We start from the raw sequence: 72,089 nt of genomic DNA on the forward strand, positions 1-72,089 counted from the left end.
CCCTCCTGCCTTGGTCAAGCTGAGGCTGCTACATGGCCACTTGACGGCCTGCTGACTTGGCTGCTTTCAGCAATAAGCCATAGTGGTTTCAGGCACTTGACTGGTTTGCTGACATCTCCCTGTACAGTTTCTGGCCTCAGTTGCTTACTGTTTCAGTTCCAAAGCGATCTGATGTGCTACTGCTTCTAACTCCAAAAGTCTCTGATGTTCCTTTTCTTTTTTTGCTGCCTGCACTCTAAAGAGCTCCAGTTTTGTAAGGGCTTCTCTGCCTTCACTCATCTTTCTGCTTTTCTGTCACTACTTCCTTTTCCCGAAATGAGCAAACAGAAAATAACTAACTGGTAACCTCTCTGACTGATCTCAAGCCACACTTAAAGTCTCACTAAAAATCTCTACACCAGTGTATGAAGTACAAATCTCACTCAGAACAACAAGCTGTGCATTTCATCCTGCTCGCTGCGCCGCTGTGGTGGGTCATCCCTGGGGTGCCACCTGGAATTGGGGTACAGCTGAGCCCTCTGTCTCACCAATCTGGATCCCCTCTTGCACTGTAACATTGTGACAAGCTGCAAAGCCCTCCAAGCTTGCACTCACACCAATATCCACAGGCAGGAACCACACTCAGCTGTGTTCATGAATGCTCTGGCCAGCCACTCATGAACCAACAACAGAGAGGCTCCAGCCAAAAGACTCCCAGCTCCCCATCCTAGGACCCCAGAGCTATACCGTCCTGCCCTGGTCAGAAGCCTGACCAGTTTATAGAATCATAGAATCATAGAATATCAGGGTTGGAAGGGACCCCAGAAGGTCATCTAGTCCAACCCCCTGCTCAAAGCAGGACCAATTCCCAGTTAAATCATCCCAGCCAGGGCTTTGTCAAGCCTGACCTTAAAAACCTCTAAGGAAGGAGATTCTACCACCTCCCTAGGTAACGCATTCCAGTGTTTCACCACCCTCTTAGTGAAAAAGTTTTTCCTAATATCCAATCTAAACCTCCCCCACTGCAACTTGAGACCATTACTCCTCGTTCTGTCATCTGCTACAATTGAGAACAGTCTAGAGCCATCCTCTTTGGAACCCCCTTTTAGGTAGTTGAAAGCAGCTATCAAATCCCCCCTCATTCTTCTCTTCTGCAGGCTAAACAAACCCAGCTCCCTCAGCCTCTCCTCATAAGTCATGTGTTCCAGTCCCCTAATCATTTTTGTTGCCCTTCGCTGGACTCTCTCCAATTTATCCACATCCTTCTTGAAGTGTGGGGCCCAAAACTGGACACAGTACTCCAGATGAGGCCTCACCAATGTCGAATAGAGGGGAACGATCACGTCCCTCGATCTGCTCGCTATGCCCCTACTTATACATCCCAAAATGCCATTGGCCTTCTTGGCAACAAGGGCACACTGCTGACTCATATCCAGCTTCTCGTCCACTGTCACCCCTAGGTCCTTTTCCGCAGAACTGCTGCCTAGCCATTCGGTCCCTAGTCTGTAGCGGTGCATTGGAATCTTCCATCCTAAGTGCAGGACCCTGCACTTATCCTTATTGAACCTCATCAGATTTCTTTTGGCCCAATCCTCCAATTTGTCTAGGTCTTTCTGTATCCTATCCCTCCCCTCCAGCGTATCTACCACTCCTCCCAGTTTAGTATCATCCGCAAATTTGCTGAGAGTGCAATCCACACCATCCTCCAGATCATTTATGAAGATATTGAACAAAACCGGCCCCAGGACCGACCCTTGGGGTACTCCACTTGATACCGGCTGCCAACTAGATATGGAGCCATTGATCACTACGCGTTGAGCCCTACAATCTAGCCAGCTTTCTACCCACCTTGTAGTGCATTCTTCCATCCCATACTTCCTTAACTTGCTGACAAGAAGACTGTGGGAGACCGTGTCAAAAGCTTAGCTAAAGTCAAGAAACAATACATCCACTGCTTTCCCTTCATCCACAGAACCAGTAATCTCATCATAAAAGGCGATTAGATTAGTCAGGCATGACCTTCCCTTGGTGAATCCATGCTGGCTGTTCCTGATCACTTTCCTCTCATGCAAGTGCTTCAGGATTGATTCTTTGAGGACCTGCTCCATGATTTTTCCAGGGACTGAAGTGAGGCTGACTGGCCTGTAGTTCCCAGGATCCTCCTTCTTCCCTTTTTTAAAGATTGGCACTACATTAGCCTTTTTCCAGTCATCCGGGACTTCCCCGGTTCGCCACGAGTTTTCAAAGATAATGGCCAATGGCTCTGCAATCACAGCCGCCAGTTCCTTCAGCACTCTCGGATGCAACTCGTCCGGCCCCATGGACTTGTGCACGTCCAGCTTTTCTAAATAGTCCCTAACCACCTCTATCTCCACAGATAGAATTTATCATAGAATCATAGAATATCAGGGTTGGAAGGGACCCCAGAAGGTCATCTAGTCCAACCCCCTGCTCGAAGCAGGACCAATCCCCAACTAAATCATCCCAGCCAGGGCTTTGTCAAGCCTGACCTTAAAAACCTCTAAGGAAGGAGATTCTACCACCTCCCTAGGTAATGCATTCCAGTGTTTCACCACCCTCTTAGTGAAAAAGTTTTTCCTAATATCCAATCTAAACCTCCCCCACTGCAACTTGAGACCATTACTCCTCGTTCTGTCATCTGCTACCATTGAGAACAGTCTAGAGCCATCCTCTTTGGAACCCCCTCTCAGGTAGTTGAAAGCAGCTATCAAATCCCCCCTCATTCTTTTCTTCTGCAGGCTAAACAATCCCAGCTCCCTCAGCCTCTCCTCATAACTCATGTGTTCCAGACCCCTAATCATTTTTGTTGCCCTTCGCTGGACTCTCTCCAATTTATCCACATGAATATTTATTACTGAATATGCCCCTCCCTTGATGTGAATAGGACAATGCACAAACCTTTGTTAAGTGAGCTGAGGTTTTCCCCACCTTTCAAGCAAATCACACTCATTTAGGTAAAAAATAGAAAACAGATTTACTGAATACCAGAAAGATTTATATGACTATAAGTAATAGCAAACTGATCAAAGATAGTTACCTAAGAAATGAAGAAAATCACAGGCTAAGTCTTATACACTAAATAGGATTTGAATCAAGCAGTGTCTCACCCTGTTAGATAGTACAAACTGTCCATCAAGCATCCATACACAGGCTAGAATCACCTTCAGCCTGGGAACAGCACTTCCTGCAGTTCAGTCTTTGTTCGTCCTGTGTTTCCAGGTGTTTTTGTGTGAGGAGTGAGGCCACTGGGTGATGTCGCTGCCCCCTTTTATGGTTTCTTCCACATGGCAGGAACCCTTTTGTTCCAAGCCAAGTTCCCAGTCTAGTTTGTGGAAAAATACAGGCACCAAAATGGAGTTCAGTGTCATGTGGTTTAGTCACATGCCCTTGTATGCTTCGCTGATTCATAGCAGCCATTACCGATAGGCTGACGCAAGCGTTCCAAAGAAGGTTCACCAGGCGGGGGATGAGCTTCTTCTCAGGCCTGTTGTTTCTCCTAATGGCCCATTACCCTGAATAGGCCCTTCAGAATCGGATTTCTAGGCTGGAAGCATCTTGCCTTATGGGAGTTACCCAGGTGCAACCACATTTCAAATTCACATACATAGTCAATATTCATAACTCCTGATACAAAAATGATGCATGCATACAAATAGGATAATCATATTCAGCAAATCATAGCTTTTCCAATGAAACCTCACATAACATATTTTGTACAAGATGTTAGGGGGCTTATTCCTTTACCCGCTTACTTCCCTGGTCCTTCTCGCATGAACAGAGAGCAACAATACCCAAAGTCCAAAGGTGCAAACAATTCGATGTTTATTGGGGTGGACTTCCAGCAAGCATGATTCCAGTTTCCTTCCTTAGTGTCCCCCTTCCCAGCTCTGACACCGTAGAGCCTTACCTGTGTCCGGGTTCCCATTTCCCCCCCTTAGCAAAACATGATTCCAATTTCCCACTCCCATTCCCTGCTCCCATTAACCCCCTTCACTTCCTGATTAACTGCAGACTATATAGTAAAACTTGAGTTCTGCTTAGCTATACCTTAAGCAATCATTTTACTGAAATTTAACTAACCAATCCTAACATATTGTAACATGATTATCTAACCAATTATATCCCACCACCTTAATTAGTTTACACCCAGCAAAATTAATTATACTGCAAACAGGAACAATCACAGAACCAGACAAAGATTATACAGACAAACAATAGGGAAATGGTAGATGACAGAACAACACAGAAATGAGGATTTCATATCCCAGCTATGGATAAGTGAGTTCTTGCCAGACAGGATGCTATCAAACTAAGTTTCCTTTTACAGTTTCTAGGCACTTCCCTTTCTCTGGAGGCGATAGGCACTATCAGGACAGGATTGTATCCTAACAGCCCCATAGCACCTTCTTTCAATGTGACTAGTTTGGAATGAGAGGAGGTGACCGGTCGCTTCCCAGCTTATGGCTGCCTCTGTGGCTTAGCCAAAGGCCTTAGCCTAAGAACAGGGCCTCAGACTGTCACAGTGAGAGAAAGCCCTTATACCGGCAGACGGTGATTTTGATTCTCTCTTTTATACCTCTAGAACTAGCCAAGTGATAAGAATACACCTAAATTCTTAGAGTCTAGGCCTTTACAGACAGGCCTGAATATCTATATCCTAACACCAGATACATCAGAATTATGTCATAACCATATCATAACCATACCACTGTGATGGATATGAGGTGCAGAGTGTCACACCCAGATGTAGGGAAACACAATACAACACCTGCGCGCCATTCCCTGCCTCAGTGTCCTCACCGCCCTGGAGCACTCTTTGAGATTTGGTCAGAGCCCGTAGGGTGTTCAGAGGCCACCGTCTGCAATTCCTGGATTCCCCTGTAGCTGGAGTCTGTCTCTGCTGCAGCCAGAGCCCTGCAACCCAAGAGTCCCCTCTGCCGCCCTTGCGCGTCTCTCCTCCCCCAGCTTCTTCTGTCTCATCCAGTCTCTGTGTTTTTAAAGGGCTGGACCAACCCCTCCTCTCTCTGTCCCCTTTTCTGGGGAGGTTCCATTCCTTCCACGCCCTCCCCTCTGCAGAGATGTTGGAGAAAACTGGCTTTTGTTTAGAATGCTGGTACTGCTTTCTTCAGTCCTGGCAAGATCTCATTAGTCCTGATAGTCTTTAATGACCAACTTATTTACAGACAGATGCCTCTGTCCCAGCATCATGCCCCTTAGCACAAGGAGTGTGAGAGAAGAATACAGGAAAAGCCCAAAGACATAAGGATACAGATGGTTCATACAGAGAAACCTGAGTTAATAGGGTTTCCACCCGTCTGGGTTTTACCAGGACAGGCTGGCTTTTGGCTTCTGGGTGCCATTTAGGGTTGCCAGGTATCCGGTTTTCAATCAGAAAGTATGGTCAAAAAGGAGATCTGTCAGTGTCCAGTTACTTCAGGGCTGGGGCAGGGGGTGCTGGGTCATTAACACAGCCAAGGCTGCCTTCAACCTGTGAGCAAGCTCCTTCTCAGGCTAAAGTAGCTCCCATCCCAGCCCTGGAGCAGAGGGAGACCATCTGGGCAAGGCACCATTTAGGGGAGCCCCCCTGCTCCTGGAGAGTTTTGCCTGGACCTGTTTTAAGCCATGAGGACACATTTTCAGCCTCATAACTATATACATGAAATTACAACCTATAACATTATTATAACATTACTGGAGGACTTGTGGCACCTTAGAGACTGTCATAAATATAAAGGGAAGGGTAAACCCCTTTGAAATCCCTCCTGGCCAGGGGAAAGCTCCTCTCACCTGTAAAGGGTTAAGAAGCTAAAGGTAACCTCGCTGGCACCTGACCAAAATGACCAATGAGGAGACAAGATACTTTCAAAAGCTGGGAGGAGGGAGAGAAACAAAGGGTCTGTGTTTGTCTATATGCTGCTCTTGCCAGGGACAGAACAGGAATGGAGTCTTAGAACTTTTAGTAAGTAATCTAGCTAGGTATGTGTTAGATTATGATTTCTTTAAATGGCTGAGAAAAGAATTGTGCTGAATAGAATAACTATTTCTGTCTGTGTATCTTTTTTGTAACTTAAGGTTTTGCCTAGAGGGGTTCTCTATGTTTTTGAATCTAATTACCCTGTAAGATATCTACCATCCTGATTTTACAGGGGGAATTTCTTTATTTCTATTTACTTCTATTTTTTATTAAAAGTCTTCTTGTAAAAAAACTGAATGCTTTTTCATTGTTCTCAGATCCAAGGGTTTGGGTCTGTGGTCACCTATGCAAATTGGTGAGGCTTTTTATCCAACATTTCCCAGGAAAGGGGGGGTGCAAGTGTTGGGAGGATTGTTCATTGTTCTTAAGATCCAAGGGTCTGGGTCTGTAGTCACCTAGGCAAATTGGTGAGGCTTTTTACCAAACCTTGTCCAGGAAGTGGGGTGCAAGGTTTTGGGAAGTATTTTGGGGGGAAGGACGCGTCCAAACAGCTCTTCCCCAGTAACCAGTATTAGTTTGGTGGTGGTAGCGGCCAGTCCAAGGACAACGGGTGTAATATTTTGTACCTTGGGGAAGTTTTGACCTAAGCTGGTAAAGATAAGCTTAGGAGGTTTTTCATGCAGGTCCCCACATCTGTACCCTAGAGTTCAGAGTGGGGGAGGAACCTTGACAGAGACTAACAAATTTATTAGAGCATAAGCTTTCATGGGCTACAGCCCACTTCATCAGATACATAGAATGGAACTTATAGTAAGAAGAAATATATATATACATGCAGAGAAGGTGGAAGTTGCCATATAAACTGTGAGAGGCTAATTAGTTAAGATGAGCCATGATCAGCAGGAGTAAAAAAAAAAAAACTTTTGTAGTGATAATCAAGATGGCCCATTTAGACAGTTGACAAGAAGGTGTGAGGATACTTAACTTTAGGGAAATAGATTCAATATTTTTTCAATATCAATAACATTATTGTAACAACAATTGCTATAACACCACTATAACAACAATGCTCAGTGCATTGTGAGCCTTCCAAAGACACCCAAAATCATAGAATCATCATAGAATCATAGAATATCAGGGTTGGAAGGGACCTCAGGAGGTCATCTAGTCCAACACCCTGCTCAAAGCAGGACCAATCCCCAACTAAATCATCCCAGACAGGGCTTTTTCAAGACTCACCTTAAAAACCTTCAAGGAAGGAGTTTTCACCACCTCCCTAGGTAACCCATTCCAGTGCTTCACCACCCTCCTAGTGAAATAGTGTTTCCTAATATCCAACCTAACCCTCCCCCACTGCAACTTGAGACCATTACTCCTTGTTCTGTCATCTGCCACCACTGAGAACAGTCTAGATCCATCCTCTTTGGAACCCCCTTTCAGGTAGTTGAAAGTAGCTATCAAGTCCCTATTCTTCTCTTCCGTAGACTAAACAATCCCAGTTCCCTCAGCCTCTCCTTATAAGTCATGTGCTCCAGTCCCCTAATCATTTTTATTGCCCTCCGCTGGACTCTTTCCAATTTTCCCACATCCTTCTTGTAGTGTTTGGACCAAAACTGGACACAGTACTTCAGATGAGGCCTCATCAATGTCAAATAGAGGGGAATGATCACATCCCTCGATCTGCTGGCAATGCCCCTCCTTATACAGCCTAAAATGCCCTTAGCCTTCTTGGCAACAAGGGAACATTGTTGACTCATATCCAGCTTCTCATCCACTGTAACCCTTAGGTCCTTTTCTGCCGAATTGCTGCCTAGCCATTCAGTCCCTAGTCTATAGCGGTGCAGGGGATTCTTCCATCCTAAGTGCAGGACTCTGCATTTGTCCCTGTTGAACCTCATCAGATTTCTTTTGGCCCAATCCTCTAATTTGTCTAGGTCCCTCTGTATCCTATCCCTACCCTCCAGCATATCTACCACTCCTCCCAATTTAGTGGCATCTGCAAAGTTGCTGAGGGTGTAATCCACGCCATCCTCCAGATCATTTATGAAGATATTGAACAAAACCGGCCCCAGGACCGACCCTTGGTACACTCCGCTTGATTTCGGCTGCCAACTAGACATGGAGCCATTGATCACTACCCATTGAGCCCAATGATGTAGCCAGCTTTCTATGCACCTTATAGTCCATTCATCCAGCCCATACTTCTTTAACTTGCTGGCAAGAATACTGTGGGAGATCATATCAAAAGCTTTACTAAAATCAAGGAATAACACATCCACAGCTTTCCCCTCATCCACAGAGCCAGTTATCTTGGCATAGAAGGCAATTAGGTTAGGCATGACTTGCCCTTGGTGAATCCATGCTGACTGTTCCTGATCACTTTCCTCTCCTCTAAATGCTTCAGAATGGATTCTTTGAGGGCCTGTTCCATGATTTTTCCAGGGACTGAGGTGAGGCTGATTGGCCTGTAGTTCCCCAGATCCTCCTTCTTCCCTTTTTTAAAGATGGGCACTACATTAGCCTTTTTCCAGTCATCTGGGACCTCCCCCGATCCCCGTGAGTTTTCAAAGATAATGGCGAATGGCTCTGCAATCACATCCGCCAACTCCTTTAGCACTCTCGGATGCACCGCATCCAGCCCCATGGGCTTGTGCTCGTCCAGCTTTTCTAAATAGTCTCGAACCACTTCTTTCTCCACAGAGGGCTGGTTACCTCCTCCCCATGCTGTGCTGCCCAGTGCAGCAGTCTGGGAGCTGAACTTGTTCGTGAAGACAGAGGCAAAAAAAGCATTGAGTACATTAGCTTTTTCTACATCCTCTGTCACTAGGTTGCCTCCCTAATTCAGTAAGGGACCCACACTTTCCTTGACTTTCTTCTTGTTGCTAACATACCTGAAGCAACCCTTCTTGTTACTCTTAACATCTCTTGCTAGCTGCAACTCCAAGTATGATTTGGTCTTCCTGACAAACTTTTCATTGGAGACCACACAATCATTTTATAAGGATGAACATGAAAGCATGCTAGTTTAAGTTGTCTTTTAGAATAGGGATGTTACCACCAGGGGTCATAGAATTGTATTACTTCTTTGTGACTCTGTGTTTTATATCTTTGATTATTTTTTTCATTCATGTTAATAAAGATCTTAAGATTCTGGTATTGTCCTCAGTATAAGTCTCCTTGTCACACACAGCCCGAGTTCTCTGCTCATGTTATTGAACACTGAGTTTTCTCCCTGTAGCCTGAATTGGGACAAGAACCTGAATATCTTCTGATCAGATCACTGGCAAACAGTAATTAAAGTAGCCCATAAATTCAGGGCAACAATATACACCCTAAGATGAAAGAAGTTTTCTAAAAGTTCCTTTTGCATCTTGTTGCACAGTTTTGTTTTTATCAAGTCCATTTGAGAAAGCAATCTTTCAGTTGCAGCATTGCTAAAAGGTAGTGGCAGCAACAAAAGGGCAAATAAGCAAAGTTCACTAAAGTCTTTGTCCTCAGCAGCATCCGTGTGTTCGAGAACTTCAACCCAACCATGCTCAGCTTGATTGTCTTGAGTATGAGGCCAGTGAACCATAAGCAAAACTCTCCACTGCTGCTCCAACTGTCCAAGGTCTCCACAAAACAATGGCAAAAATGAGAGATTGCCTAATCTAGCTCGTGAAAGACTTAGTACTGCAAGTGATTCAATCACCTGGATGTTTGGTGGCCATCCCCATTTCATCTGTTTCACAAACTCCAAGATGAAATCTCAACACCTACTCTTGACATCTTTGACAACAGGAATGGGTAGTGTGTGTTCTGAAAGGTCCACCTGAAAGTGACTCCAAAATCGACTGTGCAAAGTTGTAGGTAATTTGACACAAAGGTGACATTGTAGTTTAACACAGTTTCATAACTCTCACCAATAAGCTTTAGTAAAATGTCCTCAATTCTTGCAGCAGTTTTTCTGTATTAGTTTTTCTGTATTTTCTGTATTTTCAAACTGAAACACTTTGTTTATTATCCAGGCTTCCTGAAGTATTTGACCTACAAAAATCTGGTAAATTTTGTTCTCCAGATCACTGCACATATGATAAAGAAGTTCAGCATTTGTAGTTTGTTTATTTATCTTGGCTATCAGAAAGTGTAGCTTCCATTTGTGACACATGGACTAATGGAAAACCACCTTACTTCAGAAAGCTGCAGTATCTTCTTGTGGTCTGGAAGTCATGGAAAGTCTGATTGAGAGGGTGTCTAGGTTTGGGGGCTGACAGGTGACACTGAAAGAGTTCAGGTGATGGTCAGATAGAGGGAACTCAGCAACTGAGAGTGCAGTTGTCAAAGTTCCTTCCCCACTCTGAACTCTAGGGTACAGATGTGGGGACCTGCATGAAAACCTCCTAAGCTTACTGTTACCAGCTTAGGTTAAAACTTCCCCAAGATACAAACTATTTTACCTTTTGCCCTTGGACTTTCGCTGCCACCACCAAACGTCTAACAGGGATATAATTTGGAAAGAGTCCGTTTGGAAGCGTCTTTCCCCCCAAAATCCTCCCAACCCTTGCACCCTACTTCCTGGGGAAGGCTTGATAAAAATCCTCACCAATCTGCATAGGTGACCACAGACCAAACCCTTGGATCTTAAGAACAATGAAAAAGCATTCAGTTTCTTAAAAGAAGAATTTTAATAAAAGAAAAAGTAAAAAGAATCACCTTTGTAAAATCAGGATAATAAATACCTTACAGGGTAATTAGATTCAAAACATAGAGAATCCCTCTAGGCAAAACCTTAAGTTACAAAAAGACACAAAAAGAGGAATATCCATTCCATTCAGCACAGCTTATTTTCTCAGCCATTTAAATAAATCATAATCTAACACATATCTAGCTAGATTACTTACTAAATTCTAGGACTCCATTCCTTTTCTGTCCCCAGCAAAAGCATCACATAGACAGAGAGAGAGGCTTTGTTTCTCCTTCCCTCCAGCTTTTGAAAGTATCTTGTCTCCTCATTGGTCATTTTGGTCAGGTGCTAGTGAGGTTATCCTAGCTTCTTAACCTTTTACAGGTGAAAGGGTTTTTCCTCTGGCCAGAAGGGATTTTAAAGGTGTTTACCCTTCCCTTTATATTTATGACAGCAGTGCTTGGTGATGGAGTGATAAGTAATTCAGTGTGGGGAACTTCTTAGACTGTGAACTTCCACAATCCTGAGCTCAGCCAAACTGAGGCAGAGTGCTCTTGATTAATGAGGAGATCTCCTTCTCCTCTCTTGTCAGACAGGATTAAAGTCAATGGCTCCTGGTGATCACATTCTGCAGATGTATTTGACCACTTTGTCACGAAGCTCTTTGGTTTTGACCCCATAAATAATAGGGTTGAGCATGGGGGGAATGATGAAATAGAGGTTGGCCAAGATGATGTGAACATGGGGAGCGATACCCTGACTGAACTCATATGTCAGGCTAGAGAAGAGCAAGGGAGTATAAGATGTCAGCATCACACAGATGTGGCCTGTGCAGGTATTGAGGGCTTTCTGGTGGGCTTCCTTATGGGAGATTCTGAGGACTGCCTTAATGATCAGACCATAGGACAGGGCAATGAGTGTCAGGTCTAACCCCATGATTACAAACAATATCACCAAGCAGTACGTCCTGTTGACTGTGATGTCCCCACACGACATCTTCGCCACAGCTATGTGGTCACAGTGTGTGTGGGGGATAATGCGGTTGGCACAGAATGGCTGCCTGCTCAGGAGAAGGGGCGCAGGTAGAACGAAGACAACAGCTCTTATCAAACCCACTAGCCCTAGCTTAGCTATTCGTGCGTTGGTGAGGATGGTGGCGTATCTCAGAGGGTTACATATGGCAATGTAGCGATCAAAGGCCATTGTCACGAGGATGGCTGAGTGCATAACAGAAACGGCATGAAGGAAGAACATCTGGGTGAGGCAGCCACCCACAGTAATGCCTTTCAAATTGAACCAAAATATACACAGGGCTTTCGGCATGACAGAGGTAGATGTGCCAATGTCTGTGAGTGCCAGCATGCAGATCAGCAGGTACATTGGCTTGTGCAGGGTCTGCTCTTTCCCTACAACATACAGAACAGTGAAATTTCCCAACAGGCTGATAATGTAGAACATAGATAAAGGGATGGAAATCAGGACATGGGCAGCTTCCAGGCCAGGGATGCCCATTAGGATGAATGTTGAAGGGTCAGAGGGAGTGAGGTTGAAAGCTGCCATGAGGTGGTCAGAAATGTTCAAGTTGTCTGCGAAGGGAGGGAAGCACAGCAATGGGGATTACACATATTGTAACAAATAGTACAGTAAATATTTCATAATTATTAACAATCTGGGAAGGGGAGGTGAGCAGTAAATTGGCAACATTTACAGATGGCACCACATTATTTAGGTCAGAGTCAAAACCAGAGAAGTCCTCAGAGGGAGCTAACCAAGTCAGATGAACTTTGATGTCAGTAACTGCAATATGTGTGCCCATTGTAGAGAAAAACTTGAACTGCTCAAATGTAATACAAGGTTCTAATTTCACTGTAGGAACTCAGGAGAGGGATCTGGACATCACAGTACACTGCTCTGTGAAACTTTGTTCACAGTGCAAGTATGGACAGAAACTAAGGAAAATGTTGGAATCCAGGAGAAGTGTGATGGGGAATCCTACAGTAAATACAATGCCATGGGATCAGTCAGTCAATGTTTCACCCTCCTCTAGGATCCTCTGTGTAATACTGAGCACCCTTCTCACACAAGGTATTGCAGAACTAGAGAGGTTCAGGCAAGGACAACGAGAATGATCAAGGATCCAGGGAAACTCTCATTCGAAGAGAGGTTTAAAAGACTGGGATTGTTACCTTACAAAGGAGATGAATAGGAGGGGATAGGAGAAAAGTCTATAAAATACTGACTGGTCGAGAGTTGATGGACAATGTGTTGTCCCTGTCCCATAACACACAATCAAGAGGACATTCAATTATACTGAAAATTGGAAAATTCAAAACTTGATAAAAAAGGGTGCTTTCATCACTCAATGCTTAATTAGACTGAATTAAGCATTGAGTGATGACAGCAGAGGAGTCTGGCCCAGGTTTCAAGGGTGAAACCTGTGTATTATGAACTGCAATATCCAGTGGGATGAGAAAAAATGCTTAATCTAGATATTCCCCAGTCTAATAGGGTTGAGGGTTTAGACTCTATGCTTATATTTTATTTTATTTTGGTAACTAACTCTGGCTTTTTGCCTATCACTTAATATCACTTAAAATCTATCTTTTGTAGTCAACAAACTTGTTTTACAGTTTATCTTTACCAGTGAGTTTTCCTGAAGTGTGTGGTAAGCCTGCTCAGATTTACAGAGGCTGGTGTATATCCACTTTCCATTGATGAAGTGCTGAACCAATTAACAAATCTGCATTGCTTGTCTTGAGCATGCAAGACGGTATATTCCTGGGGTACAGTGTGGGAGCTGGAGGGGTGTTGCGGTTCAAATACAAGACAGCACAAAGCTTTAAGCAAGCAAACAGGCTGGTCTGCCAACAGACTGGTCATGTCAGCTTTCCACCCTCTCCTTTATTCTTTCTCTCCCCCCGCCCATTACATTCTCCAACAGATAAAAGGAATACACTGGCTTTGTTTAACATTCTTATTTACCAATTTCTATCTACCGCATTCCTTGCTCTTGGGCCTTGAGCCCAGTCCTGGGAGGCTTCCCACGGTTCATGTCATCTGGGCGAGATTCCAAGGTTCCAGAGGAACAGCCGTGTTAGTCTGTATTCGCAAAAAGAAAAGGAGTACGTGCCACAAGTACTCCTTTTCTATTCCAAGGTTCATGACCTTGAGAGGAGCTGTGTGTGCACTGCTCCTCCACAACACTCCGGGTGTGCCCTGAATGTTGCCAAGTGCATGAACCTTGTATGAATCCTACAGAGGGGTTTGGCTCTGGTGCCTTTCTTTGTGTGATTCATGAGTGGCTCTGGGAGCAATCATGAAATGTAGCTGGGTGTGGGGTCCACATCCGGTTTGCTGAGTGATCACAGTGCCTGTAGGGGTTGCTGGTTGTCATTAGCAAAGCATTGTGAGCGACAGCCCAGGCTGGAGAGTTTACGGGGCACAACAGTCCCGTGGTTCCAGGCTGCACTCCGGGGATCCCGTCACAATAAGTTACAGTTGTTAACTGATATGTGTAAGCAGCAACACGTTTCAGCAACTCAGCCGCTTACCCTTCTCATGCCTGAATACTGATAAAGTTTGCGAATGATGCAAAAAAATGGGGGATCATAAATAATGAAGAGGACAGGTCACTAATTCAGAGCAATCTTGATTGGTTGGTAAACTGGATCGAAGCAAACAATGTGTGTTCTAATATAGCTATGTAGATATCTGCATCTAGGAACAAAGAATGTAGGAGATGATTCCGCGATGGGGGACTCTAGCATGGGAAGCAGTGACTTTGAACAATATTTGGGGGCCATGAAGGGATAATTAGCTAAACATGAGCTCCCAGTGTGATCCTGTGGCCAAAATAGCTAATGAGATCCTGGGATGATAACGAGAGGAATCTCAAGGAGAGGTAGAGAAGTTGTTTTACCTCTGTATTTGGCACTGGTGCAACTGCTGCTGGAATGCTGTGTCCAGTTCTGGTGTCCACGATGAAAGATGGATGTTGGTACATTGTAGAGGGTTAAGAGAAGAGTGACAAGAGTTATTAAAAGATAACAAAACTTGCCGTATAGTAATAAACTCAAGGAGCTCGATCTATTTGATTTAACAAAGTTGGTTATGGGGTGACGTGATAACAGTCTCTAAGTACCTACATGGGGAACAACTAGTTAACTGTAGGCTTTTCTGTCTGGCATACAGAGGTGTAGCATGATACAATGGCTGGAAGTTGAAGTTAAACAAATTTTGACAAGAAATAAGGTGTACATTTTTTAAACGGTGAGAGTAATTAGCCATGGGACAATTTACCAAGGGTCATGACAGATTCTCCGTCACTGAGAATTTTTAAATCAAGGTTGGATGTTTCTCTGCAAGCTCTGCTCTAGGAATTATTTTAAGGAAATTCTCTGGCATGTGCTCTACTCTTTTTCTGGGGACCCAGTTGAAGAAAATTGTTGATGCCTGCAACCCAACAGAGCTAGGGATTAGGGCTTGGGGTTTGGGTGGGGGCTCTGGGCTGGGACAGGGGATTGGGGTGCAGGAGGGGGTCAGGGCTGGGGATGAGGGCTTTGGGGTGCAGGAAGGGGTTCTGGGTTTGGGAGAGGGGCTCAGGGCTGGGGCAGGGGATAGTGGTGCGGACTTACCTCCTGCGGCTCCCCATCAGCGGCACAGTTGGGGTGAAGAGGCAGGCTTCCCATCTGTTCTGGCACCATGGACCACACTGCACCTGAAGTGGCCAGCAGCAGGTCTGGCTCCTAGGTAGAGGGGCACAAGCTCCACCCCCTAAGCTCCCATTGGCCAGGTACTAGCCAATGGGGATGCGGAGTTGGTGCTCAGGTTGGGGGCAGCATGCGGAGCCCTGTGGCCCCTCTGTCTAGGAGCCGGACTCACTGCTAGCCACTTTCGGGACACAGCACAGTGTCGGTGCAGGTAGGCACTAGCCGACAGGACTTTTAACAGCGACCCAGTGCCTTACATGCTGCGACCCAGTACTGGGTCACGACCTGAACTTTGAAAAATGTTGCCCTACAGAAAGTCAGACAAGATCACTATGGTCCCCTCTGGCCCGGGAATCTATGAACACATCCTCAGGAGTCAGCTGGAGGCATTTTGCCTGTAACCTCATGCCTGAGCCGACTGAAGGCATTTTTTTCTGTTCATGACCGTGGTAAATTTAGCCCGATGGGGAGAAAGTCTCATGTGATTGTGGTACCTTGAAAATATTACTCTAGTTGTGTGTTTCATGAGGCTGAGGGATCCGGTGACACACTGCATGGATGAACAATTTAAGTGAGAAAAAAAATGACTTGACTGCATAAAATCTCCACACTGATGAATGAACGTACCAGTGTCACCGTGAATGGCTAACAGCTAACAAATGATTGCAGAGAATCCTGGATTTAACATCTATGTTGCGGTGGCCCACTGTTTCAGGCAGCTACCAGTGATTCCTGCACGTGCCAGCTGAATTTATCTAGGCCCTCATATGTCCCAGAGTTGCCCACTCTTATGATATAATGTGGAAACTTCTCAGCTTGCGAGTTGTTCCTGTGTAGCAGTCCCCAAAGCCACAAACAGTGGGTATGGGTGTAACGAGAGCAGGATCACAAGTGCCCGGGCATTTGCTTTTCTCTCTATGATATTTATCACCAGTGAGAGACAGTCACTGATCTGCCCCCAGCCAAGGGAGAAGGTGTGACAGGAAGCACCTCACCCCCTGCATAGGAGGAGCGGTGGGGAGTGTGGGGCGGTTCAGAGATTGTGGGACTCAGGGTCATAGAGAAGACACTGGCAACTGTAGTAGGGAGAGAACCTACCATATATGCACAATGAAGTTGGCGATCATCTAGAAACTACTGTCAGATAAATTAAACTTGGCAACTATGTAAAAGCAACTGGGTTATTGCTGTACATCATTTACAATGTGCGTAACATTGCTAAACTCTTTAACCAACACACAAGTAAAAATCAACAAACGAATGGCAGCAAACAACATGAAGGCATGGAAAAAACAAATTGGTAAAAAAAGTAAGTTACATGGTAATTACAAATTGGGTAAACAAATTCCCTGCTAGTACCAGTCACGCTTTGGGGTCAGTGACACTGTGTCCTAAGTAAGGCACATGTTATTCAAAACAATCTTGTTCGATATCTGGGTACCAACACTAAAGCTACTGAATGGACAGTAACCCATTTATTAAATATTGCTGTGTTAGGATTATCTGAAAAACAGCATCCATAAGAAAAGCTCATGCTCAAATAAATTGGTGAGTCTCTAAGGTGCCACAAGTACTCCTTTTCTTTTAACTGGATCTATGTCAGCTACTGGTGTACCACAGAACAATGCAATCCATGGACCAGAGAAGCTAGCCGCTCCTGTTTCCTGACCAGTAAAGTTTACCAGAGGGTAACAACCAGCAGTAAGGGTAACCTATAACATGAATAGACAGTACTGTGTAGTAACTAATTACAAGACATATATATATATATATATATATAAAAGCCTCATTTGTAATGTCACTACTCTACATTTCTGTTTCACTTCTCCTACACAAAGCACTGTGGGACACACGACAACAATGCCTATCCCAGTATTTCAGAACACTCGGCCTAGTACCATAATAATACAAGTGGTAACTGTAATTGCCCTAAGAGGAATGTGTTGCTATCTGCAGTAACCACAAGAGCCAGACTACACCACGCAGACTGGAAAAGGGTTGTTATGCTTGGATACAAAGTGCTGTCACATGTACGCATACATACGATGCATACGCACCCATATGTAACATAGAAATATATGCACTGTATCCACACTATCCATACATGTTAATTATCTAAAAGTGCCTTCAAGGCTCAATCATAAAATTACATTCCTCTGTCATGGTCTCGGGCCTAACATTCCCACATCCAGTGTGAGGGACTAAAAACAATTAGAAAATAAAATCTGTCCATGGGTTGTAAGAGGGAAAGTGCAGACAAAGGGACAGATGGGGCATAAATGTGTGGATGGAAAATAAGGTGGCCCATAACAGTGTTTAACCCAGTGGGTCATCCTCAGTCCATGCATTATGCTTTTCCGAGATGATGGGTAAACATCCTCCCCAGAAAAAGAAAAAAAAGTGGGGGAAGTAGTAGGAAGGGAGCCTGAGACATTAGCCCTTCTTTCAGAGGCCTGGTGTGAGGCCTGAGGCCTGGGCTAAAGTAGTAGTGAAAGCTTTATTGATAAAAAGCCAAGACAAGCTGTGAGCATGAACTGGGCTGATACTGCAGAAATCCACGTTCCGTAGAAGTGCTAGGCACAGAGCACTCACGCAAACACATCCCGATATCACGTGGTACCAGACCATCCGAATATCGAGGATGATACATAAACATTCCCCGAGAATAACAGGAACACACTGACCCTCCTAAAAGATAAGGTCAGGATGACAGGACATAATGAAAATGTCTTGATCGAACCAACATGTACAAAGAGATGGGTGATAACGAGCCACATCAGGGGGAAGTAACTGAGTATGTCAGACTGGCAGTACGTAACTTGTTTGTATCGGGGTACACAGATGTATCTCAGAGGGAGTGTCTTTGTCTAGCCTAGGGGGGAAGGTAAAGTCCTGCCATTTATTGAGCTGGTTATGCCAATTGTTATGGGCATTCATGTATTAGTGGTCCAGTAGAGTCTGTGGGATACTAGTACCATGATTTTTCAACAATAAACCTGGCCAGGTGCCTTGGTACCTTAGCAGATCTTGTGGTCATTGGGCGGTTCGCTCGAGGTCTGCTGTGCCAGCTGTCTGTGCAGAGCTGGAACACCACATGGGGAGAAGACACACACAACCCAACATCTAAGCACAGAGACCAGGGTGCTGTTGGAATCGGGGTAGCCTGGGATGGGGAAGGAGAGTACAAACAGGGGGTGAGAATATGCTGGGAGATAGAACCAGCTGAGGAGCTAGGATCAATGGTTCTCTCCACCGGTGAAATGCCTGATGTTACATAAATAACATTCAACCACAACAACTGGAAACCCACTGAGTGAAGATTGTGACACCCAGGCTGCAGTTCTCTGGCTCGCCAGGGGAAAGAGACCCTGAGAGCCGCCCACCTGCACTCGGGGCCAGGAAAGGTCCCAGCGCTGGCCTTTGACCACCAATCACAATGGAAAATGTAATTTCAGCAGCGCTGCCTGCCTGTCCGTGCACACCCCGGTCTCTGCCCTCACAACCCCCAGCGCTGCTGCTTCACTATGTACACCCCGCTCCCTACACCACAACCTCCAGGGCTCCCCATCTCTCTGTGTACACCCCACTCCCCATCCCCATACGCCCCACCAGTGCCCACCTCTCCATGTACACCCCATTCCCCACCCCCACAACTCCCAGCACTGCCTGTCTGTCCATGTACATCCTACTCCCTGCCCCCAGACCCCTAGGGGCTGCCTGCTTGTCCATGTAGGCCCCCCACCCCCACAACTTCCAGACCTGACACACCGTGATACCCCTCACCTAGGACCAAAACCAGGGGCCAGACCCCACAGCGACAGCTCACAGAAACATCTCCACAGACGAGGTTAAACTCAGTGTCTGCCAGCACCGGGGAAAAGGGGGAAATTAGCCTGAACTGCCTTTCTGGGTGTGAAGGGAACCTCAGCAGCAGCTCAGCCTTTGCAGGGAAGGAGAGAGGGATGGACCCGTGGGAGGGAGAAAGGACGTGGAGACTAAAAGGAGCCAATGTGACTAACTCTTCCTCAAAATGACACAAAGCTTTAACGTATTGCAGCCCATTAGAAATGCAGATACCCCTTCCTGAGGCTCTAGTGGGGCTGCTCACGGGAGGAAGGACAGTCTGGATGGGGAATGGTGTCAGAGACAATCTGCTACCACGTTGTCCACATTCTCTTACAGTCTGAGACACCCCCACCCTCATGGCGCCTCTTTGGTCTGTGCATTAGATAGAATGTGCATTCCCAATTTTCCCCCGTTTCAGGACTCTACGTCACTGTGATTTGGATACTGCACATCACCTTCCCTCCCCCCTGCACATCCACACACACAGTGTGTTCCTGGACCTCCTGGTTTCCCCTAAGGTAGAAACATGCTTTTATTTTAACTGCTTTTTGGTGCTTCTCATCCTCTCCAGAAGCAGAGATGCAGGGGCAGAGAGAGAGCAGACCTCTCTCCTCCCACAAAAAAAAAACAACCTGTTCTCCTGATTGTTTTCAACCCTAAGCCTGTGAGTTTCAGACTTCAGCAAGTATCCTGTCAGTTCTTCTTTGGTCCGAACAAGCTCACCCGTCCACAGAGGCCACAGGACGAGTCCACTTGAAGACACTGGAGGCTGATAGCCGGTGTAAATCAGCCATTTATTTACGTTCCTACATGTGGATTTAGAGTGAACTCCTGGTTGTGTTGGGAGTTTTGCCACTGAACTCAATGGGACCAAGATTTCACCCTTAGTGTTTCAGGTTCGGGTCCGAACTGTGAAAATCATGGCTTCCCGTCCTGGAACAGAGAACACTGTTCTGTACGGCACTGAAAGAGTCTGAAGGAAACCCGCAGTTTATGTGGTGTTCTGAGACTGGGCAAGAAAGATGGGGATTTCAAAACACATGGGCCGTGATATTTCTCTCAGGGAGGCCAGTGTCAATCTGGAGTGACCCAGTGAAGGCAGAATGTGAGAGCAGAATCTGGCTAATGTGTGGCCTTTTCTTGTTTTCATCCTTCTGGTAACACAAATACCCACTGCAGAGACTTTGGCTGCACTTCTTAACGGTGCAGTAAAATTGCTGAATTGGAAAAATTGAGTGAACCAGAGGAAAATCCACATAAACCAAAAAAAGGAAGCTACTGAGACAGATAGCAGGACACAGTCAGACACAAGGAACTTCTCTTAAAAACAAATATTTGTCTAAACTATTTCCAGTACAGTTATAATTTCAGTTTTACCAGGTCAACCCTTTGGCGTTTCTGACAATACTAAACAGTTCAAGTTTCTGTGCTGGTGAATTCCTGCCCAGATGTTTTTTTTTACTTGAAGCCTTGAACTCTTCTTGAGCCCTTAGTTCTAACTTTAGTGCAGTAACTGGTAACTCACCAAAATCCTGCTCAGCACAGAGAGGAAATCTCCTTACGGCGACAGAAATGCAGAGCCCCAAGAATCAGTGTATGAATCTCCAATATCTGACACTCTCTGTGCTGGACAGCGACCTTTATCATTCCCCTGCACAGTCCCTGCAGACTCTCGGGTTGGCAGGACTCCCAGACAATTCCCTTGGCTCCTTGAGCAGTGGGAAGAGCAGAAAATGGACCCTGGAGAACTTCAGCCTGAGATCCTCCCCCCGGGAGTGAAGAAATGATTCAACGATAACAGGCTCAAATTCTGACGGCAAATTCAGTCTTGCGGGCTTGATTGAATCATTCGGCACTACGGAAACACCAGAAAGGAGAGGAAGAGCCAAGGCTTAGACCAGGGGTCTCAAACTCGATTTACCTTAGGGCCAGCTCTAGTCCTCAAATCCTCCCAACGGGCCAATAATATCACTGAAGATGGTGTTCAGAAAAGAAAATGTTTATATTATATTTTTTATTTCAAATTTCTTAGAAATAATAAAGCTGTCATACAACTTTATACAATTCTTCGCCTGCCAGAGAGTTTTGTGTTTTTGCCAGGCACCTGGCAACACGTCAGTTCTGTCAATTTGTTGATGTTTGGCCACAGATGGCCTACGGCCCGGGACTTTGAAACCCTTGGCTTAGATTTATTTATCTATCCTTTACACTTTTAGCTACTTCCATTGACTGGGATGAAGACCTGTGATTCCATTCACCTAACAGTGCGTCCCACGCAGGAAAATACGTTGTCCAAGTGTGCTTGCAATATCTGAACAGTCAAGGAAGGCTGTTTTTTTCCCAGGTTGTTTGTGAGCAGACTCTTCCTCTGTGCCAGGGGTAACAGGGACATTAGGCAGCTCACAGAACTTTTGGGCTTCCTCCCAAACAGCATCCCACTTAGCGCTGCTTCACATACTGTCTAACGCTTTGACAGTTCCCTGCCGTACACTGCAGGCCTGAGAAAGTGTCAGGTCTTGTGTCTGCTGAGCTTTCTGTGCTATGTGACTCATACTAAGAACATAGTAAAAAGCCATCAAGCACACACAAAAATCTATTTTCTGCACATTCTCCAAGAAACGGAACGCTTCAATGAATCTTCGGTAGGGAGGCTCTGACAGTCCCAACAAATGACTGAGAAGTGCTCTCATGGAGTTTTTTACAGCAGATGCATTTCTCCATCTGCATGCCCATCTCCTGTCATTTAAACTAGACAATTCCAGTTTCACAAGAAAAATCAAGTAGCTATTCTGTTAACTGTGCCTGCCTCAGATAAAAGCAAATGCAATTCACTAGCCATGCAATGTATATAGAGAGCAATGGGGTGATCTTGCAGCATATTTTGCTGTACTCCACTTACATGACCTGCCACGACAGCGGCCCCATCATAACACTGTGCTACAACTGGCAAGTTTGCAATACCCAATACCTGTCAGAGCTACATAATGTTGTGATAGACGGTGCCAGCGTCCTCTCGCTCAGAGCAATCGACAAAGCCTAGAAATCATTCCTTTATTTCCAGATTTTTGTGTATCTTTTGTGTATTTTGTGTGTTTTGTGTACCATTTTTGATGAACGCAGGGTCTCTCAAGCTACCGGGAAACTGTCTGCAAGGAAAGCAGAACACTGCATCTGCCGGGTCGCTGTACTCTGAAAATGGAAATGTCTTGTTATATTCCGACGTAAATGAGAAAGTCGTTGGACCGAGACACAACTTTACTTATTCTAGTGTCCGTAGTTCACTTTTATTCTTTGGACTTTGTGCCACTTAGTCACCTATGGCATTTGCATGCCTCTGTTCTTTGGTTGATGTCTGGCTCCTATGCCTGGCCCAGCTGTGGGACTGCTCCTACTGCTGTCCCTAGAGAAGAGTAGGGACTCAGCAAGTGGTGGGCGGAGGGGCGGGGGGCATGGGGAAAGGGGGCTGAGGAGGGAAGAGGTTCAGCAAGTGGCAGGCATCCGGGGCCTCTCGGAGGAGGAGAGGAGGGACTCAGAGAGAAGCAGGGCATGGCAGGGGCCTCAGCGGAGGGTGCGGCAGGGACAGAAAGAGGCAGAGAGGCTGAGGAGCTATGGGGGAAAAGCGGGAGGGGACCTCAGGGTGGGGAACAGGCAGGGCCACCACGGCCCAGGTGTCCACACTCTCAGAGGTGGTGGGGCAGCAGCTGTGCTGCAGGGGAGGTTTAGTCTCCTCTGGCCTATTATTCCTGCCGCCTATGTAAGGTGGCCCTCCCTGGGCCACTTCCTAACACCTCCCTGTGATCATCCCAATAGCTCTGTCTGGGGTAAGACAGCATGAACGGTGTCCACTCACCCAAGGCACTTTGTGGTGACTGTATGTTGTGAGGCCATCCTTTCCTCTCAGGCAGCAACTGCCTCCTCCTGTTTGCTCCAATTCAGCCAATGTGATGAGGGCATCGTGGACTTCAGCTGTTTAGCATCGAACAGCTTCAATGCTGTCAAGTCTCCACTCCCAGTGTCTTTCGTATACTGGCTTCACAGTGACATTGGCATGATCTGTGAGAATTTTCCAACAATTAACAGAGGTGGAGAAGAGAAGAAGATTGAGCGAGTTGCATCCACATGGAAGGAAAAATGCTCTTGCGTTTTCATTAAGGATCTTTGCCTGTACACCCTTGTTTTTCTCTTTCATGGTTGCACTGTTGTCATAACCCTGGCCCTGGCAGTCTTGGATGAAGGAGTTTTGCAGGATATGGGATTAAGTCAGAGATGCGAGTAAAAGAAAGGAGTTTCCTTATTCTTCATGCAGTATAGAAATGTACACAGCGGTTTGCGCAACAGCGTAGCTAAGACCTTGTCCCAAGGAACTTCAGCATTCTGTTACGTAGAACTGGTGGAAACAGAAACCGCTCTTTTCAGAAAGCCTGAGGTTGGGGATAGGTGATCAGGGATTGAAAGAGAGGGTGATGGGTTTCAAGGCAGTCACAGAAGACAGACAACACCTACTTAATGGTTAATCTGTCTTCAAATCTCCAGAGCCACTGCGTTGGGAACATCCCTTGGACAGGGTACAGTGCAGGGACTCAGGATGCTACTCCCCTGACCACGGTGGCCGTTATTCCCACTCTTGTTGAGATGGGGGAGGGAGGCACATGGGGGAGCTGATCCCCCACCGATTTATGTCCTGTGCACCCGCTTGCCTGACTTTGGGGAGGCAGCCTCCGGGACCAAGAGGCTGAAGCTCCTGAGCCAGTTAGCAGAGAGGACCCTTGTCTGCTGATCGTGTATGGGCGGGGGGGAATTTAAACCACTCAAGTCACACACACCCCTCTCCTGGGCCTCATCCTTACCCTGAGTTCCCCGCTGGGAAAGCAGCTGTTCCTCCCCTACCTTTCCCTGTGGAGGTAAAGCAGCAGCCCCTCCCTGCAGCTCCCAGCTGTTTCCTGCATGTGCTGTTTGCCTCTCCTGGTCCCTGTCTCCAGCAAGTGCTGTGCAGGGAGCGGGGGGCCTGGCACGCAAACTCTGACAGAAAACGGAGGGGGGTTATGTGACCCTGTGTGCCCCCCTGTATGTCATCTCTCTACCAGTGTGGGATGGGAGCAGGGTGCACTGTCCCCGGTTAGCCGGGTGCTCACCTGTGGGGAGCCAAGTGTGCGCTACCCTACGTTCTGGCAGTGCCGGGGGAAGGAGCAAGTCCTTTCCTGGACAAGTGTGGGGCTCTTAGGGAACGATAGAGCAGGCCCACCCCCACCACAACCTAGATAGCAGGGAAGCTCCAAGCCTCCAGCCAGGACACAGAGCTGCTGGCACATGGACTCCTCCTCCTTCTCCTCCTCTCCCCCACCAACCTCAGCCACCTATCACAGAGATCAGATTGGGAGCCTCTTCCATCCGAGCCCCACTCCAGGCATGGCTTCTGTCAGGGTTCCCTCTCCATGCTGAACTCTGGGGTACAGACGTTGGGACCTGCATGAAAGACCCCCGAAGCTTATTTCTACCCGCTTAGGTTAAAACTTCCCCAAGGCACAAATCCTTTCCTTGTCCTTGGACGGTATTGCTGCCACCACCAAGTGATTTAGACAAAAATCCAGGAAAAAGGTCCACTTGGAGTCCCTGTTCATCCCCTCAGGGAAGGCTTAATAATAATATGGTTTCAAAGCCGGTTGGTTACAAAGTGAGCACAAACCAAACCCGTGGGTGTTTAGGACACTGAAAATCAATCAGGTTCTTAAAGGAAGACTTTTATTTAAAAAAAAATAGTAAAAGAATCACACCTGCAAAATCAGGTTGGAAGGTAACTTTACAGGGTAAATAAAAAGCTTTAAAACACAGAGGATTTCCCTCTGGGCTCAGCTTCAAAGTTACAAAAAACAGGAATAAAACTCTTAGGGTAGGGAAAATTCACAAGCTAAAACAAAAAATTATTGAACGCATTTCCAAGCCTTTACTTACAATTTCTGTAATTTTAGAGATATCATTTCAAGTATCTTTTCAGGAGATGGTTAACCTTCTCGGTCTCTCTCTCTGTGTCCAGAGAGCAAACAACCAAAGAGAGTGCAAACAAAGCTTCTCCCCACCCCCTAGGTTTGAAAGTATCTTCTTTCCTTCTTGGTCCTTTTCGTCAGGTGCCAACCAGGTTATTTGAGCTTCTTAATCCCTTAAAGGTAATGTGATTCTGTACCTCTGGCCAGGAGGAATTTTATGTTACTGTATACGTAAAGGTTGTTACCCTTTCCTTTATATTTATGACCGCTTCTAACACATGGGGCCCTCTGTCCCGGGAGAGTGGCGAGCCCTGGGCAACCCTGCTCCCTCTGGAGGAGTTACCTGGCTGAGTGCCTAACAGGTCAAGCTGCAGCTTGGATCCACCCTCTCCAGCGCTTCCTGTCTCTTTCCTGACTGGCTGGCTGCCTACCTCTGAAAGCCCAGCTGGCTCGCAGTTGGCAGGTCTCGTCATGTGACCTGTCAACCAAGTACATCACCCTGGGCTGTCACCAGACCACCCACGTCAAAGGCCGGCCCTGGGTTAGACTCCAAGTCTCATTGGGATCACATAGGACATGGGCTAGGGTGTCCTGACTCCGAGTGCTCTCTCCATACCAGCTGCTTCCCTGACCATCTGATCATTGCGTGACGTTCAAACCACATACAATGTACGAAACAGCAATGATAAGATAAATAAGGAACAAATGGGAAAGGGTCAAGGAAAGAAGGAACTTCCTATAAGAACACGGAAAATACCACAAACAGCCATCTTGGGACATGAGGAAACTTTTCAGTCTGTTCCTCACACGTCCAAGGCCTCCTGCCCAAGCCCAGGCTGTGCTGTGGTGATACTGTAGGTCAGACACTTGCTCTGGAGGTGGTCACACAACCTCAGGCTCTAGGTGGAAAGACCCTTCTCCCCAGCATCTGCCCTCCTATCAGATTCACTTCCCCCCTTCTGAGTCCAGCCTTCAAGGCCCTCCTGTCTAGCAACGTCTCCTTGTGCTCGACCCTCTGCCTATGATGCCACCTTGCTCTCCCCAGCTGCTCATCATGCTTGGCTGCCATGTTACTCTAAAAGGCAATATTTCATCCTTGCTGTCTTTGTCAGATGTAGAATGCTTCTGCTGCTGGTCATACATCAGCAGATACCAGTGCAAACATTTCTTTCTTTGGTTCCTTGGAGTGTCAGGTCACATATCTGAATTTCTGAGTTTTTTACTCCACAGCAGTTCACCTCAATTGGAAACCAAATAATTTCCCCTATTCCCACCTTTGAAAATACCACAATGATTTTATCTGATCCCTTTTATCAGGACACGATTGTCCAAAACAGTCCAACATTTCTGGTATATATTCCCCGTCTGGGACTACAATTAAAACAAGTATTAACTTGAAAGGAAACACACCTGATTCAGATTATGAATTACATGGACGAGGCTAAACAAGCTGTTGTCCAATTATTAGATGGGGGAGATGAAGCAGTAAATGCCTTTGTCATAAATATAAAGGAAAGGGTAACCACCTTTCTGTATACAGTGCTGTAAAATCCCTCCTGGCCAGAGGCAAAACCCTTTCACCTGTAAAGGGTTAAGAAGCCAAGATAACCTCACTTGCACCTGACCCAAAATGACCAATGAGGGGACAATATACTTTCAACTCTGGAGAGGGTGGGGAACAAAGGGTTTGTCTGTCTGTATGATGCTTTTGCAGGGAACAGATCAGGAATGAAACCTTACAACTCCTGTTAAGTTAGTAAGTAATCTAGCTAGCAATGTGTTCGATTTCCTATTGGTTAATGGCTGGTAAAATAAGCTGTGCTGGATGGAATGTATATTCCTATTTTTGTGTCTTTTTGTAACATAAGGTTTTGCCTAGAGGGATTCTTTATGTTTTTAATCTGATTACTCTGTAAGGTATTTGCCACCCTGATTTTACAGAGGTGATTCTTTTACCTTTTCTTTCATTAAAATTCTTCTTTTAAGAACCTGATTGATTTTTCATTGTTCTTAAGATCCAAGGGTTTGGGTCTGTGTTCACCTGTACCAATTGGTGAGGATTCTTATCAAGCCTTCCCCAGGAAAGGGGGTTTAGGGCTTGAGGTGATATTTTGGGGGAAAGCGTCCCTTTTCACACAGAAATGGTCTATAAGGGACTGCTGCAAGCAGCAGGAGGAAACAGAATCTGATCAAAATGATTTGACTATTGGGTAATGTAATCAAAACCACTAAAGGAATGTAAGGGGTTTCTATTGGAACTTAACTTGGCTGCCCCGGTTGTGTCCAGTTGTACAAGATGGAAGTGTAATCATGGTACAGTTGTGTAAAAAAGAGTAATCACAGTGCAAAGGATGTTAAGCAAAAGAGACTTTTGTGTGTGTGCACAGGAAAAAGAAAAGGAAGAGGGGAGGAATGTTGGGAGAACTAAGCCTTGGGGTGGCTCTGGGGGATCGTATTTTTGCTTTGGTGGGTGTGCATAAAAACTCTGACCCCGCATGGCAGAGTGCCCCTGTCAAGGTTCCTCCCGCAGTCGGAACACTAGGGAACAGATGTGGGGACCTGCATGAAAACCTCCTAAGCTTATCTTTACCAGCTTAGGTCAAAAAGTTCCCCAAGGTACAAAATATTCCACCCTTTGTCCTTGGATTGGCCGCTACCACCACCAAGCAAATACTGGTTACTGGGGAAGAGCTGTTTGGAAACGTCTTTCCCCCCAAATACTTCCCAAAACCTTGCACCCCACTTCCTGGACAAGGTTTGGTAAAAAGCCTCACCAATTTGCCTAGGTGACTACAGACCCAGACCCTTGGATCTTCAGAACAATGAACAATCCTCCCAACACTTGCATCCCCCACCCTTTCCTGGGAAATGTTGGATAAAAAGCCTCACCAAATTGCATAGGTGACTGTCATAAATATAAAGGGAAGGGTAAACCCCTTTGAAATCCCTCCTGGCCAAAGGAAAACTCCTCTCACCAGTAAAGGGTTAAGAAGCTAAAGGTAACCTCGCTGGCACCTGACCCAAATGACCAATGAGGAGACAAGATACTTTCAAAAGCTGGGAGGAGGGAGAGAAACAAAGGGTCTCCGTCTGTCTATATGCTGTCTTTTCTGGGGATAGACCAGGAATGGAGTCTTAGAACTTTTAGTAAGTAATCTAGCTAGGTATGTGTTAGATTATGATTTCTTTAAATGGCTGAGAAAAGAATTGTGCTGAATAGAATAACTATTTCTGTCTGTGTATCTTTTTTGTAACTTAAGGTTTTGCCTAGAGGGGTTCTCTATGTTTTTAATCTAATTACCCTGTAAGGTATCTACCATCCTGATTTTACATAGGTGATTTCTTTACTTCTATTTACTTCTATTTCTGTTAAAAGTCTTCTTGTAAGAAAACTGAATATTTTTTCATTGTTCTCAGATCCAAGGGTTTGGGTCTGTGGTCACCTATGCAAATTGGTGAGGCTTTTTATCCAACATTTTCCGGGGGGGGGGGGTGCACGTGTTGGGAGGATTGTTCTTTGTTCTTAAGATCTAAGGGTCTGGGTCTGTAGTCATCTAGGCAAATTGGTGTGGCTTTTTACCAAACCTTGTCCAGGAAGTGGGGTGCAAGGTTTTGGGAAGTATTTTGGGGGGAAAGACATTTCCAAACAGCTCTTCCCCAGTAACCAGTATTTGTTTGGTGGTGGTAGCGGCCAATCCAAGGACAAAGGGTGGAATATTTTGTACCTTGGGGAAGTTTTGACCTAAGCTGGTAAAGATAAGCTTAGGAGGTTTTTCATGCAGGTCCCCACATCTGTACCCTAGCGTTCAGAGTGGGGAAGGAACCTTGACAGTGACCACAGACCCCAACCCTTGGATCTGAGAACAATGAAAAAGCATTCAGTTTTCTTACAAGAAGACTTTTAATAGAAATAGGAGTAAATAGAAGTAAAGAAATCCCCTCTGTAAAATCAGGATGGTAGATACCTTACAGGGTAATTAGATTCAAAACATAGAGAATCCCTCTAGGCAAAAACTTAAGTTACAAAAAAGATACACAGACAGAAATAGTTATTCTATTCAGCACAATTCTTTTCTCAGCCATTTAAAGAAATCATAATCTAACACGTACCTAGCTAGATTACTTACTAAAAGTTCTAAGACTCCATTCCTGGTCTATCCCCAGAAAAGACAACATATAGACAGATGGAGACCCTTTGTTTCTCTCCCTCCTCCCAGCTTTTGAAAGTATCTTGTCTCCTCATTGGTCATTTTGGTCAGGTGCCAGCAAGGTTACCTTTAGCTTCTTAACCCTTTACTGGTGAGAGGAGTTTTCCTTTGGCCAGGAGGGATTTTAAAGGGGTTTACCCTTCCCTTTATATTTATGACAGCCCCTTCTCCAATATACACTGCACACCTCCTGGGAAAATGCACATTCCTCCAGGAATGCTGGTAATGCATCGCGCTTATGGCTCCCACCCCCTTTGCAGTACCTCGATGGGAGTGTCCTTATCAGGTGTCTAACATGATTCATCCATCTCTGGTGTGCTTATCCCATGAGGGTCAGCACTGGTGGGCTCATATCTCTCAAGTAAAGCAATACAATGCCTTAACCAAATGCCAAAAGAAATGAAATGATTCTGTTTTTATTTTCCAGAATTATGGCCACTCCTGTAAATACTTCCCACGGCTGCATGGGTTGGGTACAGTCGACCACGTTATCCACCCCCTAATCCAAAAAACCATTAAAATACAACAGAAATCAAAGTATTACACTCCAGCACAAGTTCAAAAGTGGCCCTGGTATCAAAAAGAACAATTCCTTGGTGGCAAAAAAAACCCCTGTGGTGTATCAAATTGTAGTACTGCATGCTATTGGGAGTTTATTCCCTCTGCTCGCCAATGTAAATTTGGAGAGGTGGGAAAAGGGTGTTCGGCCTTACCCGAAGCACCCAATGTGGTCAGTGACCTCAGGCCTACACCCTTTTTGCCACCACACACTATGGCTCCTAAAGCATCCATAGAATCATAGAATCATAGAATCATAGAATATAAGGGTTGGAAGGGACCCCAGAAGGTCATCTAGTCCAACCCCCTGCTCGAAGCAGGACCAATTCCCAGTTAAATCATCCCAGCCAGGGCTTTGTCAAGCCTGACCTTAAAAACCTCTAAGGAAGGAGATTCTACCACCTCCCTAGGTAACGCATTCCAGTGTTTCACCACCCTCTTAGTGAAAAAGTTTTTCCTAATATCCAATCTAAACCTCCCCCACTGCAGCTTGAGACCATTACTCCTCGTTCTGTCATCTGCTACCATTGAGAACAGTCTAGAGCCATCCTCTTTGGAACCCCCTTTCAGGTAGTTGAAAGCAGCTATCAAATCCCCCCTCATTCTTCTCTTCTGCAGGCTAAACAATCCCAGCTCCCTCAGCCTCTCCTCATAACTCATGTGTTCCAGACCCCTAATCATTTTTGTTGCCCTTCGCTGGACTCTCTCCAATTTATCCACTATTACCCCATGTCAATCCACTCTCCCTCCTCCTTCCCCAACCCACCATTTACTGACCCTACTACCCTCAGTCATTAATGCCAAATATACTTGCAAAATGAATGTGGTCCATCCAATCATTTTGTTCAGTGGTTTAATAATGGCTTCTTAAAAGCATCCAAATACTCTCACAATAAAAGAAAAGAAATAAATAACCACTTAAATCATTTCTCCCTGGTTATCCCTGCAAAAAAATAATTCGGCTCTGTAACAAACATAAACACCAAATGGAAATTTTGCTCCCCTCTGGATCCCCCTGAATTCTTCAGGCATGACACCTCCCTTTTAATTGGATATGTCATGCTGCTCCTTTTAAAATAAAAAAAAAAAGTATCCTAATTAAACCTCTTGCACCCCCTCCTCCTCCACCTCCTTCCAAATTGTCTGTAACCCACCTATCCCCATGATGGTCCACCCCCATCCAAAGACTTGTGCTTCTTAATGCAATTGATTTACAAATAACTATCACTCTGTTCCCGTCTAGCTGGTATCTCAGTACTACATTTGCTAACTGTTCTCAGTTTACCAAAGTAGGTTAAAAAATGCTGCTATGGGTAATTTCCAACTCATTTAAATTAAATAAATAAAAATTAAACAAAACCATCCAAAACCGGCAAGCCCTCACAAACTACCTCTGGGAAGGTTGAAACTCGCTGCACAAAGCCGACTCAGCAGCTCAAATCCAATGCTTAGAACATGCCTTTGGGCTACTGGATGGGGGGGAATTATTACAGGAATCTGCGCTTAGCTCAGCCCACCGTTTGCTAAAAAATGTAATTCTATCCCTCAAAAATATGTCAAAATCCCTTATCAATAAACTGGTAAACAGTGTGAAAACTATTTTGTGGGGGAAAGCATGTAGCCAGGTTCAACAAACCCTCACAAATCATCAAGTATACCTCTTGCAGGATGCCCGACGGGGTTTGGCCATCTGGGTTAAAGGGTACCAATATAGCAATGAAAGGTGTATTGGCCCTTTAAAGCCACCTGGGAGACAATTTTAGGGGACTGTACACTGAGCCGGTGTACCCTTACTGTCAAAAAAAAGCTAAAGGAGAATGGACCTCAGCCACCCTTTTACAGCCAGGGTTCGGGGGTAAGTGCAAATAAAAATGGTCCCAAAAGCCCGTTTAGCAAAGTAATAATAACAAATAATAACACATGGTTTCTAATGGGATCCAAGGTCTACTACCCTCAAATGGGTCTTGCATGGCTGGGACAGGAAAATACCTGAAAGGGCTGGCCACAGGAACCACCGCCCCTGCAGTGTTCAGAACCGATACCCCCTCAGCATTGGGTGGAACAGGAAAATAAAATTTGTGGGGAGAAATCAGCTGTGCTTAATGGCCAAGTTCCAATGGAAAGTGGAAGGTGTGTGGAGCGGGTGGGATTTGGACCAGGAAACTTTTCCTTGCAGCTGGGAAACTCCACTTACCAGACCATAAACCAGCGATGCATCGGCTTAATGTAACTGGACAGCCAACAATACCCACTAACTGGACTACAATGGTACAAAAACCCACCTGGCTGAATTGGAACCATGTAATACAGCTCCAGGGTGAGCTCCAGGGTGAGCATCACCGAATGCTGAGTTCGAAAGCCAAGGCCCTTCAAGAAACAAATGCCTTCCAACTGGCGACGGAATTACCTGCTAATTGTGCTTGGACTAACATTGCCTGTGCCATTCAAACAGGCCTAATAAACTCTCCTTCACTTCTTAGTCACGTTACTCGTGTTGTAAAAGTGTTGTTCCTATTCTTTGTAATGTGAATCCTATTTATAAAGCGTTTAAAATTATGTGCTGCCTTAGCCTCTCCGCCCAAACCATATTTGTAAATTCAATAGCTTGCCCCTTTATAACCTGCCTTTTCCCTCTCCTCATAGCATAATCAGTGAATCAAGGTATCAAGCTAGCTGGAGCCAGGGCCTCCAGCCTAAATGCGCCGCTGTTCAGAGTGCAAAAAGTAGGGGCGCCTAGGCCCTTCTTTAAAAAAGGTGGGGGGGCATTGGAATATTTTAGGGTTATGTATAAAAATAAGCTGCAAATGTGCTTACATAATATTAGGGGACAAAAGAATATGTAGGCAATATTTTTGTATCTCATACATAAGTTGCAAATTTTTCAGTATTTCTTTGTTTAAAATGTAAGTTGCCAAATTATTCCCTTCTCTGTTGCTCATAAAAATTAATAAACATGCAACTGCAAAGAAAAAAAAGCCCTTTATATTGAAAAAAGTAAATATATATATATATATATATATATATGTTATCTTCCCCCCCCCCCTTCCCAGCTACATAAACCAGCCCTGGCTTAGGGTCACTTCCTGCCCCCCAAAAACTGTTCATGGCCCTGTCAAAGTTTGACTCAGACTCACAATTTATCAGACCACTCTGTTTTATTAGCAAAGCTGCTCTGCTAATACATTTAGAAGTGAGCCCCCCGAGTGGGGCTTGTTTCTCTTAATTTATACAGTTTTTTGGAGAACAGTTTCAGAGAAAAGAAAAGGAGTACTTGTAGCACCTTAGAGACTAACCAATTTATTTGAGCATGAGCTTTCGTGAGCTACAGCTCACTTCATCAGATACATCTGATGAAGTGAGCTGTAGCTCACGAAAGCTCATGCTCAAATAAATTGGTTAGTCTCTAAGGTGCTACAAGTACTCCTTTTCTTTTTGCGAATACAGACTAACACGGCTGTTACTCTGAAAAAAGTTTCAGAGAAGTTATGGACAAAAGAAGAAAAAGATTTTAGTCACCACCCTTCGAGATCCCTGAGACCAGTCACGTATCTTCAATTACCTGCCACCCTTAACAATCTCCTTTAACAGCTTCCAGTTAACTTAACTAATTGCCCTTCACACCTTCCATTCTGATGCCTGCTTCTTAGACGTGCTGGCTCTGTCTTAATTGCTTCTCCATTGAAAAGCTAACTGTCCCTACGTGTGCTCCCTCAGATACTTTGTAACATGTTTTGGCATGCCCTCTCATATACAATGTATCCAGCATGTCCCCTTATACAATGTTATACTTATACAATGTTATAGTTCCACAGCCCCTTCTTCCCTCCCCTGGGAGCTGCTAAAAAAAATTATAGCAACAAATTATTGGAAAAAATATATCTCTTGAAGGTAAAAGTATGGGTAATGCTATAAGCAATAAAGTGAGTTTACTAACAATGGGTGTTTCTATTACTTAATAAGAGTTTTGGGGGTGTTGTAACAAATGGAGGCAGACTTACTAACCTAAACAAAAACCATGTGCTGTTGATGGTTGGCATCACTTGGGATCATGTAATGCAGCTACTCCGGGAGCTCCAGGGTGAGCATCACCGAACGCTGATTTTGTGCTGTTGATGGTGTGCTGTAACTACTTCAGTGCTTACTGAACCACTGGGTCCAGGGGAACAAGTACCTCAATAAAAAAGCCCTTCTAGTCAAATCTGCCTCTGGGTCAGCCTGCTATATCTACGAACAATATGATGAAGAAGTTCAGCATCTGTAGTGTGTTGATTTGTCTTGACTATCCGAAAGTGTAGATTGGTTTTATCACACAGGTTGCTTCAGAAAGTTGCAGGCTTGTCTTGTGGTTTGGAAGTCATGGAACATCCGTATAAGAGGGTGTCTAGGGTTGCTGGCTAATGGGTGACATTGAAAGAGTTCAGGTGATGGTCAGAGAGAGGGAACTCAGCAACAGAGAGAGCTGTGCATGGTGATGGAGTGATAAGATGTTAGGTGTGAGGAACTTCTCAGACTGTGAACTTCCACAATGCTGAGCTCAGCCAAACTGGGACAGAGCACCCTTAATTAATGAGGAGATCTCCTTTCCCAATCTTGTCACACAGGATTAAAGTCAATGCCCCCTGGCAATCACATTCTGTGGAAGTATTTAACCACTTTGTCACAAAGCTCCTTGTTTTTGACCCCATAAATGATAGGGTTGAGCATGGGGGGAATGAGGAAATAGAGGTTGGCCAAGATGATGTGAACATGGGGAGCGATGCCCTGACCGAACTGATGTGTCAGGTTAGAGAAGAGGGGGGGAGTATAAGAGGTCAGAATTACCCAGGTGTGGGTTGTGCAGGTGTTGAAGGCTTTCTGGTGGGCTTCCTTGGAGGAGATTCTGAAGACAGCCCTGATGATCAGACCATAGGACAGGGCAATCAGCGGCAGGTCTAACCCGATGATTACAAACACTAACACAAAGTTCCATGTCCCGTTGAATGTAATGTCCCCACATGACATCTTCACCACAGCTATGTGCTCGCAGTACGTGTGGGGGATAACGTGGTTGGCACAGAATGACTCCCTGCTCAGGAGCAGGGGCAGGGGCAGAATGAAGAGAACAGCTCGTGTCAAACCCACTAGCCCTAGCTTAGCTATTCGTGCATTGGTGAGGATGGTGGCATATCTCAGAGGGTTACATATGGCAACGTAGCGATCAAAGGCCATTGTCACAAGGATGGATGAGTGCATAAGAGAAAAAACATGATGGAAGAACATCTGGGTGAGGCAGCCATTCACAGTGATGTATTTCAAATTGAACCAAAATATACACAGTGCCTTAGGCACAGTGGAGGTCGACCTGCTGATGTCTGTGAGCGCCAGCATGCAGAGCAGCAGGTACATCGGCTTGTGCAGGGTCTGCTCTTTGCCTATAACAAACAGAACTGTGAAATTTCCCAACAGCCCAATAATGTAGAACGTAGAGAAAGGGATGGAAATCATGATGTGGGCAGTTTCCAGGCCAGGGATGCCCATTAAGATGAATGTTGAAGCATCAGAGGGGGTGAGGTTGAAAGATGCCATGAGGTGGTGGACACATCAATCTGGTTGAGAAATGTTCAAGGTTCCTGTGAAAGGACAGAAGCACAGCAAGGGGGGTTACACACTTTATAACAAATAGTACAATAAATATTTTATAGTTATTAACAATCTAGAAAAGGGGGTGAGCCGTGAGGTGGCAACATTTACACATGGCACCACATTATTAGGTCAGAGTCAAGTCCAGAGAAGTTTTCAGACGGAGCTAACCAAGCCAGGTGAATGGGCAGCATGATTGCAGATGAACTTTGATGTCAATAACTGCAACGTGCATGCCCACTGAGTGAAAAACTTCAACTTCTCAATTGTCTTAAAAGGTTCAAATTTAACTGTGTGAACTCAGGAGGAGGTGTGGGCATCACAGTACACCGCTCTGTGAAACTTTGCTCACAGTGCAAGCATTGACAGAAACTAAGCAAAACTTTGGGATCCAGGAGAAGTGTGATGGGGAATCATACAGTAAATACAATGCCATGAGATCAGTCAGTCAATGTTTCACCCTCCTCTGGATTCCTCTGTGTAATACTGAGCACCCTTTTCACACAGGATATTGCAGAATTAGAGGGGTTCAGGGAAGGACAATGAGAATGATCAAGGGCTTGGGGAAACTCTCATATGCAGATAGTTTGAAAAGACTGGGATTGTTACTTTAGAAAGGAGATGAATACGAGGGGATTTGAGAAAAGTCTATAAAATATGACTGGTAAAGAGTAGATGGATCTACTCTAAAGATCTCTAACACAAGATCAAGAGGACATTCAATTACACTGAAACTGGGCAAGTTCAAAACTGATCAAAAGAGTGCTTTCTTCACTCAATGCTTAATTACACAGCGGAGCTCATGGGCACAAGAGGTAGTTACGGCCCTGAGCTAAGGAAGAATCAAGAATGGTTTGGACATTTTTATGGACAGTAAGACTATCCAGTTATAATAGTTACAGCTAAATAAATATTTTGGAAAGCCTATCTGTCCATGAGTTTCAGAGCACAAATCAATTTGTAGCTGTTAGGTCATCTCCCCATCCACCCACTGCTGGGTTTCTTACACCTTCTTCCGTAGCATCTGGGGCTGCCACTGTCAGAGAGAGGACACTGGACTAGATGGACCATAGGACTGATCTGCAATGTAATTCCCATGTTGTAAAGGAGCCAACTTTTCCCCAGGAAAACACATATTATCATGGTGAGATATGACTTTGTGCTGAACAGAATGGTCATGAAGGGCACAGAGGTCTTGGTATTTAGGCCTACAGGACTGTACCTCTGTTACTTCTCTTGCTTCTTTTGGCAAGACACTTTCTTGCAGTCACCCAGCTTTGTCCGAGACATCTGTGTTACTCTATGCATCAGGGGAGTGCCCCATAACCCCCATATTCCTCATTTATATATAATTGTGATATTGCATATAAAGCATGCCATGAGAGGCATCAGGAGAAAAGTTATGATCTGCTGAAAGTCATTGTTCTACCTATATATGGATATCATTAGTGTACCTGAAATTGTGAGATTGTGTTGTATGATTGTCACTAAATCATGCTGTAAGTTGGGAATCAGCAGCTTCCCAGAGACAACAGCAAGAAAAAGTCAACAACGCTCGGGTGGGTGTCGAACAACCATGAACAGCCATTGTCCAGCAAGGCAGCTACAATGCAATGACTTGCTTGCACAAGGCCACACTAAAGGAATTGCTCAACCTTGTCTGGTGACTCAGCAATGCCCCGAGACATGCCTGAACTTGTGTTTTCCAAGCACATGGATTAAGGATATAAAACATAACACAAAAAGAAAAGGAGTACTTGTGGCACCTTAGAGACTAACCAATTTATTTGAGCATGAGCTTTCGTGAGCTATGGTCCTACGCTTGGCCTTTTCTCTTCTCCCCCCTGACCTGTGTTGCAATCAACAAGGATGCTCAGAAGACTGAAGACTCCACAGAGGAGACTGGCCCTCGTTTCAAGGGTGATACCTATGGACTATGAACTGCAACATCCAGTGGGATGAGAAAAAATGCTTAATCTATTTGTTGCCCAGTCTAATAGGGAGGAAAGTTTAGACTCCATGCTTATATTTTCTTTTCTTTTGGTAACAACTCTGGCTTTTTGCCTATCACTTAATATCTCTTAAAATCTATCTTTTGTAGTCAATAAACTTGTTTTTCTGTTTCTCTTGACCCGTGAGTTTGCCTGAAGGGTTTGGTGAATCTGCTTGGGTTTACAATGGCTGGTGTATCCACTTTCCATTGATGAAGTGGTGAACCAAATAATAAACTTGCACTGTTCGACTTGAGCAGTGCAAGACGGTATATTCCTGAGGTACAGTGCTGGGAGCTGGGGGAATTTGGTTGGTGCCTTTCCTTGTGTGATTCATAAGTGGCTCTGGGTGCATTCAGGAAGTTTAGTTGGGTGTGGGGCTCCACATGCCGTTGTGCTGAGTGATAACTGCACCTGTAGGGGTTGCTGCTTGTCACTAGCAAATCACTGTAAGAGACAGCCCAAGCTGCAGAGTTAAGCGGGCACAGCAGTCCCACAGTCCCAGGCTGCACCCTGGGGATCCCATCACAATAAGTGACAGTTGTTACTGGCATGTGTCAGCACAGACATGTGTCAGCAACTCAGCCACTTTCCCTTCTCATGCCTGAATATTGATAAAGTTTACAGGTGACACAAAATTGGGGGATCGTAAATAATGAAGAGGGCACTGATTCAGAGCAATCTAGACTGGTTGATAAGCTGGGTCAAAGCAAACAACATGTCTTCTAATATAGTTAGCTACACATGAGCTCTCAGTGTGATCCTGTGTCCAAAATAGCTAAAGAAACCCTTGGATGATAACCAGATGAATCTCAAGGAGAGGTGGAGAAATTGTTTTACATCTAATTTAGCACTGGTGGGACTGCTGCTGGAATCCTGTGTCCAGTTCTGTTGTCCATGATGAAAGATGGATGTTGATACATTGAAGAGGGTTCAGAGAAGAGTGACAAGAACTATTAAAAGATTACAAAACTTGCCATAAAGTAATAGACTCAAGGAGCTCGATCTATTTGATTTAACGAAGATGGTTATGGGGTGACTTGATAACAGTCCCTAAGTACCTACATGAATAATAGAATCATAGAATTTCAGGGTTGGAAGGGACCTCAGGAGGTCATCTAGTCCAACCCCCTGCTCAAAGCAGGACCTAATCCTCAACTAAATCCTCCCAGCCAGGTCTTTGTCAAGCCTGACCTTAAAAACCTCTAAGGAAAGAGATTCCACCACCTCCCTAGCCTAGCCACTCAGTCCCTACTCTGTAGCGGTGCACGGGATTCTTCTGTCCTAAGTGCAGGACTCTACATTTGTCCTTGTTGAACCTTGTCAGATTTCTTTTAGCCCAACGTGGGGAACAACACAACTAGTTAACTGTAGGCTTTTCAGTCTGGCCTACAGAGGTTTTGCATGTTACAATGGCTGGAAGTTGAAGTTAAACAAATTTTGACTGGAAATAGGTGTACATTTTTTAAATGGTGAAAGTAATTAACCATTGGAACAATTAACCAAGGGTCATGGCAGATTTTCAATCACTGAGAATTTTTAAATCTAGATGAGATGTTTCTCTAAAAGCTCTGCTCCAGGAATTATTTCAGGGAAATTCTCTGGCGTGTGCTCCACAGCAGTGGTTTTCAGAAAAATTTCTGGGGACGCAGTTGAAGAAAATTGTTGATGCCAACGACCCAACAGAGCTAGGGATGAGGGGTTTGGAGTGAGGGAGGGGGCTCTGGGCTGGGGCTGGGGGTTGCGGTGCAGGAGGGCGTCAGGACACTGGGCAGGGTGTGCAGGCTCCAGGTTGGGTCTGGGGATGAGGGCTTTGGGGTGCAGGAAGGGGTTCTGGGTTGGGGGGGATCAGGGCTGGGGCAGAGGATTGGGGCATGGCCTTAGCTCCGGTAGCTCCTGGTCAGCAGCGCAGCCGGGGTGCAGAGGTAGGATTCCTGCCTGTCCTGGCACTGTGGACCATGCTGCGCCTGAAGCGGCCAGCATCAGGTCCAGCTCCTAGGTGGAGACGTGCAAGCAGCACCCCCCTGAGCTCCCATTGGTGGGGTACTGGCCAATGGGAGTGTGGAACCGGTGCTCGGGACGGGGGGCAGCATGCGGAGCCCCGTGGCCTCCTGTCAAGAAACCAGCCCCACTGCTGGGCACTTCCGGGGTGCAGCGTGGCATTGGAGCAGGTAGGCACTAGCCTGCCTTAGCTGGGCAGCACCACCGATGGGACTTTTAACGTCCTGGTCAGCGGTGCTGATGACAGTGACCCAGTGCCTTACATGCCACAACCTAGTACGCAGTCACGACCCGAACTTTGAAAAACACTGCTCTACAGAAAGTCAGACGAGGAGACCACAATGGTCGATGAACATGTCCCCAGGAGTCAGCTGGAGGCATTTTGCCTACAAGCTCGTGCCTGAGCTTACTGTAGGCATTTGTTCTGTTCATGACCGTGGTAAATGTAGCCCTCTGGGGAGACATCCTCATGTGTCTGTGGTGCCTTGAAAATGTTACACTAGCTGTGTATTTCACAAGGGTGAGGGAGCCGTGACACACTGCATGGATGATTTTTTCATTTCATTGGGGATTGGTCCTGCTTTGAGCAGGGGGTTGGACTAGATGACCTCCCGAGGTCCCTTCCAACCCTGATATTCTATGATTGTCTATATGGTGAATTAGTGCACAGTAAGCTGAAGTGTAAATCTGCAGTGTTTTAGCATGCTGCACACTAACTGTCTGTGTGCTGTGGTGTACTGGTGTTTGAAACCCTGCACACTAACTCTGCATATATACAAATCCTTATCCTCACTTAGAAAAAAAATGGTGGGGGAGGGATAGCTCAGTGGTTTCAGCATTGGCCTGCTAAAACCAGGGTTGTGAGTTCAATCCGTGAGGGGGCCATTGAGGGATCTGGAGCAAAAATTGGGGATTGGTCCTGCTTTGAGCAGGGGGTTGGACTAGATGATCTCCTGAGTTCCCTTCCAACCCTGATAGTCTATAATTCAGGGAGAAGACACTGGCAACTGTAGTAGGAAGAGAACCTACCATATATGCACAATTAAACTGGCGATCAGCTAGAAACTACTGTCAGCTAAGTTAAAGTTGGTGACTATTTAAAACAACTGTATTATTTCTGTACATCATTTACAATGTGCGTAACATTGCTAAACTGTTTAACCAACACACGGGTAAAAATCAACAAAGGAATGGCAGCAAACAACATGAAGGCTTGGAAAAAACAAATTGGTAAAAAAATTAAGTTACATTGTAATTAAAATTGGGTAAACAAATTCCCTGGTAGTACCAATCACACTTTGGGGTCACTGACACTGCATCCTAAGTAATGCACATGTTATTCAAAACAATCTTCTTCAATATCCGGGTACCAACACTGAATCCTAACACAGCAATATTTAATAAATTGGTCACAGTCCATTCAGTAGGTTATCTGAAAATAGCATCCATTTGAAACATATGGATCTATCTCAGCTACTGGTGTATCACAGAGCAATGCAACCCATGGACCAGAGAAGCTAGCCGCTCCTGTTTCCTGCCCAGTGAAGTTTACCAGTGGGTAACAACCAGCAGTAAGGGTAACCTATAACATGAATGGACAGTACTGGGTAGTAACTAGTTACAAGACAAATATATATATATATATAAAGGCCACATTTGTAATGTCACTACTGTTTCTGTTTCACTTCTCCTACACAAAGTACTGTGGGACACACGACAACAATGCCTATCCCAGTATTTCAGAACACTCGGCCTAGTACCATAATAATACAAGTGGTAACTGTAATTGCCCTAAGAGGAATGTGTTGCTATCTGCAGTAACCACAAGAGCCAGACTACACCACGCAGACTGGAAAAGGGTTGTTATGCTTGGATACAAAGTGCTGTCACATGTACGCATACATACGATGCATACGCACCCATATGTAACATAGAAATATATGCACTGTATCCACACTATCCATACATGTTAATTACCTAAAAGTGCGCCCAAGGCTCAATCATAAAATTACATTCCTCTGTCATGGTCCCGGGCCTAACATTCCCACATCCAGTGTGAGAGACTAAAAACAATTGGAAAATAAAATCTGTCCATGGGATGTACGACGGAATGTGCAGACAAAGGGACAGATAGGGCATAAATGTGTGGATGGAAAATAAGGTGGCCACATAACAGTGTTTAACCCAGTGTATTCCTGGTTTCCCCTAAGGTAGAAACATGCTTTTATTTTAACTGCTTTTTAGTGCTTCTCATCCTCTCCAGAAGCAGAGATGCAGGGGCAGAGAGAGAGCAGACCTCTCTCCTCCCACAAAAAAAAAAAAAATGTTCTCCTGATTGTTTTCAACCCTAAGCCTGTGAGTTTCAGACATTAGCAAGTATCCTTTCAGTTCTTCTTTGGTCCGAACGAGCTCACCTGTCCACAGAGGCCACAGGACGAGTCCAGTTGAAGTCACTGGAGGCTGATGTCTGGTGTAAATCCGGTCATTTATTTACGTTCCTACATGTGGATTTAGAGTGAACTCCTGGTTGTGCTGGGAGTTTTGCCACTGAACTCAATGGGACCAAGATTTCACCCTTAGTGTTTCAGGTTCGGGTCCGAACTGTGAAAATCATGGCTTCCTGTCCCGGAACAGAGAGCACTGTTCTGTACGGCACTGAAAGAGTCTGAAGGAAACCCGCAGTTGATGTGGTGTTCTGAGACTGGGCAAGAAAGATGGGGATTTCAAAACACATGGGCCGTGATATTTCTCTTAGGGAGGCCAGTGTCAATCTGGAGTGACCCAGTGAAGGCAGAATGTGAGAGCAGAATCTGGCTAATGTGTGGCCTTTTCTTGTTTTCATCCTTCTGGTAACACAAATACCCACTGCAGAGACTTTGGCTGCACTTCTTAACGGTGCAGTGAAATTGCTGAATTGGAAAACTTGAGTGAACCAGAGGAAAATCCACATAAACCAAAAAAAGGAAGCTACTGAAACAGATAGAAGGACACAGTCAGACACAAGGAACTTCTCTTAAAAACAAATATTTGTCTAAACTATTTCCAGTACAGTTATAATTTCAGTTTTACCAGGTCAACCCTTTGGCGTTTCTGACAATACTAAACAGTTCAAGTTGCCGTGCTGGTGAATTTCTGCCCAGATGTTTTTTTTTTTTTACTTGAAGCCTTGAACTCTTCTTGAGCCCTTAGTTCTAACTTTAGTGCAGTAACTGGTAACTCACCAAAATCCTGTTCAGCACAGAGTGGAAATCTCCTTACGGCGACAGAAATGCAGAGCCCCAAGAATCAGTGTATGAATCTCCAATATCTGACACTCTCTGTGCTGGACAGCGACCTTTATCATTCCCCTGTACAGTCCCTGCAGACTCTCGGGTTGGCAGGACTCCCAGACAATTCCCTTGGCTCCTTGAGCAGTGGGAAGAGCAGAAAATGGACCCTGGAGAACTTCAGCCTGAGATCCTCCCCCCGGGAGTGAAGAAATGATTCAATGATAACAGGCTCAGATTCTGACGGCAAATTCAGTCTTGCAGGCTTGATTGAATCATTCGGCACTACGGAAACACCAGAAAGGAGAGGAAGAGCCAAGGCTTAGACCAGGGGTCTCAAACTCGATTTACCTTAGGGCCAGCTCTAGTCCTCAAATCCTCCCAACGGGCCAATAATATCACTGAAGATGGTGTTCAGAAAAGAAAATGTTTATATTATATTTTTTATTTCAAATTTCTTAGAAATAATAAAGCTGTCATACAACTTTATACAATTCTTCGCCTGCCAGAGAGTTTTGTGTTTTTGCCAGGCACCCGGCAACATCTCAGTTCTGTCAGTTTGTTGATTTTTGGCCACAGATGGCCTACGGCTCGGGACTTTGAAACCCTTGGCTTAGATTTATTTATCTATCCTTTACACTTTTAACTACTTCCATTGACTGGGATGAAGACCTGTGATTCCATTCACCTAACAGTGCGTCCCACGCAGGAAAATACGTTGTCCAAATGTGCTTGCAATATCTGAACAGTCAAGGAAGGCTGTTTTTTTCCCAGGTTGTTTGTGAGCAGACTCTTCCTCTGTGCCAGGGGTAACAGGGACATTAGGCAGCTCACAGAACTTTTGGGCTCCCAAACAGCATCCCACTTAGCGCTGCTTCACATACTCTCTAACACTTTGACAGTTCCCTGCCGTACACTGCAGGCCTGAGAAAGTGTCAGGTCTTGTGTCTGCTGAGCTTTCTGTGCTATGTGACTCATACTAAGAACATAGTAAAAAGCCATCAAGCACACACAAAAATCTATTTTCTGCACGTTCTTCAAGAATGAATCTTCAATGAATCTTTGGTAGGTAGGCTCTGACAGTCCCAATGAACGACTGAGAAGTGCTCTCATGGAGTTTTTTACAGCAGATGCATTTCTCCATCTGCATGCCCATCTCCTGTCATTTACACGAGACAATTCCAGTTTCACAAGAAAAATCAAGTAGCTATTCTGTTAACTCTGCCTGCCTCAGATAAAAGCAAATGCAATTCACTAGCCATGCAATGTATATAGAGAGCAATGGGGTGATCTTGCAGCATATTTTGCTGTACTCCACTTACATGACCTGCCACGACAGCGGCCCCATCATAGCACTGTGCTACAACTGGCAAGTTTGCAATACCCAATACCTGTCAGAGCTACATAATGTTGTGATAGACGGTGCCAGCGTCCTCTCGCTCAGAGCAATCGACATAGCCTAGAAATCATTCCTTTATTTCCAGATTTTTGTGTATCTTTTGTGTATTTTGTGTGTTTTGTGTACCATTTTTGATGAACGCAGGGTCTCTCAAGCTACCGGGAATCTGTCTGCAAGGAAAGCAGAACACTGCATCTGCCGGGTCGCTGTACTCTGAAAATGGAAATGTCTTGTTATATTCCGACGTAAATGAGAAAGTCGTTGGACCGAGACACAACTTTACTTATTCTAGTGTCCGTAGTTCACTTTTATTCTTTGGACTTTGTGCCACTTAGTCACCTGTGGCATTTGCATGCCTCTGTTCTTTGGTTGATGTCTGGCTCCTATGCCTGGCCCAGCTGTGGGACTGCTCCTTCTGCTGTCCCTAGAGAAGAGTAGGGACTCAGCAAGTGGTGGGCGGAGGGGCGGGGGGCATGGGGAAAGGGGGCTGAGGAGGGAAGAGGTTCAGCAAGTGGCAGGCATCCGGGGCCTCTCGGAGGAGGAGAGGAGGGACTCAGAGAGAAGCAGGGCATGGCAGGGGCCTCAGCGGAGGGTGCGGCAGGGACAGAAAGAGGCAGAGAGACTGACAAGCTATGGGGGAAAAGCGGGAGGGGACCTCAGGGTGGGGAACAGGTAGGGCCACCACGGCCCAGGTGTCCACACTCTCAGAGGTGGTGGGGCAGCAGCTGTGCTGCAGGGGAGGTTTAGTCTCCTCTGGCCTATTATTCCCGCCGCCTATGTAAGGTGGCCCTCCCTGGGCCACTTCCTAACACCTCCCTGTGATCATCCCAATAGCTCTGTCTGGGGTAAGACAGCATGAACGGTGTCCACTCACCCAAGGCACTTTGTGGTGACTGTATGTTGTGAGGTCGTCCTTTCCTCTCAGGCCGCAACTGCCTCCTCCTGCTTGCTCCAATTCAGCCAATGTGATGAGGGCATCATGGACTTCAGCTGTTTAGCATCGAACAGCTTTAATGCTGTCAAGTCTCCACTCCCAGTGTCTTTCGCATACTGGCTTCACAGTGACATTGGCATGATCTGTGAGAATTTTCCAACAATTAACAGAGGTGGAGAAGAGAAGAAGATTGAGCGAGTGGCATCCACATGGAAAGAAAAATGCTCTTGCGTTTTCATTAAAGATCCTTGCATGTACACCCTTGTTTTTCTCTTTCATGGTTGCACTGTTGTCATAACCCTGGCAGTCTTGGATATTTGTAGGTTTCAGAGTAACAGCCGTGTTTCTCTGTATTATCAAAAAGAAAAGGAGTACTTGTTGCACCTTAGAGACTAACCAATTTATTTGAGCATGAGCTTTCGTGAGCTACAGTTCACTTCATCGGATGCATACTGTGGAAAGTGTAGAAGATCTTATTATATACACACAAAGCATGAAAAAATACCTCCTCCCACCCCACTCTCCTGCTGGTAATAGCTTATCTAAAGTGATCACTCTCCTTACAATGTGTATGATAATCAAGTTGGGCCATTTTCCAGCACAAATCCAGGTTTCCTCACCGCCCCCCCCCCCCAACTCACTCTGTGGGGGGGCGGTAAGAAAACATCCGATGCATCCGATGAAGTGAGCTGTAGCTCACGAAAGCTTATGCTCAAATAAATTGGTTAGTCTCTAAGGTGCCACAAGTACTCCTTTTCTTTTTGCGAATACAGACTAACACGGCTGTTACTCTGAAACCTGTCAAAATGAAAAGAAAGAGAGCAATTGCCCGTACAGGCAACAGATAATGATGCTGGTGAATATGTATCCATAATGCCTATTGTAGAGATGTATCAGGAGGTAGAACACCATTTTGACATCTTGCCTCCACCCCAAGAGGTGGAAATTAATGTGGAACATAGAATCATAGGATTGGAAGGGACCTCAAGAGGTCATCTTGTCCAGTCCCTGTCACTCATGACATGTCTGCATGCATCCGCTATCCACCCCCACATCTATGTGATGGGGATTATATGCAATCACCCCATCAAAGGGGGGATTTGTGGCACATAAGGCCAGTTTGCTAGCTTGCTATATTGCAGAACATGATTTCTTTATTGGGTTGATTGATTATATTATTTTCTTGGCTTTTTGTTTATGTTGACTTCCAGTATATGTTATGCATAATAATTATTCATCGTAGCTGGCTGTAATGCAAGGAACCTACAGGCCTATATCGTGCATGATTAGCTAGAGCAAGTTAGTATAAGGGTTTATAACCTTTAATGTAGATAAATGGCCCACCGGTTACCCCTTTTGACTTTGGGGAACTGAACAGGGAACTGAACAAAAAACAGAATATGTTTACAAAAGGTCTGGAACAGATTGGTAATGGCAGGGTACACCACAGAATATGGAAATCATAAGAGTCAAAGTTAGGCCAAAGGTAATGGTTTTGGGGCTGAGATAATCAATATTAATATTATGAATATATGTCATAGTATGTTACCCTATACATTAAGTGTACCTGAAGATTTATTTGGTTGAAGAAATAAGATTTGCGCATGGTAGATTGTGCTCTGATTAATGCAGTGCCAGGACCCTATGAGAGGGCAAACAACCATGCAGGAGGATCAGTCTTTCTGTCTCCTATCAAGCTATCAGCTCAGCTTTGCTATATAGCTTAACTACTTAACATTCAAACCTAATCCCTACCAACTTGGGAAACCTGGACCAGCGAATTCACCAGGCATTCCAGATATTAGGCTGGTCCTCTGTCTCCCACTAAAAGGTCTTCAGGGAAGGGTGAGTATGCTAGTTTAAGCAGTTCATTAGCAAACCTTTCCACTGCTGCTCCAACTATCCAAGGTCTCCACAAAACAATGGCAAAAATGAGACATCAGCCAATCTAGGTCATGAAAGACAGTATTGCAAGCAATTCAATCACCTAGATGTTTGGTGGCAATCCCTGTTTCATCTGTTTTACAAACTCCAAGATGACATATTGACACTTATTCTTGACATGCTTGACAACAGGAATGGGTAGTGTGTATTTGAAAACTCCACCTGAAAGCGACTCCAAAATCGACTGTGCAAAGCGGTAAGTAATTTGACTGAAGGTGAAGTTGTAGTTTAACACAGCAGTCCCTGTGGTGTTGCACCCCATAATGCTTTATGGGAATATGCTTATGAATGTATATATGACATAACTGGAATATGTTTTATGCTACATATGCCATGCAACATATCTCTGTAAAGGTTATGATCTAATGAATATATTCATCGTATTTGTATGCATGTGTCATTTTTGTACTCGAAGTTATGAATATTGGCTGTGTACTTGCTTGATTTTAAGTAGCCTTAGGAAAGCATTTGGTCAGCTTCTTGAGAAAGGAATGTGCAAATTAAGTGCCCAGTCAAGAAACACTTAATGAACAATGGATAGTGGGAGACTCCAATCCACATAAGAAGTCTTCCTGGAGACATTTAATATAGCATGTGGGCAATGGCTGCTGCCTGTAAAAACTGAATCATGCATGGACATGCCCATGTGACTCCAAAACTCCATCTTGGAGATGGACTTTGCATAGGAAAGGGGAGGGGGTCTCCACCCACAAGAGAAAGTCTATTTAAGCCCCTGGGAGACCCCTCCATTTTGTCTTCTGCTGGCTCAAGAGATAGACTCACCACCCCCAAAGGATACCTGAAAGAAACTGGAACAAAGGACACTAACCCTAGGGGGTGTGAATGATTGCTGGATCCACATTAGAAGGCGATTAGTCTGTAAAAGGAAACTTACTGGAAGACCTCTGAGTGTGAGGTTTTATCTGTATTCAGTTTTCTTACTGTATTAGGCATAGACTTGCGTGTTCTATTATATTTTGCTTGGTAATTCACTTTGTTCTGTCTGTTACTACTTGGAACCACTTAAATCCCTAAATTTAATAAAATCACGTTTTACTTATTATTTAACCCATAGTATGTATTAATACCTGGGGAGGGAGGGCAAACAGCTGGGAATATCTCTCTATCAGTGTTAAAGAGGGTGAACAATTTATGAGTTTACCCTGCACAAGCTTTCTACAGGGAAAAACGGATTTATTTGGGGTTTGGACCCCACTGGGAGTTGGCCATCTGAGTGTTAGAGACAGAAAGACTTCTTACACTGCTTTCAGTTAAGCCTGCAGTTTGTGGGACGTGGTTCAGACCTGGGTCTGTGTTCGTAGCTGGCAAGCGTGTCTGGCACAACCAGGCAGGGATTTAGAGTCCCAACCGAGCAGGAAAGGCAGGGGCAGAAGTAGTCTTGGTACATCAGTTGGCAGCCCCCAGGGGGGTTTTGTGATTCAATCCATCACAGTCCAATTCTTAAAAGTGCACACTTTCACAATCTCATCAATAAGCTTTAGTAAAATGTCTTCAATTCCTACAGCAGCTTTTGTGTATTAGCACTTTCAAACTGAAACACTTGGTTTATCATCCAGGCTTCCTGAAGGATTAGACATACAAAAATCAGGAAAATTTTGTTCAACAGATCAATGCACATAGGATAAAGAAGTTCAGCATTTGTAGTTTATTTATTTGCCTTGGCTATCAGAAAGTGTCGTTTCCATTTATCACATAGGGACTAATGGAGAGGCACCTTGCTTCACAAAGTTGCAGTCTTATCTTGTGGTCTGGAAGCCATGGAAAGTCCGAATAAGAGGGTGTCTAGGGTTGGGGGCTGATGGGTGATATTGAAAGAGTTCAGGTGATAGTCAGAGGGAGGGAACTCAGCAACAGAGAGTGTAGTGCTTGGTGATGGAGTGATAAGATGTTAGGTGTGAGGAACTTCTCAGACTGTGAACTTCCACAATGCTGAGCTCAGCCAAACTGGGACAGAGCACCCTTGATTAATGAAGAGATAGCCTGTCCCCCTCTGGTCAGACAGGATTAAAGTCAATGGCCCCTGGCTTTCATATTCTGTTGATGCATTTAACAACTTTGTCACGAAGCTCTTTGGTTTTGACCCCATAAATGATAGGATTGACCATGGGGGGGATGAGGAAATTGAGGTTGGCTAAGATGATGTGAACATGGGGAGCAATGCCCTGACCAAACTGATGTGTCAGGTTAGAGAAGAGTGAGGGAGTATAAGAGGTCAGAATCACACAGATGTGGGCTGTGCAGGTGTTGAGGGCTTTCTGGTGGACTTTCTTGGAGGAGATTCTGAAGACAGCCCTGATGATCAGACCATAGGATAGAAAAATGAGCATCAGGTCTAACCCAATGACTACAAACACTATCACCAAGCTGTATGTCCCGTCGACTGTGATGTCCCCACACAATATCTTCGCCACAGCTATGTGCTCACAGTACGTGTGGGGGATAATGTGGTTGGCACAGAATGGCTGCCTGCTCAGGAGCAGGGGCAGGGGCAGAATGAAGAGAACAGCTCTTATCAAACCCACTAGCCCTAACTTAGCTATTCGTACGTTGGTGAGGATGGTGGTGTATCTCAGAGGGTTACATATGGCAACGTAGCGATCAAAGGCCATTGTCACAAGGATGGATGAGTGCATAACAGAAACCGCATGAAGGAAGAACATCTGGGCAAGGCAGCCATTCACAGTGATGTGTTTCAAATTGAACCAAAATATACACAGTGCCTTAGGTATGATGGACGTAGACTTGCCGATGTCTGTGAGCGCCAGCATGCAGAACAGCAGGTATATTGGCTTGTGCAGGGTCTGCTCTTTGCCTACAACAAACAGAACTGTGAAATTTCCCAACAGCCCAATAATGTAGAACGTAGAGAAAGGGATGGAAATCATGATGTGGGCAGTTTCCAGGCCAGGGATGCCCATTAGGATGAATGTTGAAGCATCAGAGGGGGTGAAGTTGAAAGATGCCATGAGGTGGTTGATGCATTGATCTGGTTCAGAAAAGTTCAAGGTGCCTGAGAAGGGAGAGAATTACAGCAAGGGGGTTACATGCTTTATAGCAAATAGTACAATAACTATTTTATAATTATTAACAATCTAGAGAAGGGTGTGTGTGGGTAAGGTGGTAACATTTACAGATGGCACCAGATTATTGAGGTCATAGTCAAGTCCAGAGAAGTTTTCAGATGGAGCTAACCAAGCCAAGTGAATGGGCAGCATGATGGCAGATGAACTTCAATGTCAATAACTGCAGCATTTATGCCCATTGGAGGGAAAAGCTTGAACTTCTCAAATATCTTTCAAGGTTCTAATTTAACTGTATGAATCCAGTAGGTGGATCTGGGCATCACAGTACACCGCTCTGTGAAACTTTGTTCACATTGCAAGCATTGACAGAAACTAAGCAAAACATTTGGATCCAGGAGGAGTGGGATTTAGTTGCGGATTGGTCCTGCTTTGAGCAGGGGGTTGGACTAGATGACCTCCTGAGGTCCCTTCCAACCCTGATATTCTATGATTCTATGGAGTTGGGAATCCTACAGTAAATACAATGCCATGAGATCAGTGAGTCAATGTTTCACCCTCCTCTAGGCTCCTCTGTGTAATACTGAGCACCCTTCTCACACAGGATATTGCAGAACTAGAGGAGTTCAGGGAAGGACAATGAGAATGATCAAGGGCCTGGGGAAACTCTCATATGGAGAGAGGTGGAAAAGACTGGGATTGTTATTTTAGAAAGGAGATGTCTAAGAGGGGATATGAGAAAAGTCTATAAAATATGAGTGGTAAGAGGAGATGGAGAAGGTATTCTCCTGTCTCATAACACAAGATCAAGAGGACATTCAATTATACTGAAACGTGGTAAATTCAAAACAGATAAAAAAGAGTGCTTTCTTCACTCAATGCTTAATTACACTCAGGAACTTATGAGCAAAAGAGGTAGTTATGGCCCTGAGCTAAGGAAGAATCAAGAACGGTTTGGACAATTTTATGGATAGTAAGACTATCCAGTTGTAATAGTTACAGGTAAATAAATATTTTGGAAAGCGTATCTGTCCATGAGTTTCAGGGCACAAGCCAATCTCTAGTTGTTAAGCATTAAGGGTGACACCCTCAGGAGGGTCAGGTCATCCCCCCATCCACCCACTGCTGGGTTTCTTACACCTTCTTCCATAGCATCTGGGGCTGCCACTGTCAGAGAGAGGACACTGGACTAGATGGACCATAGGACTGATCTACGATGTAATTCCCATGTTGGAAAGGAGCCAACTTTTCCCCAGGAAAACAGATATTATCATGGTGAGATATGACTTTGTGTTGAACTTGTTTCTTTTGGCAAGACACTTTCTTGCAGTCACCCAGCTTTATCCGAGACATGTGTGATACTCTATACATCAGGGGTGTGCCCCATAACCCCCATATTCCTCATTTATATATAATTGTGATATTGCATATAAAGCATGCCATGAGAGGTATCAGGGGAAAGGTTATGATCTGCTGAAAGTCATTGTTCTAGCTAAATGTGGATATCATTAGTGTATATGAAATTGTGAGATTGTGTTGTATGGTTGTCACTAAATGATGCTGTAAATTGGGAACCAGCAGCTCCCCAGAGACAACAGCAAGAAAAAGTCAATAACACCCGTGCAGGTGTCAAACAACCATCAACAGCCATTGTCCAGCAAGGGAGCTACAGTGCAATGACTTGCTTGCACTAGGCCACACCAAAGGAATTGCTCAACCTTGTCTGGTGACTCTGTAGTGCACACCAAACATGCCTGGACTTCTCTTCTCCAAGCACATGGACTAAGGATATAAAACAGAACACAGTGTCCCCTGCTTGGCCTTTTCTCCTCTCCCCCCTGGCCTACGTTGGAAGCAAGAAGGATGCTCAGAAGACTGAAAACTCCAACAGAGGAGAGTGGCCCAGGTTTCAAGGGTGAAACCTGTGTATTATGAACTGCAATATCCAATGTGATGAGAAAAAAAAAGCTTAATCTAGATGTTGCCTGGTCTAATAGTGTTGAGAGTTTAGCCTCTATGCTTATATTTTATTTTATTTTGGTAACTAACTCTGGTTTTTTGCCTATCACTTAATAATCACTTAAAATCTGTCTTTTGTAGTCAATAAACTTGTTTTACTGTTTACCTTTACCAGTGAGTTTGACTGAAGGGTTTGGTGAATCTGCCCACATGTTGTGCTGAGTGATCACAGTGCCTATAGGGGTTGCTGCTTGTCATTAGCAAAGCATTGTGAGAGACAGCCCAGGCTGGAGAGTTCAGGGGGCACAGCGGTCCCACAGTCTCAGGCTGCACGCCGGCGATCCCATCACAATAAATTGCAGTTGTTAACTAACACGTGTAAGGAGAGAGACATGTTAGCATCTCAGCTGCTAACCCTTCTCATGCCTGAATATTGATAAAGCTTGCAGATGACACAAAAATTGGGAGATTGTAAATAATGAAGGTGACAGGTCACTGATTCAGAGCAATCTCGATTGGTTGGTAAACTGGGTCGAAGCAAATAGTGTGTGTTCTAATATAGATGTGTAGATATCTACATCTAGGAACAAAGAATGTAGGTGATGATCCCGCAATATGGGACTCTAGAATGGGGACCTCAATGACTCTGAACAAGATTTGGGGGCGTGAAGAGATTATTAGCTAAACATGAGCTCCCAGGGGCCAAAATAGCTAATGAGATCCTGGGATGATAACGAGAGGAATCTCAAGGAGGGGTGGAGAAGTTGTTTTACCTCTGTATTTGGCACTGGTGCAACAGCTGCTGGAATGCTGTGTCCAGTTCTGGTGTCCACGATGAAGAGGTTTCAGAAAAGAGTGAAAAGAATTATTAAAAGATTAGAAAACCTGCCTTATACAGACAGACTCAAGAAGCTCGATCTCTTTGGATTTAACAAAGACGGTTATTAGGTGACTTGCAACAGTCTCTAATTACCTACATGGGGAACGACTAGTTAACTATAGGCTTTTCAGTCTGGTGTACACAGGTGTAGCATGATACAATGGCTGGAAGTTGAAGTTAATCAAATTTTGACTGGAAAGAAGGTGTACATTTTTTAAATGTTGAGAGTAATTAGCCAATGGGACAATTTGAAAAGAGTCATGGCAGATTCTCCACCACTGAGAATTTTTAAATCAAGGTTGGATGTTTCTCTGCAAGCTCTGCTCCAGGTATTATTTTCGGGAAATTCTCTGGCGTGTGCTCTACAGCAGTGGTTTTCAAACTTTTTTTCTGGGGACTCAGTTGAAGAAAATTGTTGATGCCCCAGACCTAACGGAGCTGGGCATGAGGAGTTTGGGGTGTGGGAGGGGCTCGGGGCCGGGGCAGAGGTTTGGGGTGTGGGGGTGAGGGTTTTGGGGTGGGGCTGGGAATGAGGGGTTCAGGGTGTGGGATAGGGCTCTGGGGTGTGGCAGGGGGTTGGGGTGCAGGAGGGAGTCAATGCTCTGGTCTTGGGGTGAAGGCTCTGGTTTGGAGCCAGGGATGAGGGGTTTGGGGTGCAGGAGGGGCTCTGGGTTTGGGGGGCTCAGGGCTGGAGAAGTGCGTTGGGGTGTGGGGGGTGAGGGCTGCGAGGTGGGCTGGGAATGAGGGGTTCAGGGATGGTCAGGGGGTTGAGGTGCCAGAGGGCCTCAGGGCTCTGGTCTGGGGGTGCAGGCTCTGGCCTGGGTCTGGGGATGAGGGGGTTGGGATGCAGGAGGGGCTCTGGCTTTGGGGGGCTCAGGGCTGGGGCAGGGGTTTGGGGTGTGGGAGTTGGTCAGGGCTCTGGGCTGGGGTGCAGGCTCTGGGGTCAGCCCAGGGATGAGGGGTTTGGGGTGCAGGAAGGGGTTTCGGGTTTGTCGGGGCTCAGGGCTGGGGCAGGGGATTGGGGTGCTGACTTACCTCCAGTGGCTCCTGGTCAGCGGCGCAGCTGGGGTGCAGAGGCAGGCTTCCCGCCTGTCCTGGCACCGCGGACCGCCCTGCGCCTGAAGTGACCAGGAGCAGGTCTGGCTCCTAGGTGAAGGCGCACAAGCAGCTTCAAGTGGCTGTTGCCGGAGGGCTCCACCCCCCCCCCCACTGGCAGATTCCCGGCCAATGGGAATGCAGAGCCAGTGCTCAGGATAGGGGCAGCATGCGGCCACCGTGACCCCCCTACATAGAAGCCGGTGATACACAGTCACTGATCTCCACTCAGCCAAGGGAGCACGCATGACGTGAGGCACCTCACAGCGAGCAGAGGAAGTGTTGTGGGGAGTGAGGGGCAGCTCAGAGGATCTGGGAGCCAGACATGACTGGGAGCATGGAGAAGACACTGGCAGCTGTAGTGGGAAGAGGGCCTAGCATACATGGACAATCAAGTTGGCGCATAAATGTGTGGATGGGAAAGTAAGGCGGCCACATCACAGTGTTTAACTGCCTGCCTGCCTGTCCGTGTACACCCCGCTCTCCGTCCTCACAACCCCCAGCACTGCCCGCATGTCCGAGAACACCCCTTACCTGCATCACAACCCCCAGTGCTGCCGCATCTCTGTGAATACCCCCCGCCTGACCCAAAACCTCCAGCGCTGCCCCGTCTATCTGTGTATCTCCTGCCTGTCCAACAACCACCAGTGCCGCTTGTCTGTTTGCATACTCTGCCTACCCCCACAGCCACCAGTACAGCCCGCTTGTCCATGTACACCCCCTGCTTCCTCCACATTCTCTAGTGCTGCCCATCTCTCTGTGTACACCCCTCTTCCCATCCCCGTAAAACCCACCGCTGCCTGCCTGTCTATGTACATCCAGCTCCCTGCCCCCAGAACCCCCAGCACTTCCAACTTGCCCATGTAGGCCCCCCTATCCCCACAACTTCCATCCCTGCCACACAGTGATACCCCTCATCCAGGACCAAAACCAGGTGCCAGACACCATAGAGACAGCTCACCGAAAGAGCTCCTCAGACTAGGATAAACTCACTGTCTGCCTGCACTGGGGAAAGAAGGAGATAAGCTGGAATTGCCTTTCTTGGGGTGAAGGGAACTCCTGCAGCAGCTCAGCCTCTGCAGGGAAGGAGAGAGGGACAGACCCAGTGGGGGGAGAGAGGATGTGGATACTAAAAGGACCTAGGGTAAATAACTCTTCCTCAAAATGACACAAAGCTTTAAAGTACTGCAGCCCACCAGAAACCCAGATACCCCTTCCTGAGGCTCTAGTGGGGCTGCTCACGGGAGGAAGGACGGTCTGGATGGGGAATGGTGTCAGAGACAATCTGCTACCACGTTGTCCACATTCTCTTACAGTCTGAGACACCCCCACCCTCATGGCGCCTCTTTGGTCTGTGCATTAGACAGAACGTGCATTCCCAATTTTCCCCCGTTTCAGGACTCTACATCACTGTGATTTGGATACTACACGTCCTTCCGCCCCCTTGCCCCCTCAATCCACACATACAGTGCGCTCCTGTACCTCCTGGTTTCCCCTAAGCTAGAAACATGCTTTTATTTTAACTGCCTTTTGGTGCTTCTCATCCTCTCCAGAAGCAGAGATGCAGGGGCAGAGAGAGAGCAGACCACTCTCCTCCCATAAAAAAACTGTTCTCCTGATTGTTTTCAACCCTAAGCCTATTGGTTTCAGATTTCAGCAAGTATCCTGTCAGTTCTTCTTTGGTCCGAACCAGCTCACCCGTCCACAGAGGCCACAGGATGATTCCAGTTGAAGTCATTGGAGGCTCATGGCTGATGTAAATCCGGCCATTTATTTAAGTCCCTACATGTGGATTTAGGGTGAACTCCTGGTTGTGTTGGGAGTTTTGCCACTGAACTCAATGGGACCAAGATTTCACCCTTAGTGATTAAGGTTTGGCTCTGAGCTGTGAAAATCACGGCTTCACATCCTGCTCCAGAGAGCACTGTTCTGTACGGCAGTGAAAGAGTCTGAAGGAAACCCGCAGTTCATGTGGTGCTCTGAGACCAGGCATAAAAGACGAGCATTTCAAAACACGTGGGCCCTGATATTTCTCTCAGGGAGGCCAGCATCAATCTGGAGTGACCCAGTGAAGGCAGAATGTGAGAGCAGAATCTGACCGGTGTGTGGACTTTTCTTGTTGTGATCCTTCTGGTAACACAAATACCCACTGCAGAGGCTTTGGCTGCACTTCTTAACAGTGCAGTGAAATTGCTGAATTGGAAAACTTGAGCGAACCAGAGGAAAATCCACATAAACCAAAAAAAGGAAGCTACTGAGACAGATAGAAGGACACAGTCAGACACAAGGAACTTCTCTTAAAAACAAATATTTGTCTAAACCATTTCCAGTACAGTTATAATTCCAGTGTTACCAGGTCAACCCCTTGTTGTTTCTGACAATACAAAACAGTTCAAGTCACCATGCTGGTGAATTCCTGCCCAGATGGTTTTTTTTTACTTGAACCCTTGATCTCCTAGTTCTAACTTTAGTGCAGAAACTGTTAACTCACCAAAATCCCGCTCAGCACAGAGAGGAAATCTCCTTACAGTGGCAGAAAGGCAGAGCCCCAAGAATCAGTGTATGAATCTCAAATGTCTGATACTCTCTGTGCTGGACAGCAACATTTATCATTCCCCTGTACAGTCCCTGCAGACTCTTCAGTTGTCCTGGACTCCCAGACGATTCCCTTGGCTCCTTGAGCAGTGGGAAGAGCCGAAAATAGACCCTTCAGAACTTCAGCCTGAGAGCCTCCCCCGGGAATAAAGAAATGATTCTCCGATAACAGAGGCTCAGATTGTCAGGGCAAATTTAGTCTTGCAGACTTGATTGAATCATCCAGCACTATGGAAACACCGGAAAGTAAAGGAAGAGCCAACACTTAGACGCACTTATTTATCTATCAGCATTTCTGTGCTGCTGCCCATCGTCATAGAATCTGAGCATCTTCTCCTCCCCTCCCAGCTGACGAGCTCTGTGCTGAATCCCTGAAAACACAACATGCACATGGAAAGGCTCTCGCACATCCTTGTTTCAAACACAGAGTAATAGCCCCTAGCATGTGCTTGCCCCTGCTTAGTTATAACCCCCTCCCCATAATGCAATATCGTGCCATGCGGAGGATCAGCTTCCTGAGCCCCTTCAGTGATCAGCATGTGCCCTGAAGCCTGGGGACTGCTAGAGTAATCGCACCAGGTACAATTAGGAGAGGGAGGGTGGAGGGAGATGTTCAGAGGCACAGATGTGAGTTAGGTGCCCAGCGTCCATCAGCATTCAGTAGGATTCTGGTGCCTAGTGCCCCTGTGCTTTTCCAATCTATTACAGTCTTGGCCTTCACAGCATCCTCTGGCAAAGAGTCCCACAGGATAGGTCCAAAGCGTTCTTGGAGGTTAGGTCCATCAATGGCTACTAGTCGGGATGGGCAGAGATGGTGTCCCTTACTTCTGTTTGCCAGAACTTGGGAAGGGCTGAAAAGGCATGGATTAATTGATGATCACCTGTTCTCTTCATTCCTTATGAAGCACCTGGCATTGGCCACTGTCAGAACACAGAATACTGGGCTAGATGGACCATTGATCTGACGCTGTCAAGGTTCCTCCCCCACTCTGAACTCTAGGGTACAGATGTGGGGACCTGCATGAAAAACCTCCTAAGCTTATCTTTACCAGCTTAGGTCAAAACTTCCCCAAGGTACAAAATATTCCACCCTTTGTCCTTGGATTGGCCGCTACCACCACCAAACTAATACTGGTTACTGGGGAAGAGCTGTTTGGACGCGTCTTTCCCCGCAAAATACTTCCCAAAACCCTGCACCCCACTTCCTGGACAAGGTTTGGTAAAAAGCCTCACCAATTTGCCTAGGTGACTACAGACCCAGACCCTTGGATCTTAAGAACAATGAACAATCCTCCCAACACTTGCACCCTCCCTTTCCTGGGAAATGTTGGATAAAAAGCCTCACCAATTTGCATAGGTGACCACAGACCCAAACCCTTGGATCTGAGAACAATGAAAAAGCATTCAGTTTTCTTACAAGAAGACTTTTAATAAAAATAGAAGTAAATAGAAATAAAGAAATCCCCCCTGTAAAATCAGGATGGTAGATACCTTACAGGGTAATTCGATTCAAAAACATAGAGAACCCCTCTAGGCAAAACCTTAAGTTACAAAAAAGATACACAGACAGAAATAGTTATTCTATTCAGCACAGTTCTTTTCTCAGCCATTTAAAGAAATCATAATCTAACACATACCTAGCTAGATTACTTACTAAAAGTTCTATGACTCCATTCCTGGTCTATCCCCGGCCAAGACAGAATATAGACAGACACACAGACCCTTTGTTTCTCTCCCTCCTCCCAGCTTTTGAAATTATCTTGTCTCCTCATTGGTCATTTTGGTCAGGTGCCAGCGAGGTTACCTTTAGCTTCTTAACCCTTTACAGGTGAGAGGAGCTTTCCCCTGGCCAGGAGGGATTTCAAAGGGGTTTACCCTTCCCTTTATATTTATGACAGACGCAAGATGGCTTTTAAAGAGAAAATGTTTAGGGGTTCCTTTTTCACAGGTTTTCCTTAGCCCTCCAGAGTCACGCCATGATGGAAGGTATTTCGCGAGCCTGATCCTGTGATGAATATTTAGCTAATGCATATAGTTGAATGGTTGCTAGGATATAATTCTTATGCTCTCCTCTGTGCTGATTAGGCCTCAACTGGAGTATTGTGTCCAGTACTGGGTGCCACATTTCAGGAAAGCTGTGGAGAAATTGGAGAGAATCCAGAGAAGAGCAACAAAAATGACTAAAGTTCTAGAAAACGTGACCTGTGAGAGAAGATTGAAAAAACTGGATTTGTTTAGTCTAGAGAAGAGAAAACAGAGAGGGGACATTATAACAGTTTTCAAGTACATAAAAGGTTGTCACAAGGAAGAGGGAGATAAATTGTTCACCTCTGAGGATAGGACAAGAAGCAATGGGCTTAAACTGCGGCAAGGGCGGTTTAGGTTGGTCATTAGGAAAAACTTCCTAACTGTCCGGGTGGTGAAGCACTGGAATAAATTGCCTAGTGAGGTTGTGGAATCTCCATCATTGGGGATTTTTAAGAGCAGGTTGAACAAACACCTTTCAGGGAAGGTCTAGATAATACTTAGTCCTGCCTTGAGTGCAGGGGACTGGACTAGATGACCTCTTGTTGTTCCTTCCAGTCCTATGATTCTATGATACATAAGTGTGTATCTGCTTGTAATTGTATTTTGGATGTAATCAACACCAATTTCCCTTTGGACTAATAAAGGAATTCTTGTGTGGAAACTTAGTTGTGCTAAACCCCAATAAACTTATTAGGGAAATTATTTCCAGTATCTGGCCTTTCTTGTCACATTGGGGAGGGACGGAAACCACTTTGGTGAAGTTGTAAATGAATGGTGGGAATGGCTGACTGGGAAGATGGAGGCTGGCACCCCAGTGAGCGTATGCATAGAACTAGCAGAGTTGGTAGGAACAGGGAGGAAAAAGCTGGTGCTGTGGGGGACACGTCCAGCCAGGTTAGTGGGCCTGCCATGACCACAGCCCTCGACAGCATCCAGAATGCGATTAGCTGGGGAGTGGCGATCCTGGCCCATGACACAATTTTGTTCAGGAACGAGGGGCAGACCAGATGATCAGTCATGCCTAAGTTTAAGATTTTGTCACAATTAATTTTAGTAAAAGTCACAGACAGGTCACAAGAAAGAAACAAAAATTCACGGAGGCCTGTGACCTGTCTGTGACTTATACTAAAAAAATCGGTGGAGCACAATGACAGGGGGATGGTTACAGCCCCGTTGGGAGGATAAGAGCCTGAGCCCCACTTTGGGAAGGGGAAGTGTCCAGCCCCTGTTGCTGCTGCAGCTAACAGCTCCATGGCCTCCACCACAACCCCAGCAGTTCAGAGCTCCGTGGCCCCTGCCACAGCCCCAGCAGTTCAGAGCTCCGTGGCCCCTGCCACAGCCCCAGCAGTTCAGAGCTCCATGGCCCCTGCCACAGCCCCAGAAGTTCAGAGCTCCGTGGCCCCTACCACAGCCCCAGCAGCACATAGCTATGGGGTCCCCCTGCCGCCCATAGTGGCTGAAAGCTACTGGGGCCTTGGCGGCCTATGGCAGCTGAGAGCTTGGGGGCCTTCACCAGCTGACAGCTCTGGCTCTGCCGCCCCAGGGCTGACATGGAAAATGTCACGGAGGTCTCTGAAAGTCACAGAATCCGTGACTTCCGTGACATAATCCTACCCTTAGCCAGGCCCATGAACAACTCGCTGCGGTGAATGGGGAAGTGGTGGAACCCCAGGGACTGAGGCAGTGGCTGCAGTTTGGGCAGGGGGCACAACAGTCGCTGACTCGCTCCAGACCGTAGAGTTCTTCACCCCTGGGCTCAGAGTGTCAGCCGGCCGTTGTTACGTGCTGAAGGCTGGAATGTCGTTGCCTCGGTAACACGGTTCAGGCTGCTCAGTGCTTCTGTCCTTGGAGCTCCAGTGTTATCAGTATTCACAGATAAGGCAACCTGCTAATTAAGCAGACCTCAATGTTGCTCATAAAGAAAAAAACACAAGCACAGTTCGGTGACAAAGGCACACAGCCAGGTTTATTGCCATCTACGTATAATTCTAGCACTTTAGCCATGAACCAAATGAGCAAATAAGCTTATGAAATTATTCTCCCAGGTGGTAATAACCCAAGGAATTCTTACTGATCAAGGACCTAACTTTACTTTGCAACTAATGAAAGAACTGTGCAACCTAAATGAGGGTAAGAACATTAGGAACGTTGATCTACCATCCCCAAACTGATGGGTTGGTGGAGCGATCTCACAGAACTTTGGTGGCGACGTTAAAGAATTTTTTAGCCTCGGAATCCAAACACTGGCACCAACTCTTCCCCCGCCTCCTTTCTGCTTTCAGGAAGATGCCTGAAGCCTCCAAGTTTTCTCCCTTTGAACTGCTGTCTGAGAAGCAGCCAAAGGCTTTCCAGACCTGCCTGGAGAAGCATGGAAGAGTAAAGACCCCACACAATGAACACAGTCCAATACATTCTTCAGTGTTTCCATGCATCTGAAGAAGTGTTTTTTTACCCATGAAAGCTTATGCCCAAATAAATCTGCTAGTCTTTAAGGTGCCACCAGGACTCCTTGTTGTTTTCGTGGATACAGACTAACATGGCTGCCCCCTGATACTCTGTTCCATCTGTTTCACAAACTCCAAGATTAATCTTGACACCTACTTTTGACGTCTTTGCCAATGGGAATGGTTAGTGTGTATTTTGAAAATTCCAGCTGAAGGCGACTCCATAATCGACTGTGCAAAGTGGTAAGTTATTGGACTCCAAGGCAATGTCATAATTTAACACATCAGTCTGTTATCCAGGTTTTTGAGAACTCCCAGCAGGGGCAACTTAAGTATTTCACTCCAGGGAGTGTCAGGAATAAATCAATGGGAACACAGTAATTCTGTCTGATCAAGGATTAAATGCAAGTAAACATGCTCTTGTCTAACACTGCAGTTTATTAGATTTAAGCACGCAAAGACATAAGCAATAGGTTTAGAACATCCCAGATATTTACCTAACATCTGCATCTGTACTGAGTAATTAACAGCAGGTTCGCAGTGGCCAGTTGCTCAGTCAGTGGGGAGAGAGGGTGTGAGGAAAAATGTCTCTCAGGATGGCTTCAGAGAACTGCTCCAAAGTATACTGTATTAGTAATTCAGAGTAACAGCCATGTTAGTCTGTATTCGCAAAAAGAAAAGGAGTACTTGTGGCACCTTAGAGACTAACCAATTTATTTGAGCATGAGCTTTCGTGAGCTACAGCTCACTTCATCGGATGCATACCGTGGAAACTGCAGCAGACTTTATATATACACAGAGAATATGAAACAATACTTCCTCCCACCCCACTGTCTACAGCTCACTTCATCGGATGCATACCGTGGAAACTGCAGCAGACTTTATATATACACAGAGAATATGAAACAATACCTCCTCCCACCCCACTGTCTATGAAACAATACCTCCTCCCACCCCACTGTCTATGAAACAATACCTCCTCCCACTCCTCTCCTGTCAGTTTTTCTTTGGTCCAAACGAGCTCACCCGTCCTTAGAGACCACGGGACGACTCTAGTTAAAGTCACTGGAGTCTCATGGCCAGAGTAAATCATGCAATTTATTTAAGTCCCTACATGTAGATTTAGGGTGAACTCCTAGCCGTCTTTGGCAATGGAACCAGATTCACCCTTAGTGTTTAACTTTCGGTTCTGAGCTGTGAAAATCACGGCTTCTTGTCCTGCTACAGAGAGTGCTATTCTGTTAGGGTGCTGAAAGAGTCTGAAGGAAACCCCCAGTTTATGTGGCACTCTGACACTGGGCATGAAGGACAGGGATTTCAAATACAGGGGCCCTGATTTTGCTTTCAGGGAGGTCAGTGTCAACCTGGAGTGACTCATTGAAGGCAGAATGTGAGAGCAGAATCTGGCCCATTCTTGTTGTGAACCCTCTGGTAACACAGATACCCACTGCAGAGGCTTTGGCTGCACTACCTAACAGTGCAGTGAAGTTACTGAATTGGAAAACTTGAGTGAACCAGAGGAAAATCCACATAAACCAAAAAAGAAAAGCTACTGAGACAGATACAGAGACAAGGCACTGCTCTTAAAAACATATATTTGTCTTAACTATTTCCAATACATGTGTCGTTCCAAATATACCAGGTCAACCCCTTGTTGTTTCTGACAATACTAAACAGTTCAAGTCACCGTGCTGGTGAATTTCTGCCCAGCTGGTTCTTGACTTGAACCCTGGAACTCTTCCTGAGACCTTAGCACTAACTTTAATGCAAAAACCGGCAACTCACCAAAATGCAGCTCAACAGAGAGAGGAAATTCAATGTATAATCTCACATGTCTCAGATTCGACGTGCTAGGCAGCGACCTTTATGATTCTCCTTATCAGTCCCTGTGGACTCTCAGGTTGGCAGGACTCCCAGACAATTCCCCCGGCTCCATGAGCAGCAGGAAAAGCAGAAAAGTGACCCTGGAGAACTTCAGCCTGAGAGCCTCCCCCGGGAGTTAAGAAATGATTCGCTGATACCAGGGGCTCAGATTGGCAGCGCAAACTGAGTCTTGCAGACTGTTTGCCCGAGCAATTGACGATGGCTGTCTTTTCTGTGTGTAAAGTACTGCCCTCTGCACTGTTTGGGAAAGCTGCCACAAGATACAGGACCAAAAACCATTTTGAATGGATGGTAGCGGCGTACCGCGGCATACCACTCATGCAGTTGTAATATCCAGTTCATTAGCCTCTAAAATTCACTGCCACTCTGTGGAGGCCAAATGAGGTGATTCTGAATTGATGCAAGACAAAGGGCGTGGAAAAGACTTTCTTCTGCCAGGATTCTGGCATCAAAGGTATTTGTTAGTATCCCTTTGTGAGGTCAAAAATGGATATATATCGGGCAGCTCCCAACTGTTCTAATCATTCATCTACTCTCCGCATCTGGTAAGCATCACATTTCAATACTGTGTTGATCTTTCAGAAATCGATGCAGAAACGAGTTGTGCCATTGCCCACTGATCCCACTGAGGGTTATCAAAAGAAATTACACTATCTGCTCAAGAAACTTCCCGAAGAAGCACAGGAACAAATCTACATAGACACACACCCCTAGAGCCCCGACCAGGAGTATTCTATCTGCTATCCAAGATCCATAAACCTGGGAATCCTGAACGCCCCATCATCTCAGGCATTGGCACCCTGACTGCAGAATTGTCTGGCTATGTGAACTCTCTCCTCAGGCCCTACGCTACCAGCACTCCCAGCTATCTTCGAGACACCACTGACTTCCTGAGGAAACTTCAATCCATTGGTGATATTCCTGAAAACACCATCCTGGCCACTATGGATGTAGAAGCCCTCTGCACCAACATTCCACACAAAGATGGACTACAAGCTGTCAGGAACAGTATCCCTGATAATGTCACAGAAAACGTGGTGGCTGAACTTTGTGACTTTGTCCTCACCCATAACTATTTCACATTTGGAGACAATGTATACCTTCAAATCAGCGGCACTGCTATGGGTACCCACATGGCCCCACAGTATGCCAACATTTTTAAGGATGACTTAAAACAATGCTTCCTCAGCTTTTGTCTCCTAATGCCCCTACTCTACTTGTGCTACATTGATGTCATCTTCATCGTCTGGACCCATGAGAAGGAGGCCCTTGAGGAATTCCACCATGATTTCAACAATTTGCACCCCACCATCAACCTCAGCCTGGCCCAGTCCACACAAGAGATCCACTTCCTGGACACTACAGTGCAAATAAGTGATGGTCACATAAACACCACCCTATACCCTACAAACCGGGTAGAATTAGTGGGGGAAGCAAAAGTGGATGGGAATCTGGGAGGCAGTGACCATGAGTTGGTTGAGTTCAGGATCCTGACACAGGGAAGAAAGGTAAGCAGCACGATACGGACCCTGGACTTCAGGAAAGCAGACTTCGACTCCCTCAGGGAACGGATGGCCAGGATCCCCTGGGGGACTAACTTGAAGGGGAAAGGAGTCCAGGAGAGCTGGCTGTATTTCAAGGAATCCCTGTTGAGGTTACAGGGACAAACCATCCCAATGAGTCGAAAGAATAGTAAATATGGCAGGCGACCAGCTTGGCTTAATGGTGAAATCTTAGCGGATCTTAAACATAAAAAAGAAGCTTACAAGAAGTGGAAGGTTGGACATATGACCAGGGAAGAGTATAAAAATATTGCTCGGGCATGTAGGAATGTTATCAGGAGGGCCAAATCGCACCTGGAGCTGCAGCTAGCCAGAGATGGCAAGAGTAGCAAGAAGGGTTTCTTCAGGTATGTTGGCAACAAGAAGAAAGCCAAGGAATGTGTGGGCCCCTTACTGAATGAGGGAGGCAAACTAGTGACAGAGGATGTGGAAAAAGCTAATGTACTCAATGCTTTTTTTGCCTCTGTCTTCACTAACAAGGTCAGCTCCCAGACTGCTGCGCTGGGCATCACAAAATGGGGAAGAGATGGACAGCCCTCTGTGGAGATAGAGGTGGTTAGGGACTATTTAGAAAAGCTGGACGTGCACAAGTCCATGGGGCCGGACGAGTTGCATCCGAGAGTGTTGAAGGAACTGGCGGCTGTGATTGCAGAGCCATTGGCCATTATCTTTGAAAACTCGTGGTGAACCGGGGAAGTCCCGGATGACTGGAAAAAGGCTAATGTAGTGCCAATCTTTAAAAAAGGGAAGAAGGAGGATCCTGGGAACTACAGGCCAGTCAGCCTCACCTCAGTCCCTGGAAAAATCATGGAGCAGGTCCTCAAAGAATCAATCCTGAAGCACTTGCATAAGAGGAAAGTGATCAGGAACAGCCAGCATGGATTCACCAAGGGAAGGTCATGCCTGACTAATCTAATCGCCTTCTATGATGAGATTACTGGTTCTGTGGATGAAGGGAAAGCAGTGGATGTATTGTTTCTTGATTTTAGCAAAGCTTTTGACACGGTCTCCCACAGTATTCTTGTCAGCAAGTTAAGGAAGTATGGGCTGGATGAATGCACTACAAGGTGGGTAGAAAGCTGGCTAGATTGTCGGGCTCAACGGGTAGTGATCAATGGCTCCATGTCTAGTTGGCAGCCGGTATCAAGTGGAGTGCCCCAAGGGTCAGTTCTGGGGCCGGTTTTGTTCAATATCTTCATAAATGATCTGGAGGATGGTGTGGATTGCACTCTCAGCAAATTTGCGGATGATACTAAACTGGGAGGAGTGGTAGATACGCTGGAGGGGAGGGATAGGATTCAGAAGGACCTAGACAAATTGGAGGATTGGGCCAAAAGAAATCTGATGAGGTTCAATAAGGATAAGTGCAGGGTCCTGCACTTAGGATGGAAGAACCCAATGCACAGCTACAGACTAGGGACCGAATGGCTAGGCAGCAGTTCTGCGGAAAAGGACCTAGGGGTGACAGTGGACGAGAAGCTGGATATGAGTCAGCAGTGTGCCCCTGTTGCCAAGAAGGCCAATGGCATTTTGGGATGTATAAGTAGGGGCATAGCGAGCAGATCGAGGGACGTGATCGTTCCCCTCTATTCGACATTGGTGAGGCCTCATCTGGAGTACTGTGTCCAGTTTTGGGCCCCACACTTCAAGAAGGATGTGGATAAATTGGAGAGAGTCCAGCGAAGGGCAACAAAAATGATTAGGGGTCTGGAACACATGAGTTATGAGGAGAGGCTGAGGGAGCTGGGATTGTTTAGCCTGCAGAAGAGAAGAATGAGGGGGGATTTGATAGCTGCTTTCAACTACCTGAAAGGGGGTTCCAAAGAGGATGGCTCTAGACTGTTCTCAATGGTAGCAGATGACAGAACGAGGAGTAATGGTCTCAAGCTGCAGTGGGGGAGGTTTAGATTGGATATTAGGAAAAACTTTTTCACTAAGAGGGTGGTGAAACACTGGAATGCGTTACCTAGGGAGGTGGTAGAATCTCCTTCCTTAGAGGTTTTTAAGGTCAGGCTTGACAAAGCCCTGGCTGGGATGATTTAACTGGGAGTTGGTCCTGCTTCGAGCAGGGGGTTGGACTAGATGACCTTCTGGGGTCCCTTCCAACCCTTATATTCTATGATTCTACCAGAAACCTACTGACCACTATACTTACCTACATGCCTCCAGCTTTCACCCAGACCACATCACACGATCCATTGTCTAGAACCAAGCTCTAAGATATAACCGCATCTGCTCCAATCACTCAGACAGAGACAAACATCTACAGGATCGCTATCAAGCGTTCTTAAAATGACGATACCCACCTGATGAAGGGAAGAAACAGACTGACAGAGCCAGAAGGGTACCCAGAAGTTACCTACTACAGGACAGGCCCAACAAAGAAAATAACAGAACACCATTGGCCGTCACTTACAGCCCCCAACTAAAACCTCTCCAATGCATCATCAAGGATCTACAACCTATCCTGAAGGACGATCCCTCACTCTCACAGACCTTGGGAGACAGGCAAGTCCTTGCTTACAGACAGCCCCCCAACCTGAAGCAAACAGTCACCAGCAACCACACACCACCCATCGAAAACACTGACCCAGGAATCAATCTCTGCAACAAACCCTGTTTCCAACTCTGTCCATATATTTATTCAAGTGAGACCATCATAGGACCTAATCACATCAGCCACACCATCAGGGGCTCGTTCACCTGCACATCTACCAATGTGATATATGCCATCATGTGCCAGCAATGTCCCTCTGCCACGTGCTTTGGCCAAACCGGACAATCTCTATGCAAAAGAATAAATGGACACAAATCAGACATCATGAATTATAACATTCAAATACCAATAGGAGAGCACGTCAATCTCCCTGGACACTCAATAACAGACTTCAAAGTGACAATTTTTCAACAAAAAAAAAATTCAAAAACAGACTCCAACGAGAAACTGCAGAACTGGACTTAATTTGCAAACTGGACACCATCAGATTAGGCCTGAATAAAGACTGGGAGTGGATGGGTCACTCCAAAAAGTACTTTCCCTCTGCTGATACTCACACCTTCTTGTCAACTGCTTGACATTGGCCACCTTGATTGCATTGGCCTTATTAGCACTACAAAAGTGATTTTTCCCTCCCTTGGTATTCACCCCTTCTTGCTAACTGTTGATAATAGGCCACTTCCACCTTAGTTGCATTGGTTCATTAGCACTGACCCCCGACTTGTAAGGCAACTCCCATCTTTTCATGTGCTATGTATTTATACCTGCCTACTGTATTTCCCACTTCATGCATATGATGAGATGGGTTTTAGCCCACGAAAGCTTATGCCCAAATAAATGTGTTAGTCTCTAAGGTGCCACAAGGACTCCTCATTGTTTTGGCTGATACAGACTAACACAGCTACCATTCTGAAACCTGAGACTCACCAGTGTCTTTGATGAGGTCAGAGACCATGCAAGGAGCTATACAATTGTTTATTAATGCCATGCATTTAGAGTGATGCAGACCTACATCTTTCTTGAAAGCTGATCTGACAAGTTCCCTGAGGTAATTGACTAAACTACCTGCTGAGTAGCAGACAGTGTAGGAGGCAAGTTTTAGCTCCACTTCGGAATCGTGGTTGAAGGTTTTGATACTGTAAATCCAACATCTGTCAGCTGCCCAGGAGAATATGGCGTTGCATTTGTTTTATGTTTCATTCCATGTGTGTTGTGCAAGGTCTGCATGATGTGCACAAATCTGGGTTTTACAAAATTTGCATGCAGCTTTAGCGTCGTCACCAACCACAGGCTTTACCCAATCTTTCAACTCTTTTTCCCACTACTTTTTGTATTTTTGTCCATATTTTTCCCATTTTCTTGGTGGCCTACTGCTCTTTCATTGGCTTAACGTCAAAATGGCATCTTAGCATGTCTTCATTGGAAGATGATACGATGTGCAAAGTGGGTGGGCAAGAAAGTTCATTAATTTGGGTGTGTTTTCTTAATTGAATGGAAGAGGGGATAGGAGGATCCTAAAATTCTGTTGCGCATCTACATTGACCCCAGTCAGTCATCAAAACCACTCCTACAATCATTTTTAAACGATACAATTTTGTGTTGAAGTCACCTATACAAAAAAAACCCAAATAAGTGACCTCCAAATAAAACAAGCCCCAAGCCGTGCAATGTGCAACTCTTGAAAAATTAAAGCAACTTTTAAAAAACAACAACTTGGGAACACTCAGAGCCTTGGTCAACAGACACATGATCTCATTATACTTAAGACCCAAAGCTATCTACATGTCAAGAAACATCTGATTGGTTGGCTCCACAAAGGCTGAATACAATTTCTCAAGTACAGTTAGAAAGCCCACAGCACTATGATATTTTTTACAGCACTCCATGAGGACGAGGTTGAGTTTGTGTGACATGCAATGTACGTACGTTGCAAATGGATGGTCTTCTTTCATTGGCTGCTGAAGTCCAGCTACGTGTCCTGACATCACAGAAGCGCCATCATAAGATTGAGCAACTATCGGCACATTCTGCAATCCTCTCGTCTCCAAAGCTGTCTTTCTGGCAGTATAAATGCCACGTGCATTTCAGGAAGATGAGCAATTGATGAAGCATAGAATCATAGAATATCAGGGTTGGAAGGGACCCCTGAAGGTCATCTAGTCCAACCCCCTGCTCGAAGCAGGACCAATTCCCAGTTAAATCATCCCAGCCAGGGCTTTGTCAAGCCTGACCTTAAAAACCTCTAAGGAAGGAGATTCTACCACCTCCCTAGGTAACGCATTCCAGTGTTTCACCACCCTCTTAGTGAAAAAGTTTTTCCTAATATCCAATCCAAACCTCCCCCACTGCAGCTTGAGACCATTACTCCTCGTTCTGTCATCTGCTACCATTGGGAACAGTCTAGAGCCATCCTCTTTGGAACCCCCTTTCAGGTAGTTGAAAGCAGCTATCAAATCCCCCCTCATTCTTCTCTTCTGCAGACTAAACAATCCCAGCTCCCTCAGCCTCTCCTCATAAGTCATGTGTTCTAGACCCCTAATCATTTTTTGTTGCCCTTCGCTGGACTCTCTCCAATTTATCCACATCCTTCTTGTAGTGTGGGGCCCAAAACTGGACACAGTACTCCAGATGAGGCCTCACCAATGTCGAATAGAGGGGAACGATCACGTCCCTCGATCTGCTCGCTATGCCCCTACTTATACATCCCAAAATGCCATTGGCCTTCTTGGCAACAAGGGCACACTGCTGACTCATATCCAGCTTCTCGTCCACTGTCACCCCTAGGTCCTTTTCCGCAGAACTGCTGCCTAGCCATTCAGTCCCTAGTCTATAGCGGTGCATTGGGTTCTTCCGTCCTAAGTGCAGGACTCTGCATTTGTCCCTGTTGAACCTCATCAGATTTCTTTTGGCCCAATCCTCCAATTTGTCTAGGTCCTTCTGTATCCTATCCCTCCCCTCCAGCGTATCTACCACTCCTCCCAGTTTAGTATCATCCGCAAATTTGTTGAGAGTGCAATCCACACCATCCTCCAGATCGTTTATGAAGATATTGAACAAAACCGGCCCCAGGACCGACCCTTGGGGCACTCCACTTGATACCGGCTGCCAACTAGACATGGAGCCATTGATCACTACCCGTTGAGCCCGACAATCTAGCCAGCTTTCTACCCACCTTATAGTGCATTCTTCCAGCCCATACTTCCTTAACTTGCTGACAAGAATACTGTGGGAGACCGTGTCAAAAGCTTTGCTAAAGTCAAGAAACAACACATCCACTGCTTTCCCTTCATCCACAGAACCAGTAATCTCATCATAGAAGGCGATTAGATTAGTCAGGCATGACCTTCCCTTGGTGAATCCATGCTGGCTGTTCCTGATCACCTTCCTCTCATGCAAGTGCTTCAGGATTGATTCTTTGAGGACCTGCTCCATGATTTTTCCAGGGACTGAGGTGAGGCTGACTGGCCTGTAGTTCCCAGGATCCTCCTTCTTCCCTTTTTTAAAGATTGGCACTACATTAGCCTTTTTCCAGTCATCCGGGACTTCCCCGGTTCGCCACGAGTTTTCAAAGATAATGGCCAATGGCTCTGCAATCACAGCCGCCAATTCCTTCAGCACTCTCGGATGCAACTCGTCCGGCCCCATGGACTTGTGCACATCCAGCTTTTCTAAATAGTCCCTAACCACCTCTATCTCCACAGAGGGCTGGCCATCTCTTCCCCATTTTGTGATGCCCAGCGCAGCAGTCTGGGAGCTGACCTTGTTAGTGAAGACAGAGGCAAAAAAAGCATTGAGTACATTAGCTTTTTCCACATCCTCTGTCACTAGGTTGCCTCCCTCATTCAGTAAGGGGCCCACACTTCCTTGGCTTTCTTCTTGTTGCCAACATACCTGAAGAAACTCTTCTTGTTACTCTTGACATCTCTCGCTAGCTGCAGCTCCAGGTGAGATTTGGCCCTCCTGATTTCATTCCTACATGCCCGAGCAATATTTTTATACTCTTCTCTGGTCATATGTCCAACCTTACACTTCTTGTAAGCTTCTTTTTTATGTTTAAGATCCGCTAGGATTTCACTATTAAGCCAAGCTGGTCGCCTGCCATATTTACTATTCTTTCGACTCACACAGCACAGGAATCTGTCTTTAGTCTCTAGGGTTTCTGCTTACGATTTCTTTGCAGACCAAATCTGCAGCACTTTGTTTTGAAATTCAGGGCTTGTGAAATTAAAATAGCTAGCCTACATTTTCTTGAAAGTTTTGTCATACTTTGAAACGAAATCACAAAATTCATGGAAATTCCCTTTCAATTTAGATTCCTTTCCTTTGTTGTGCTCTGGAAACGGTAAGTTTAGAAAGTAACTTGAGAATATCACAAATCTTAGGAACGTAATCCTGGTTTCTGTCCAGGGTACTTTTATGACTTGCAAAAAGCGTCACTGCTACTAATACAGTTCCTTCACTGTGTTCGAAGCATTGCCCCTTTTCCATACTTTTCACATGAACCTGGGAAATGGCATCTTTAGGCAATTTATTTCAGAGATTTTCTTCCAATTCTGCTTACTTTTTTGGTAAATGAATTGTCCACATGAGCTGCTTCAGAACAGAAGTAACTGCGGGGAAAGCAGAACAGCCCATTTGGTTGAACAGAATGTTCGACCCAAGGAAATTTGTTGGAATGAAAACTAAGAAAAAACGGCTGTTTCCCAAATATTCTCCTTGGAAAACCAGACAGATGTGGTTGGTTAGACCCACTGCTTTTTTCCCCAAGGTCTGGAGGAATAGTTACGCTTCTCATGTCATCTTCAGTCGTATCTGTGCTAAGAGAACCCATGCTCACTGCTTCCAAAGATTCAAGATCCTCTTGATGTACTTTCGATGATAAGGTGTGCAGATCCAAGGCAGGCAGCGGCAGGGCCTGGTTTGGAGGTGCTTTAAAATCCTGCAGTGAATCAGCTGCCGACAGTTCAACACCCACTTTCACAAAAAACTTCCAAATGTCCATTTTAGCCCAGTTCTCTAATTTATCAAGATCCCTTTGAATTTTAATTCTATCTTCCAAACTGTTTGCAAC

The 72,089-nt window shown here is 45.6% G+C and overlaps 3 protein-coding genes across 3 annotated transcripts; all 3 read right to left on the reverse strand.

Annotated features, from left to right (window-relative positions):
• Positions 1–11,198: 11,198 nt before the first annotated feature.
• Positions 11,199–12,137, reverse strand: LOC125642306 (olfactory receptor 52P1-like). The gene has a single exon (XM_048863465.2). The coding sequence runs from the start codon at positions 12,135–12,137 to the stop codon at positions 11,199–11,201; it is 939 nt and encodes a 312-aa protein (XP_048719422.1).
• A 22,368-nt stretch (positions 12,138–34,505) lies between these two features.
• Positions 34,506–35,444, reverse strand: LOC125642351 (olfactory receptor 52P1-like). The gene has a single exon (XM_048863601.2). It carries the CDS (start codon positions 35,442–35,444, stop codon positions 34,506–34,508), a length of 939 nt encoding a protein of 312 aa, XP_048719558.2.
• Positions 35,445–49,081: 13,637 nt separating this feature from the next.
• Positions 49,082–50,020, reverse strand: LOC142072600 (olfactory receptor 52P1-like). The gene has a single exon (XM_075130020.1). It carries the CDS (start codon positions 50,018–50,020, stop codon positions 49,082–49,084), a length of 939 nt encoding a protein of 312 aa, XP_074986121.1.
• Positions 50,021–72,089: the final 22,069 nt, after the last annotated feature.

The sequence above is a fragment of the Caretta caretta genome, chromosome 1 (assembly GCF_965140235.1).
Source record: "Caretta caretta isolate rCarCar2 chromosome 1, rCarCar1.hap1, whole genome shotgun sequence".
Lineage (NCBI taxonomy): Eukaryota > Metazoa > Chordata > Testudines > Cheloniidae > Caretta > Caretta caretta.

Coding starts and splice junctions, on each gene's coding strand:
- LOC125642351 (XM_048863601.2), bottom strand. CDS start 35,444: ATGGCATCTTTCAACCTCACCCCCTCTGATGCTTCAACATTCATCTTA.
- LOC142072600 (XM_075130020.1), bottom strand. CDS start 50,020: ATGGCATCTTTCAACTTCACCCCCTCTGATGCTTCAACATTCATCCTA.
- LOC125642306 (XM_048863465.2), bottom strand. CDS start 12,137: ATGGCAGCTTTCAACCTCACTCCCTCTGACCCTTCAACATTCATCCTA.